At 38.6% G+C, this 72,089-nt stretch overlaps 2 protein-coding genes across 6 annotated transcripts; one reads left to right on the forward strand and one right to left on the reverse strand.

The window, feature by feature from the left end:
* The first annotated feature begins 16,483 nt into the window (after positions 1 to 16,483).
* Positions 16,484 to 35,379, forward strand: LOC107818596 (uncharacterized). 5 transcript variants are annotated; one of them, XM_016644634.2, is made up of 28 exons: positions 16,484 to 16,959; positions 18,010 to 18,169; positions 19,581 to 19,673; positions 19,752 to 19,866; positions 19,980 to 20,148; positions 20,277 to 20,451; positions 20,628 to 20,753; positions 20,903 to 21,436; positions 21,606 to 22,217; positions 22,306 to 22,374; positions 25,025 to 25,141; positions 25,218 to 25,463; positions 27,259 to 27,306; positions 27,399 to 27,536; positions 28,486 to 28,650; positions 28,766 to 28,828; positions 28,952 to 29,059; positions 29,147 to 29,230; positions 30,733 to 30,780; positions 31,216 to 31,290; positions 32,243 to 32,338; positions 32,423 to 32,503; positions 32,608 to 32,679; positions 33,137 to 33,181; positions 33,249 to 33,332; positions 34,257 to 34,360; positions 34,444 to 34,620; positions 34,703 to 35,379. In XM_016644634.2, exons 1-27 carry the CDS (start codon positions 16,745 to 16,747, stop codon positions 34,586 to 34,588), a joined length of 3,987 nt encoding a protein of 1,328 aa, XP_016500120.2. In that variant the 5' UTR covers positions 16,484 to 16,744; the 3' UTR covers positions 34,589 to 34,620; positions 34,703 to 35,379. The 5 variants fall into 5 exon arrangements, with proteins under 5 accessions (XP_016500120.2, XP_075078898.1, XP_075078900.1 ...); XM_075222797.1 differs by having other exon boundaries at positions 34,444 to 34,596; XM_075222799.1 differs by having other exon boundaries at positions 16,575 to 16,959; positions 17,897 to 18,169.
* Positions 35,380 to 38,424: 3,045 nt separating this feature from the next.
* LOC142165079 (uncharacterized) lies at positions 38,425 to 39,047 on the reverse strand. The gene is made up of 3 exons (XM_075223714.1): positions 38,895 to 39,047; positions 38,721 to 38,777; positions 38,425 to 38,679 (listed from the first exon to the last, which is right to left on the reverse strand). The coding sequence occupies exons 1-3, from the start codon at positions 39,045 to 39,047 to the stop codon at positions 38,425 to 38,427; spliced, it is 465 nt and encodes a 154-aa protein (XP_075079815.1).
* Positions 39,048 to 72,089: the final 33,042 nt, after the last annotated feature.

Raw genomic sequence — 72,089 nt, forward strand, 5'->3', positions numbered from 1 at the left:
TAAAATCCAAGCATCATGAAGACCACGTAGCAGACCTAAGAAAATTTTTCCAAAGACTTCGAAGGTACGATATTAAGCTCAACCCGACCAAATGTGCATTTGGTGTTCCATCTGGAAAGCTGTTGGGATTCATCGTCAGTCGGCGAGGCATTGAGTTGGATCCGTCAAAGATCAAATCCATCCAAGATTTGCCACCGCCGAAGAACAAGACAGAAATAATGAGTCTGTTGGGAATGTTGAATTATATCAGCAAGTTTATTTCTCAACTCACAGCAACTTGTGAACCCATTTTTCGGCTACTGAAGAAAGATGCTGAGGTAGAATGGACGGCAGAATGTCAGGAAGCATTTGACCAAATCAAAGGATATTTATCAAATCCACCTGTGTTGGTTCCACATGAGCCGAGAAGACTGTTAATTCTTTATCTAACGGTCCTAGAGAATTCGTTTGGCTGCATACTGGGGCAACACGACATTACAGGAAGGAAAGAGCAAGACGTCTATTATCTCAGCAAGAAGTTTACAGGCTATGAGGTTAAGTACACTCAACTCGAGAAGACATGTTGCACCCTAACTTGGGTGGCCTAGAAATTGAAGCATTATTTGTCATCATATACTACTTATCTCATTTCACGCTTGGATCCACTGAGGTATATTTTCTAGAAGCCTATGCCCACAGGGAGATTAGTGAAATGGCAGATATTACTCACAGAATTCGACATCATCTATGTGACGAGGACGGCCATGAAGGCCCAAGCATTGGCTGCTCACTTGGCAAAGAATCTTGTTGATGAAGAATACGAGCCCTTGAGGACGTATTTTCCTGATGAAGAAGTGATGCATATAGATGAGTTGGAAATGACCAAGGAACCAGGATGGAAGCTTTTTTTCAATGGAGCCGCAAATGCGAAGGGAGTTGGAATATGAGCGGTACTTATTTCTAAAACAGGACATCATTATCCTGTTACGGCTCAACTGCGTTTCTATTATACCAATAACATAGCTGAGTATGAGGCATGCATTTTGGGTCTACGGCTAGATGCAGACATAGATGTCCAGGATGTTTTGGTCTTGGGAGACTCAGACCTCTTGGTGCATCAGATTCAGGGTGAATGGGAAACAAGGGATTTGAAGCTCATACCATATCGACAATGTTTGCACGATCTGAGCAAACGATTTCGATCAGTGGAGTTCAGACGCATCCCAAGAGTTCATAATGATATTGCTGATGCTTTGGCCACCTTAGCATCAATATTGCACCACCCAGATAAAATTCATGTTGACCCATTGCATATCCAGGTTCGTGATCAGCATGCTTATTGCAACATAATAGAGGAAGAAATGGATGGCGAGCCATGGTTTTATGATGTCAAGGAATACCTCAGGATGGGGATATACCCGGAGTAGCCCACCGGATATCAAAAGAGAGCCATTCGGCGATTGGCAAATGGATTTTTCCTCAGTGGAGGAGTGTTGTACAAAAGAACACCAGATTTGGGATTGCTGAGATGTATAGATGCTAGTCAAGCCACGACAGTTATGACATAAGTACATGCTGGAGTTTATGGTCCACATATGAGCGGATATGTATTGGCGAAAAAGATTCTTTGAGCAGGGTACTATTGGCTCACTATGGAGCGTGATTGTATCAGTTTCGTGCGGAAATGACATCAGTGTCAGATACATGGAGATCTGATTCATTCTCCACCGACAGAATTGCATACAATGTCAGCACCATGGCCATTTGTTGCCTGGGGCATGGATATCATTGGACCTATTGAGCCGGCAACTACCAATGGTCATAGGTTCATTCTGGTGACCATCGATTATTTCACTAAGTGGGTTGAAGCTAAAACTTTCAAGTCGGTAACCAAGAAGGCAGTGGTAGATTTTGTTCATTCCCATATCATCTGTAGATTTGGGATCCCAAAAGTGATCATCACGGACAATGGTGATAATCTTAACAGCGGTTTAATGAAAGAAGTATGTCAGCAGTTCAAGATTACACACCGCAATTCCACCCCATATCGTCTCAAGGCGAATGGAGCAGTTGAGGCAGCCAACAAAAACATAAAGAAGATACTTCAGAAAATGGTAGAAGGTTCGAGGCAATGGCATGAAAAATTACCATTTGCATTGTTGGGTTATCGCACTATTGTCCGTACTTCGGTAGGGTCAACTCCTTATTTGTTGGTATACGGAACTGAAGCAGTAATACCGGCAGAAGTTGAAATTCCATCCCTTCGGATTATCACTGAGGCTGAGATTGATGATGACGAGTGGGTCGAAACCCGTTTGGAGCAGTTGAACTTGATTGATGAAAAGAGATTGGCAGCTGTGTATCATGGCCAGTTATATCAAAAGAGAATGGCAAGAGCATACAACAAAAAAGGCAAGTTCGCCCCGAATTGGCAAGGGTCATTCATTGTAACCAGAGTGTTGTCCAATGGCGCTTTATGTTTAACAGATATTGAAGGGAAATGTGTCGACATGGCTATCAATTCGGATGCAGTTAAGAGATATTATGTATGATTTCTTTTGATTATAATTGATGTTTGTTTGTACTTGGCATTTATCGGAGAATGAAATGACGGAGACAATTTTTTCTTCTATCCAAACACTTTAACCTTTGCTTCCCCCTTTGAGCCTTATTTATTCTTTCATACCCCTCTTTTGGAATCAGTAATGAAAATGAAAGGAAAAGAGAAGAGAAAAATAACGATAATAAAGACAAAAGAAAAGTCACATGAAAAACAAAGGAATTAGGAACTACGTTTGACCTGATTCCTCAAAAAGGATACGTAGGCGCCTCACGGCTCGGTCATAGTGTAACAAAAAAATAAAAAAATCCCCAAGCAAGAAAAATTGGGGCAGAATTTGTGTTTATAATTTTGGGGAATGAAAGTTGATTCCAAGAGTTGTAATGTTTTACCCATCAAAATTATTTTGAACTTTTTTGATACCCCTTTTCTTTAGCCATACACAAAAAACTCATATTGATGTCCAAAAAAGACCTCCCGATCAGTCTCCGAGAAGTGCCAAGTCATGCAAATGGAAGTCGGGAATAACACTCTGATCCCCAGCAGAGAAGAGGATCATAAGCTGGAAATGAATTGGTAGCCGAAAGAATCCCTAGCAGAGAGAGTCCTATCGGTAACACTCCAATCCCCAGCTGAAAAATAAAATAATAAAAAATGAGAGAGTCTTATCGGTGAAAACCTCCACAGGCACCATAAGGCGACGTAAGTTGAGAGAAATAAAACAAGAGAGTCTTATCGGTGAAAACCTTCACATGCACCATAAGGCGACGGGAGTTGAGAGAAATGAGAGAGTCTTATTAGTGAAAACCCCTCGAAGGGCACTATGAGGCGACAAGACAAGATTGGCGGAAAGGATCCGCATTTGGCAAAGAGTTGAGTGCCTATTTATCCCCAGCAAGATGAGGTCGTCCGAAAGATTGATTGATACAAGTAGACTGGGTTGATTAATCCGGAATGCACGACATGATCGTTTGGATCGGTTATATCATTCAGATAAGTTCTTTTCTTTTCCCCAGCATTTGTTTAGAAAGACTTCTTCTTTTTCTATCTTTTGAAATCATCACTTTTTCATTTCTTGGTTTAAAGACTTTATCCCCCTAGCAGTTTGTTTTAAAAAAAAGGATTTTCAGAGCTTATTACCAGTTTCTAAGACTGTGCAAAAAACACAATGTGGATAGGACGGGCCAAAGATAATGCAATGGAACGAGAAAGACGTTCGTTGCAAGACCAAACGATGGATTGGTCTAGGATTTCAGGGAGAATATGGAGAAAAGTGGGAAGCAACAATTGGTGGATAAAGAATCATCAAGAAACAAGAGCATCCCTGGCAGATTATAGACCAAGTTCCGAGAGAGTCGGATAACACGGAGCAGGGAAAGAAGAGGGGAAAAACCATCTCCAGCAGGAATATCATCCCCAACAAATAATCTCATCCCCAACAAGCTTTGGTAATGTAATGGAACACAAAGCTGGGAAAGGAGAGAGAGAAAACCATCCCCAATAGGAGTGTCACGACCATTTCACCACGTTTTAAACTAACCAAATTTTTGTCTTTGATTTGAAGTAGGGACATGAAATGTTATAGATGATGAAAAGACATCATGATACAAGAAAGATTGTCAAACTGGGGCAGAAAATTTTCTTTCATTTTGGAAAATTTTCTGGAAGTCCGGTACCCACTTGGGGAAGAAGCAAGATAACACAAGTTTGGGGAAAAATGGTATCCCCAGCAGTTTTCAAAAGAAGGCCAAACAAGTTTTAAAAGAAGATAACACAAGTCTTAAGGGAAGTAGTTCTAGTGGAAGGAAAGCACCAGCGTTAAGGAAAGTAGTCTTTGAAGGAGGAAAATAACATATTTTTGAATAAAACACCGGTGTTATCCCCAGCAGTTTTTAGAGGAATGAAACACCAGTTTAGAGGGAAGCAGTTCTAAAAAAGATAATTTCAAGTTATAAGAAAAATGGTTTAGAAGGCAGGAAGGAGCACAGCAATAAAACGCATTTTTAAGAAGTAGTAAAGTCAGGAGCCCGCCTGGAGAATGGAGGTGTTATGTTTTTAAGAAATTGTCGAAGTTAGGAGCCCGCCTGGAAAATGGAAGTATTATCTCTAAATTGTTTATTGAAGTCAGGAGCCCGCCTGGAGAATGGAGGTATAATATCTTTAAGAAGTTGTTGAAGTCAGGAGCCCGCTTAGAGAATGGAGGTGTTATATCTTTAAGAAGTTGTTGAAGTCAGGAGCCCGCCTGGAGAATGGAGGTGTTATATTTTTAAGTCATTGTTGAAGTCAGGAGCCCGCCTGGAGAATGGAGGTGTTATATTTTTTAAGTCATAATTGAAGTCAGGAACCCGCCTGGAGAATGGAGGTATTACATTCTAAGCTGTAGTTTAAGTCAGGAGCCCGCCTGTTAGAATGGAGGTTGTTATATTTGAAGTTGATGAAATCAAGAGCCCGCATGTAGAATGGAGGTTGTCATATTTTAAGTTGAAGGGGTCAGGAGCCCGCCTGTAGAATGGAGGTATTTACTTTAAAGTTGCGGTTGAAGTCAGGAGCCCGCTTGGAGAATAGAGGCTGATTTATTTGCAAAGTCGCTATTGGAGTCAGGAGCTCACCTGTAGAATGTAGGTTGTTAAATTTTAAGTTGATGAAGTCAGGAGCCCGCCTGTAGAACGGAGGTTGTTATAATTTTAAGTCGAAGCAGTCAGGAGCCCGCCTGTTAGAACAGAGGTTGTTATATTTGAAGTTGATGAAGTCAGGAACCCGCCTGGAGAATGGAGGCCGTATTATCTTTTTTAAAGTCAAGTTGGAGTCAGGAGCCCGCCTGTAGAACAGAGGAATAAATTTCAAGATTGAGGTCAGGAGCCCGCTTGTAGAACGGAGGTTGTTATAATTTTAAGTCGAAGAAGTCAGGAACCCGCCTGGAGAATGGAGGCCGTATTATCTTTTTTTAAAGTCAAGTTGGAGTCAGGAGCCCGCCTGTAGAACAGAGGAATAAATTTCAAGATTGAGGTCAGGAGCCCGCCTATAGAATGGAGGTTGTTATAATTTTAAGTCGAAGAAGTCAGGAGCCCGCCTGTAGAATGGAGGTTGTTAAAATTTAAAGTTGTTGCATTCGGGAGACCACCCGTAGAACGGAGGCGTTACTTTTTAAGTTGTTAAAGTCAAGAGCCCGCCTGCAGAATAGAGGAATACATTTCAAGATCAAATCAGAGGTCAGTAATGCGGAGAGTTACAACAAAATACCCCGAGCATGAATCCCATCGCAGAAGTCAGAAAGAAGACTACAAGAACAAGTCGGAGATAGATAAGATTTTGTAATTCCTAGTTTAAGTCTAGCTTCTTGTTTTCTTTTGGCACGGTGTAATAAGGAGATCGAAAAGCAGTAGCAACAACATGCAACAGCAGTAACAGCAAAAATGCAGTCCCATGGTAGTCCCAGCTACCAAAACTTCTCGAACTACATTAACCTGATTCCCTTTTAGCCAGGGATATGTAGGAAACCTTCGAAGCAAAGGTTCGGTTAAGTCTTTCAAAAAATGCTTCACACGGAGTAGTCTCACGGGCAAAAATCGCTCGTATCCGCTCACTTTATCTTTGCACGAAAACTCTTTGTGTTTTCGGACAAAGAGGGGCAGCTGTGAGCACGTGATTTTTGCTTCACGAAAACTGCTCCAAAAGAAATCGAAAAATAAAACAAATGTCATTTTGGGTACAAGTTTAAGAATTTCGCGTGACATTTTTCGTAATTATTTTGTCTGTGCATGTTTATTTTTTATTATTAATAAGAAAATACAAAAATATGTCGCATTTGCATTTAGGATTTAATTCTACAATTAGGAGTAATTAAGTTTGTTTTACAAAAATGAAAAAATCACAAAAAATAATATATTTTGCGTTTTTAGCATTTAATGTCCAAGTTGTGTGATTTTATTTAATTGTGTGTGTTGTTATTAAAAGTTAATTAGTACTTTTATAAATTAATCTAGTCCTATAAGTTAATTTAGGATTTTTGGAATTTTTAGTTTTATTAGTTTCAGAAAAGAAAAGCAAAATAAAAGAGTGTTAAGTCATATTTGGGCCAAATCAATTTAAAGTCCATCATCCCAAACAATCTTCTTCCCCTTGAAATTGAAACCCGTCCAAGACAGCCCAGATACCCAGCCCATATCCCATCCCCGACCCGGTCTGCCCCATAGCCCAAACGACCCCCCTTTTCTCCATTTTTCATTTCCTTAACAAAAAAAACTTAAACCACCCGCCCCCTCTTCTCTTCATCTTCTCCAAACGACCCCTCCAGCTCCAAACGACCTCCATGGCTGCCCTCCTTCTTCTTCTTCGAACCAACGACCCCTCCTTCTCCCTCGACCCCCATGGCTGCCCTATTCTCTTCATCAGCTCCAAACGACCCCTCCAGCTCCAAACGACCTCCATGGCTGCCCTCCTTCTTCTTCTTCGAACCAACGACCCCTCCTTCTCCCTCGACATCTATGGCTGCCCTTCTTCTTCTTCTTCGAACCAACGACCACCGGCGACTCCATCAACTCGTCGACAGCCCGCCTCACGTCCACCGCGACCCTCCAGTCGTGAGCTCCAGCCAATCCGCCAGTCGCGAGCTCCAGCCTTCTCCATCGACGTCCAATGCCATCAGACCCAACGTCATCACTCGTCGACCACCTGAAATAGCCCGCCTCACGTCCACCACAACCACGTCCAGCAGACGAACGACCAGCTTCGTCCAAACGACCCCCAACCCATCGACTCACCTTCTCCATAACCACCCTCCAGTCCAAAACGAGACCAGCTATCCGAGGTCGTGCTCAGTCGTACGTCGAGGCAGTGCGTCGAGGTTCCGTCCGAGTCCGTGTTTGTTAGTCAAGCGTCGAAACAGTGTTGTGAACGAAGTTGTGTTTCATCGGAAGTTCAGCATTGTTCGACGTCGGACCGTTAGCATAAAGGTCAGTTATAGCTCGTTCACGGATTTTTGCTTTTTCTTTGGAGTTTCGTTTTCACTGTGCGTAACGGAGCAAGAAAGTGCAGTAGTAAAGTTCATATCTCTTACCTCGAATCTATGCTATTCACGGATCTATTTGTGGTTTCGTTTTAATGTGGGTTCATTTGATAAAGTTTTCGCATGAAGTATCCTACTGCATATTCGTTGAAATTATATGTGTATGCGTTTTGACGACTTTCCTACTGTTTTGAGTTCAATTGATGATTGTGTTTAGTGATTTGGATATACTTGTTTGTTCTGTTAAGTTTGTTCTGATATGAATCTGGCCTTGTTGAATTGTCCTAATGTTGTTGATTGGGAGTTAGTTTTATGTGTTTAATTAGTCAATTGTTAGGATTTCTCAATTAAGATTGGTTATAGCTGCTATAGTTTGGTTAATTGATTAGGAGGATTGAATATAGCTAATGGGGTAGAATGGTAATTTCAATAGTTTCAGGGGTATTTTGGGATTTAAAGTTTTAAAAATGATTAATTTGAGTGCTCTGTCTACTAAGCACTAATAATATTAAAATAAGGCATTGTTTAATACATAGTGGGGAACAAGACATTTGCTAGTGGGGAACAAGGCATGCAAGTGTGGGGAACAAGGCATGCAAGTGTGGGGAACAAGACATGCAAGTGTGGGAAACAAAACATAATGGTATGAAAAGCTTAAAAGGGATTGATTAAAATATGTTGCCCATACCTGTTTGAACAATTAAATAGGGAACAAGGCATACAAGTGTGGGAAACAAAAATAACTTTAAACAAGAAGACATGAGGTGATGGGATTCAAAGGGGGATGGGGGGTTAGAATCTGATGGTTTTTCAAGGCAGAGATAAGAGACATGTTTTTGGGTTATAAATAGGGTCATTCAAAATAGAAAAGGGCCTGGGTTTTTTTTGGAAGGAAAAAAATGAGTTCTCTTTAAGTTTTTTTCCAGAGAGTTTAGGCCGTATTTTTAACATTTAAAAGTTCAGTAATTTGAGAGTAAAAAATAGGCTGGTTTTTAATCCTAAAAGGTTTAGTGTTTGGAGAGCTAAGAAACTGAAAAGTGAGTCTTTTCTTTTACTACTGAATATCAGAACTAGTACTGTTGTTGTTTCATTGGTGTTGTTGTTTGGTATTTCTGGGGTTTCAATTGGTTCTTCATGAGTTTGCTATTGGTTATTGGCTACTGTTTTCATTGGGTGTTGCTGGAACTCTGCGGGTTCCTTCCTTTTTAATTCGTCACTGGGTTGTTCTGTCACTGCGTTGCTGTGTTATTACTGTTGCTGACTGCTCCTTCATCTTCTTGTATTTCCATTATCCAGGTACACGTTCTAAATCTCTCAAATTTAATGGAAAGGAAGTAAAGAGTTGTTGGAATGGATTTCTGAATTTCCCTTGTTTCTTTGTGTTTAATTTGATGTATAAGCAGTAGTTCACTTGATCTTTCATAGTATGTATTGGAATGACTTTGGAATGCATAAGCTGGACTGATTGAATCTATTTTTACAAACATGGAATATCAATTGTACTTAATCTTAGTTGGTGATTACTAGTTATGAAATATACTGTATTTAATTCTTTTTTTCAGTGGTCGCAAAATAGTTTCAAATAGTTTATGTCACAAAACAGGTTCAAATAGTTTATGGAAATCAACATGTTGGTTTAATAGGTCTAATTCTGAAATTGCGAGTTCACTTGAGTAAATAACATCACTTTAAATAGCATTGTAAATAATGTTGGTAACTAATGTTAGTTCTCAAATGTTAGTGATTAATGTTAGCTTGATGTCAGTTTTTAAGCATTGATGCATTTTTCAACAAATCGGAAAAAGAGCTCAAAAATGGCTTTGTATTCCACATAGTTAATTCCAATAGTTCAATTCATATAATAAAACTAAAGTTGAACTGGATCGAAATGGTAGCTGGTTTGTTAATATTTACAACGGCATGAGACGGATCTTAAGTTAGGTAGCAGGTTCCAACTAGAAGGGGTTTCCTTTTGTTTGGACCTGGACTTGAATGCTAATTGATTAGGATTTTTCTTTATTCTTAGAGACAAATAAATAGAAAATTATAGTCGCTTTAGGATATCCTTGAATAAAAATGAGATGAGCTTCGCCAAATAAAAAATACAAAAATTGCGGGGCCCTCAATAAATATTTGTTTTAAAATACTTAGATTTAGGGACGGGCCGTTTAGCGAATTTCACGACCTTCCCCAAAAGATAATAACGCGCAAGTCACTTCCGACGCGCTTTAAATAATTTACTCTCTTAAACTCGGGTACGCATTTATGTGACCCAAATCCAAATCTCAACGAAGTCGAATTGTGTCGCTAATCACGGGTACATTGATTGTGATGTGGTTCGAGATGCATTTCCACGACGTTGCAAATTCCTTTTTTTTTTTAAAATATGAATGAGACGAGCCTCAACAAATAAAAAATACACAAGCTGTGGGACCCTCTATACGTGTTGGTAAAATTATTTAGACTTCGGGATGGGCCGTTTAGCAAAATTTCACGGCCCTACCCAAAATAATGATACGCTAGTCGCTTAGGCGCGCCTTTAATAAATAACTTTCTTAAACTCCGGTGCACATTTATGTGACCCAAATCTAAATCTCAACAGAGTTGAAATGTGTCAATAACCACGGGTGCATTGATGTGACGTGGTTCGAGGTGTATTTTCACGACGTTGCAATTCTCGTTAAAAAAAATAATAATAAAAGCGGTAAACAGTTAAAATTTGCACATAGGTTCAACATGTATTAAAACTAGATAAATAAGCCGAATATGACAATTGAGCGACTGTGCTAGAACCACGGAACTCAGAAATGTCTAACACCTTCTCCCGGGTTAACAGAATTTCTTACTCGGATTTCTGGTTCGCGGACTGTAATACAGAGTCAATCTTTTCCTCGATTCGGGATTCAACCGGTGACTTGGGACACCATAAATCTTCCAAGTGGCGACTCTGAATTAAATAATAAATCTTGTTTCGATTGTCCTTTGATTGGAAAAACTCCCTTTTACGCCCCTTTGCAGGGTGAAGGTAAAAATGAGGTGTGACACCTACTACCCAGTATGATTTTCCCCAAACACTTCACTAAACTCCGAGCTAAAACAAAGTTTACAATTTTTTGCAAACCTAAGGATTAAACTCTAACCCTTGTAGCAACACATCACATGCTGTTGCGACTACTTCAAATTAACTTTAACTTGAATAAGTGAACTCAAGTATCTAGTACAATAACTTCCGCAGAACGCTGAAAAGTACAACTCAAAAGCTCCTACTAAACTTGAACTGGGATTAAAGACAGACACATAAACTCTTTATGAAATGGTTCTTCAACCTGGTTCATGTAGCTTCAGGTTTGTATCCTTGAATCTCACAGAAATTGTTTACAAAATGCCTTGCTATTTTGCTCTCAACCCTTGCTTACCTTAGTATGTGTGTGTCACATGTAGGGCTGTATTTTGTCCCGGGCCCGGGCCTTAGTGGGCCTAACGGGCCGGGCCTCGCGGTCCCGGGCTTCGTGGTCCCGGGCTCTGGCGGTCCCGGGCCTGGCGGTCCCGGTCTTCGTGGGCCTAATGGGTGGAACCGGCCCGTGACGGGCCTAAGCCCACATGGTCCTGTGCTTAACGGGCCGGGCTCGTGGGCTTCGCGGGCCTAGCGGGTTTTTTTTTTTTTTTTTAAAGACAATTTCTTGTAGTATCATGGCTATATTAATATGTAGTATATATGTATATCTAATTATTAAAGTGCTTGACGAAAAAGAAAATAACAAAACAATAGTAAAACACTAAATTGTCATGCATAAATATCACTTCTTGATATTATATTGTATCTTATGTATATATATTCTCTTATATATTTTCTTTTAGTATATATATTGTATCTTATGTATATATTGTAGCTTATAAATATATTTTCTTGTAGTATATATATTGTATATTATGTATATATTGTAGCATAATATATTTTCTTGTAGTATATTATATTGTATCTTATGTATATATATTCTCTTATATATTTTCTTGTAGTATATATATTGTATATTATGTATATATTGTAGCATAATATATTTTCTTGTAGTATATATATTGTATCTTATGTATATATATTCTCTTATATATTTTCTTGTAGTATATATATTGTATATTATGTATATATTGTAGCTTATAAATATATTTTCTTGTAGTATATATATTGTATATTATGTATATATTGTAGCATAATATATTTGCTTGTAGTATATTATATTGTATCTTATGTATATATATTCTCTTATATATTTGCTTGTAGTATATTATATTGTATCTTATGTATATATATTCTCTTATATATTTTCTTGTAGTATATATATTGTATCTTATGTATATATTGTAGCTTATAAATATATTTTCTTGTAGTATATATATTGTATATTATGTATATATTGTAGCATAATATATTTTCTTGTAGTATATTATATTGTATCTTATGTATATATATTCTCTTATATATTTTCTTGTAGTATATATATTGTATATTATGTATATATTGTAGCATAATATATTTTCTTGTAGTATATTATATTGTATCTTATGTATATATATTCTCTTATATATTTTCTTGTAGTATATATATTGTATCTTATGTATATATTGTATCTTATAAATATATTTTCTTGTAGTATATATATTGTATATTATGTATATATTGTAGCATATAAATAATTCTAAGTATAGACAAAGAAATATTGCGAAAAGAAGCTCATGGGTAGAAGCAATAAATTTTATTACCAAAAATGACATATCTTTCTTAGTCATCCTTCCCCCAATGGAATGAGCACAACAAGGTACTAATACCACCATTAGAAGGAAAAAAACTAAGGAAGATGTGCCAAAATACAAGTTACATATTATTCTATGTATTATCTCTAACAAATCTCATAAATCCTTCAAGGTTCGGAGGAGGTTGCGTTGGTGGTGGTGGAAAAGAAGCTTGTTCATCACCACTTCCGGGCGAAGCCGAATCCTCCGTAAGTTCCGCTATCATTTCTTCATAAGCTTCATCTATCGCCGGTTGTGCTTCTGCAATTCCAAAGTTTCTTCTTTCCGAGCGGATCCAATCTCTAAACAATACTGATTTTTCCAAGCTATCCCTCATAGACGCTCTATGATCACCTATTTGCAGTCTTGCTTGACTGAAAGCGCTCTCTGATGCAACAGTTGAAGCTTGAATTGATAAAATATCCCGAGCCATCCTTGCAAGAACAGGAAAATGTTTTTCCCTTGCCTTCCACCATTCCAAAAGATCAAAAGAGCCGTCTGGATTCTCCTTTTCAAGTCCCTGAGACAAATAAACTTGAAGCTCATTTAGATGTGAAGTTTCATCATAATTTTCACCTTGAGACCCCTGAACTCCGTCCAAGATTTAAGAGCTTTTAAGCCCGCAACTCTTTTAGAGGATTGTGAGCTAGACGAAGTAGGGGTTGGAATAGTTGGCCTAGCATGCTCTAAGGCAAGTTGATAAGCATTATAAACTGTTTGAGCGTTAATCTTAATTGAAGCTTTTGCATCTGCAAGTGTCGCAATTTCCTCATTTGAAAGATCTAAAGCCTTATAAATATTTGAATACCAAAAATGAGGACCTCCCAATTTCATTGTAGGATTTAGCATTGCAGCAAGACCATAAATAGGAGGGATAGGAAAAAAATATTTTTTAAACTTTTGTTTCATTTCATTTATAGCAAGTTCATAAATATCCCCACCCTCACTAAATTCAACAAACAAATCAGATAGTGCTGCAATATAAACTAAACAGTTTGAAATAGTAGGATAATATTGCCCAGAAAATGCATTTGTTGCAATTTGAAAATGTTCTAAAAAATCTAAAAGAATTTTAACATTAGTCCAATCTTGAGTGGTAAGCATTTCATCATCATCTTCACCACCTACCCGAGAATTAAACGTTGCATTAATTGGGTTTCTATATTCATATGCTACTACTAAACTTTCGTACATACAATTCCATCTAGTCGGGCAAGGTTTAGGAACCTTTCTTTCTCTAAGGCCATATTCATCACATTTTTTAAAATACTCTCTAAGTCTACTTCTACGGTTTGAATAAAAAAGCCAATTAAGAGCCATTCTAACCTTTTCAATTTCTATGTTTAATATTCGCATACCATCACCGACAATTAAATGATAAATATGACAAATACATCTAACATGGAAAATATTAGTAAATGCAGGATTTAGTGTTGTTGTAAGCATGCCTATAGCACTGGTGTTACTAGAAGCATTATCCATTGAAATTGCCATTATTTTATCGCTAAAGCAAAAATATCTACAAATATCTGCAACAGTGTTAGCTATAAATTTACCTGTGTGACGCGAATTAATTATTCTATATGCAATTATGCGTTTTTGCATTATCCATTCTTCATCTATCCAATGACTTGTAACAGTTAGGTAATCACAATCATTACCACTTCTACCAATATCAGTAGTAATAGAAATCCGATTAGGTATATGAGTAAATAAATAACGCAAATATTGTTCATATTCATGTTTGAATTTATAAATATCACTCTTAACTGTTGCGCGAGGCCAACCTTTATAAGTAGGATTAAACACTCTTCTAATATAATGAACCCAATTAGGATTAGAAGCAAAAGTATAAGGTAAGCACATAACAGTAATCATCTTTGCTAATTCTTCACGATCTCTATTTGGATCGTAATATAAAATACCTCCAGTGACAGTGTTAATTCCTGGTTGAACTAGATTTGAACCTGTACTAGGGTTAATCGCAGAATCTACACTTGTCCCCTCTAGATGCGCTTTCATTTGAAAAAATCTAGCCTTATCTCTAGGGTGTGTTTTTATGTGCCTAGTCAAACTACCTGTGCCGCTACGGTCTCCTACATATTTATGCGACATTAATTTCCCACAAGTTTTACACTTAGCCTTATTTTTTTCTCTTACTTGAGTAAAAAAATTCCAAACTAATGATGTTTCTAAGCGTTTAGCAGGTTCTCTATTAAAAGTAGGAGTTTCTACAGGTGGGTCGACCGGTGCATCACTTGGGTTATTAAGAGGACTAGTAGGTGTATCATCTAAATCCGGTGCTTGAGTTTCATCATCATCCTCATTTTCCTCATTATTTTCTAAGATGGTTTCATTAGGATAAAGAGCATTCATAATTTCATCATCTAATCTATCACCTGGTGCAACATTATGATAAAATTCACTATCGGTAAATTGAAAACAAGGGTGATCACTATCAAGAATTACGGAAGGAGGAGGACGTCTAGGTTGGCGACTACTTTCAACTTGCTTATCTTTTCTAGGTCGGGGAGCCGGGGGAAGGGTAGTTGGTTGGCCACTACTTTCACCGGTTTTATCTTTTCCTTTACCAAACATTTTTTTCAAAGTAAATGCCATATTAATTATAATTATGCAAACTAAACCACACAAAAATATATTATAAAAACGTAAGAGTTGAAACGAGTTTACCGGATTGCCGAACAACTTCTTGAAAATTGAAAATCGTTGAACACTTGAAAACTTCAATTCAACAACTTCACAATTTTTCACGAAATTTCAACAATAAATTAAGTAATTGTAGTAGAGAGATTGAGAGAGATTGAGAGATATTGAGAGATATTGATGAATTGGTGAATAAAAATGAAAGAATGAGGGGGTATTTATAGTTGAGAAATGGGGAAAAGTGTAATTATATAAAGTTTGGGGTTAAAATAAAGTTTGGGGGCCAAATGGCCATTTTTTTAACTTAAAAAACGGTCATATTTTCAGCCCAAACGGCTAGATTTTAAATATGGCCGTTTGATTTTTTTTTTTTTTTTTTTTTTTTTAAAATAGCCGTTGGGCCCGCCAGGCCCGCCAGGACCGGCCCAGGCCCGCCTGCCGGTCCCGGGCCAAACGGTCCCGGGCTCGTGGGCTCAACCATGGAGACCAGCCCGTGACGGGCTCAGAGGCCCACCAAGACCGGCCCACCCAGGACCGGCCCACCAGGCCCACCAGGCCCGTTAGGACCGCGGGCCCGGTCCGGTCCGGTTCAGGCCCGGCCCACCGAGCAGCATTAGTCACATGTAAAAGAGATTAACACAGTTAGTAGAATAAAGAGTAACTGTAATTGTGATGCTTACTCTTTGTTGGCGGAAGAGTTATCATTAACTTTAACCTCTAACTCTTTCCTTATATTGGATAGAGTTCTATTCAAGTAAAGAGTCCCGCTCCTTATCAAATATACATTCTTTTGGTTCAGGGATTATCAGAAATAACCACTTATACTTATCCCTTACACGTGCATGACTTTTACTTGTTTCTGACCCTGACCTGTGTATAGTGTCTATGAACCTAGTTCATGCATGTGTTCCTTTGTCAATCATCAAAACCTATAATGCTCAAGTCAACAATTATCATCCGAGGAGTTAAGTCACACATATTGTTCTTTGTATGGAAAAGTAAAAAATTTTAAAAGATAAATTTTTATGTAACTAATACGAAATTACAAAGTGCAAAAAATTAAGTAACGACTCATATTATACGAATTCAAATCGGATTTGCTGAATGCCACTTATAAAACTTATAGGGTCATTTAGTTGGGGAACAAGTTATCCCGAGATTATAATGATAGGATTATAATACAGAATTAAGTAATAATCATGTAATGAATATTTTTACTGGATAATTTTTGATTTATTGGACTAAAAATAGGATATAATTTAAAATATGCATTTAGTGTAAATTACATAAATTGGGATAAACTTTTATTTTTATTTTTAGCCTTTTCTTAAAAGACTTTGGGGAAAGAGTCTTAATATGCATGTGAGATATAATAATACCATAATTACGATGCAAATGAATTTCAGAATTATTAATCACGGATTATTGTTAAATAACCCTGTATCTAATAAGGAGATTATTAACAGACCCCATACAATTTATAAATTGCATTACATTCCTTGTAAGTTGTATGGCTCCGTCTATTCTTTTCGATTTTATTTGATTTATTTATAATAAGAATCCTAATTCTTATGCTGCTTAGGACACACTCCGTCACACAGTAGCGGGGAGCAAACTTCCGGCGGAGGAAAAATTCCGGCAGTACAAAACCATCGAATCCTCTCCCTTCAAATTCATTGCTTCTCACAAGCAAATGTTTTCGCACAACAACTGAAGTTCATCGAAAACTAGGGTTCCGCTTTTTAACAATGGTGGGAATGATGTCTCCGATTTCACGAGAAAGGATAGCGAGTTTACTCAACGCTGCCAAGTTCGCTTCCGATGTTCCGTCGAAGCTTCACAGCTTGCGCCGGTTAAATAATGAACTCGCCGGCGCCGACTCTCAGTTGCTCTCTGAATTCCTCCCTTCTCTCCTTGACCTCGTATCTGATCGGTTTAGCCCTGTTCGTAAATTAACCGCTGAGTACGTTTCCTTCACGCGCCTCTCTCTTTGTTTGCAATATAAGGCGTACATGTAATTTTGGCATTTCGTCCATTACCTTGTAATTTGATGGCAGTACAGTTATATAGTACTCCTAATAAAGTTCGTGTCTTTTATATTTTTTATATGATTTTCTCTTCAGTTTTCTGCCAGTCTCTTGCTTTATGTTAATTCTTGCACGATTCTTATGTTAGTAGAAAATGTAAAGAACTTCTAATGTTAGAAACCCCAAATTATTGCACCCAAGGGTGTGGCCTAGTGGTCAATGAGGTGGAGGACTTACCCGGTACCCTATGCTGGTGGGAGGACACTAGCATCATCAAAAAGAAAAAGCAAACTGCAGACTGTTGAGTACTGGAGATAAATGAGTCCAAATATAAGGAGATGAACAGTCTAGATTTATATGCAAGTCTCAACTGGCTGAGTAGTCTGTTGATTGTTTTTCTGATAACAAGACCCTGTTGATTATAAAATGTGAAAACCGAGGAGCAAGAAAAATGGAAAATTTTAGTTTAGTTCTAGGGGATACAGATGAGGCTGCCATTCTATATACGTTAGCTATTGAGGCAAAGCAATGGCCAGTAGAATGCTTCAATGTCTTTTACTTGCTGCACTGGATTTTTTGATAATTTCTAGTTAGAGTAAGTGAGAGCATTAGTGCTTATCTACTATAAAATTCTTGAAATACTTAGTTGTTATTAGATTCTGGTTATTGCTCATGTATGTTATGCTTTTTAAGACCTCACGAGATGTCTTTTACACTGCCAGCTTAATTGTCTTATGAGTTTACTTTTATCTCATATTGACACTTGACCATAGCATGAAATTTTCCCTGCCAGTTTGGTCGTTATATTTCAACTGAGCTCCTTTTCATTTTACACTTGGCATGCTCTCTTCGGTGCTGTCTTACCCAGTACAGTTTTCAGAATCGAATAAGCAGGCTTCTGTCTGTAAAGCTTGTTTTGCAATCTACTGGATTTCACAACTCCATATCATGAGGAGGCAAATTGAAAAGATGCATTATTTGTTCAGGATGGTTGGTTATATTGGATTCAAACACGGAGAATTCATACCTGATATTGTACCCGTATTGATCTCTGCCTTGAAGGATGATACCCCAGCTGTTGCTCGACAAGCAATCACTTGTGGAATTGATATATTTCGGTGTACTCTAGTCAAAGTTGCAATCCAGGTAGTTGACTGTTTCGGATCTGAATTCTGAACTTCAAATATGCCTCATTTGCTTTTGACCAGATTTAAGATCTTCAGAGATCAACTGTCTGCAAGTTTTTAGCTTATTGGATTGGCAGTTATCATGCTTACATAAGCAATTTTTTGCCTATTTTCACAGTCATCTCTCTAACCAATGAACTTTATTATTAACTATCTGCCTTTCTTATGAATAACAACGGGATCATGTATGATATCTGTTGACATTAACAGCAACAGCTTGAAGCACCTTAAATCTTTTTTTGGATCAAGTAATTTGGGTAGTTGAATAATTGATCAGACATCTTACATTCTCCAACAGAAGCTGGAGGAAAGAAATTATGCTTCGCTTAGTACTTACGTGCAACTTAATAGCCTATAAGTCCATCTTGCATGACAGTTCTAGGCTAAGATCTGGTACCAATATTGGACCTAACCTTCATTCCTGGAATTCAAATATGCCATGATTGCTATTACTCACTCTGTTCCAAAATGAATAACATGGTTTGATGTACAAAGGGGCCAAGTTGTTGAATTTGCACATTGATAAATCCATTTATTTTCCAGTAATAAAATTTGTATAATCAGAGAAAATTTACTTGATGTAATACTATAAACTTCTCTTTTATGCAAAAAAGAAATTTTAGTCTACAAAAAATTGTTGATTTATGAATAGTAATGATGTCATATAAAACGAAACAGGGAGAGTACATCAACAACAAAAAACCGATATAATCCCATGAGTGGGGTCTGGGGAGGGTAGAGTGTTCGCAGACCTTACCCCTACCTTGAGGGAGAGTACATCATGTGTATAAATTTGTAAACAAAGCAGTTGGACACTTTATGTCTTCACCGTTACTTTGACTGACTATGCTCTTTTGAGACATTATGATCAAATATGTTTTTTTCCTAGAAACCCAACTTAGCTCCCTCCACGGTGTTTTCTCCTTTTTAATCTATAAAATATCCTATCCATATAAAACTGATAACAACAATAACATACCCAGTATTATCCCACACCGTGGGGTCTGGGGAGGGTAGTGTGTACGCAGACCTTACCCCTACCTTGTGAGGATAGAGAGGTTGTTTCCAATATATCCTCGGCTCAGGAAAGCATAAGCACCACATTAATGAATATAAAACTGACAGATAAACATTTATCCGTGTAGTAAAACCATCTTTGAGTAGTTCCTTCAATTGTAAACCAGCATCATGAGAATGAAAACCATTTCCCCAATGATTCCTCCAATGAGTATTGGTATTATTACTGATCACTTTGATAATTATACCTATTTTTTGTTAACTAGTAAAAGTGCATCTTTTCTCTAGTTTCGTAGCTGGAACTTTGCACACTGACATTTTCTTGAACATCAAAATCGCTATCTCATTATTAGGGCTTGTTTTCAAGTGAATTGGATGATTCTCTTGAATCAGCATGGGCCTGGGTGCTGAAGTTTAGGGAGGAGATATACACAATGGCATTTCAGGTATATAGTTTTGTCAGAACCATATGATACATTAGTCTAGCTTGCTGTGGGACTAACTCTTTGAAACATGACCATAAGCCTGCAAGTGATGGAAGAAGATTGCTTGCGCTAAAGTTCGTGGAATCTGTTGTGTTACTTTACACTCCGAATCCTAGTGTCAGTTCGGAGCCACCGCCTGCTTTGGACATTGAAGGTATTAAATGTTTTGAAAGTGTGAAGTGAGTAAATAACTTGTGATATCTTCTAAAGTAAGTTGTTTATGCATTACAAATGTTGTGTCTCCAAATTGATCTCTTATTTTTTCAGGGAAGTTTGAACAATTCAATGTTTCGTGGCTTCGTGGAGGTCATCCAATGCTAAATGTTGGGGATTTGTCTGTTGAAGCAAGTCAAAGTTTGGGTCTATTGCTTGATCAGCTTAGATTTCCTGCGGTGAAGTCAATTACTTGCTTGATGATCATTGTGCTCATTAACTGGTGATGATCTTTCTTCTTAGTTAATGGACCTGCATTTTGGAGATCCATATTTCTTACACTACAACCTCTATATGATTTGTTCCTTTTACCTTTTTCTGATAAAGTATAATTTGTTCCTTTATCCCCAGTCTTTCAGCAATTGCGACTAAAAGGCCGGCTTTTTATGGTCGTATTCTGCCAGTTCTGCTTAGCCTGAATCCTTCAAGCTCCGACGGTAATGAGAAGCATGTTTCTGGGGTATACCATGCTTTGAAGAATGCCTTTGTTTCTTGCTTGAATTGTACACACCCAGGAGCTGCACCGGTAATCTGTTTCATCTTTCGAAGTAGAATTCGTTAGGCTTTCTATACTTTCCTTGATTGGCCAAATAGTTTGGCCCATGCTGGGTCTGAGCACAATGACTCTGTATCACAAAAATGTTCAGTTGGCTAAAAAGTTGATCATGAATTCGTTTGTCTTTTCTTTTTCGGGTTCTGAAGTGGCGGGACAGACTAGAAGGTGCACTCAGAGAAAAGAGAGCAGGAGTTCAAGCAGAACCAGTTGTAAGCCACGATTCCCAGAATAATGGACATGTAGAGTTGAAGGATGTTTCATCAATCCCAGAGGTTCCTGTTTTCAGTTTCCCTCTTGGTTTATTATCAATGGCAAACAATGCATCACACTAGCAGATGCTTTAGAGTTCATAGTCCTCAAAGATTAGTTTGTTTTCTAGCTTTGAAGTTCATTGTCCTCAAAACTGCTTAACCTCTTTTAGGAGTCAAAGCCTTCAGTTAAAGCATCGGATAGTGGACAAAGCATTGCTGGAACGAAAAGATCAGGGGTGGAGGACAATGCTGAACTGGTAGATGATAATCTCTCTAAGAAGCGCATGCGGGCGGCACCTATTGTCTTAAAGGAACCAAAACAAGAGCTAAGTGCGAACCAGGAGAGAGTTTCAACTGGAGGTTCTACAACAACCAGATCAGATGGAGATAATGTTCATTTGCAACCACTTGTTGCAATGTTTGGTACATTAGTTGCCCAGGGTGAAAAGGCTGCAGCATCATTGGATATTTTAATCTCTAGCATATCAGCTGACTTACTAGCTGATGTTGTGATGGCTAATATGAGAAATCTACCTTCGAATCAGCCAAAAGTTGATGATGATGAAGAGCCACCTCTGAAGCCAGAAATTGAATCTGATTTTAAACAATTGTCATCACTGTTGTCAGACGTCGTTTCTCAGTCCAGTATGTTAGCAGAAAAAGGCGAGAAATATGCTCAAAATTTGGTCTCCATCGAGCTGGAGGTCTAAAATGCTTTTCCTAATTCCTCAATATATGTTATTTTATCTTTTCCACCTTTTACGGGGTGCATATGTAAAGGTCCTCGCGTGGCAGTTTCTGATTGACTTTTTATCTCTCTGTTTAAGCTCTTAATTTATTACTCACGGGCTTCTTTGTTGGACATGTTTTCAGTTGCAGCAAATTAAAGAAGGAGACGAGCACCTTGATTCTGTCACTACTAATGTTTCATCTGATGCCCTAAATTATGCAAGCGAACAAGCACCGGAATATGTAACTGAACCTCTTTCTTCAAAAAGTACCCCTCTACTCATGGAGAATGATGTCTCAGCAATGCAATCTGATGTTGCTGACATTGAAAACACTGAGGATTTCATACCTGGTCTAGATTCTGTAGTTCGCAAAGATGAATCATCAGAGCTCATAGTTGTTTCATCAGTTGATCCCGCTGAACTTGAGGATGGGAGCCAAGAGCAAGGGTCTAGTTTAGTGAGGTCATCTTTGGAGGTAGTTCCATCGATTTCAACTGATAGGTCTGAGGAGCTTAGTCCAAAAGCAGCAGTAACAGATGTAACCAGCGTAAACTCATCAATGGCAGCTTCTGTTGGGCTTTCTCCGCAGTTGCTTCTACCCAAAATATCTGCTCCAGTCATCCACCTACCTGACGAACAGAAGGATAATATACAAAAGTCAGCTTTCACTCGTGTCATTGATGCTTATAAGCAAGTTACAGTTGCTGGAGGTTCTCAAACCCGCTTTTCTCTTCTTGCCTATTTAGGTGTTGAGGTATTTGCCCAAGGATTATTACCAATGCATATATTTATTGAGTGCGAACGGAGTATTTTAACTATTTTTTTTCTTTTCGAAACTGTAGTTTTCTTCGGAGCTAAACCCTTGGAAATTTCTACAAACACATATATTGTCAGATTATGTGAATCATGAGGTAATTGATTATCCTGTTATTTACTTTGCATGATATTGTGTTCATTAATAAATTTAGCAAGGTAGTTGATAGAATGGCAAAAAAATATGGAGAAACACTCCAGTTAAGGGCTTAAGTATAAGTAGGAGTAAGAATATACGCAATGCAAATGTAGCCCCAATGTGAAGTGAGATTGGACTCGATTATGGTGACTAAGTGCAGACAATTCAAAATATCTTGGTGCAATCATGCAGGAGAATGAGATAATTATATGCAGATGTGACTTAGAATTAAAATGCGATGATTGAGATGAAGGAATGTTGGTGTTATACGTAGAAACACCTAACAAGGTGGAAGGCAAATTCTATAGAATGGTTGTGAGACCAACAATGTTATGCACAATATGGATAATAGAAATTTGGATTTTAAGGTGGATTTGCGGTTATACAAGATTGGGCAAGATAGAACTGATCACATCACACCCACAGAGGGTGCAAATAGCATACTTAGACAATGAAATAAGGAAAGTTCGCGTGAGATGGTATGGCTATGTACTACATAGATCTTTAGATTCATCGATCTATAAGGGTGAGTCGGTGACAATGAGAAGATTGAAGGTGATAGAAGCAGACGGAGTTAGCTCAGTATCACATGTGCATAGTTGCTTGAGATGATTTAAGGCCCATTTAGATAACTTCGAAAAAGATCTTTTTTCTTTTGGAGAAGTTTGCAAAAGAAAACGTACTTTAGTAATTGTGTTTTATCTTCTAGAAATAAAGATTTCTGGGCATTCATCATGTGGAGGAAGAACTGTAAAAGAAGTGCCTCACTGCTATTCTTACAACAACAAGCATATGACTCTTCACTGTTTATTTAAGTTTGGACCCATTTCATTCCAATAGTCAATAATTTGTGCTTTGTTGCTCTACACTGAATCTTTTAAGAACTTTTTAAAAAGGTTTTTTAAGGGAAAAACTTAAAAAAATATCTTTGAATTTCTTTTCAGATCTTCACAAACTTCTTGCTTATAAAAACCTCCTTAAATTGTAGAATCGATGTATGTTTAGTTAAGATTAGGATATTATATAGCAGCTTCCATAAAAGCGAACCAAGCAGTTGAGATTAACCTAGCAGCCCGTGGAGGAGTGAGACTTGGAAAGCACTTAATTTGCCTTAAAAAGACATCATTTGGTATCTAGATGAAAGGAACCTGAATAGAGCCCAGTGGACACAAAGGACTAGAAAACCCGAACCTAGCTAGATTGAGGTATAGTTGATGGATTGGTTAGCTGTAGTTTTTGCCTATTTATAACAAGGCGCTGTTCCTGCCAATTATATTCACTTTTCTTTTCCTTCTCTCAGTAATGTGGCTGTACGTGGAGCGTGTTTAATTTTTTTTGAGTAAGGTAACATCATGGAGCATGTTTAATTTGCGAATGGTACTCACTGTTGGTATCATGGTCTGTCTATAATGCATGGGAGGGAGGAAGGGACACTTGTAATTAGGAGTCCAGAACCTGGTGCAGACATGTAAGCTGCTCAATACTAACAGAAGTATTCACACCCAAGGGTGTGGCCTAGTGGTCGATGAAGTGGGTTGAGAACCATGAGGTCTTAGGTTCAAATCCCAGTGGAAGCAAAAACTACTAGGTGATTTTTTCCTACCTGTTTAAGCCTTGGTGGACAAATACCCCGTGTAATTAGTCGAGGCGCGCGCAAGCTGTCCCAGACACCACGGTTATAAAAGAAGATACTAACAGAAGTAATTCAGGCATATTAAAACAAGGTAAATTAGGTTTGGGTGGGCTAGCTATCACTATTGAGCAAAGTGGGAGACTACTGAGTGAAGTGTGAGAATATTTGGTTAGAGTTACCCGGTATGTATGTTGGTTGGAGGTAGCGGGTACTTGGTGGAATATTCGAGGTGCGCACAAGCTGGTTCCGTCACCACCGTTATAAAAGTGAGAATATTTGGAATCTTGCTGACTTCTGAATTAAGCCAGATATGCACTGAGTTTAGGTTGCTAGCTACAACAAGAGGGTCGAGTTTGAACATATACTTCATTTGCTGCCTCTTTTAGCTGTCTGCTTGTGCTACTGTCGGTTGCCTGCAGTGGCTATGATGAATGTATCAGCTCTGCTTTTCCTTCTCAATTATTATTAATTAATCTCTCAAATACATCTCTCCGTGTCGCGAAGCACAGTATGTTGATTATTATCTTCTGTCTTCAGCCATCACAAGAGTTCTGAATTTGAGTACTTTTTGAATCTTGCTGAATTGAGTGGGGACAGACTTAGTGCTGCTTGTTTGAGTTTGCTTACATCTGCTGCTATTGATTGCATGGACTGCCCTTAATGAGTCCTTCCAGGAGGTAGTTAGTGGCGGTGTTCTGTTTTTTGCTAGCGATTGTGACCCTAATGTGGCTATTATACCTGCTGAGTTTCTCTTCTAATTCGCTAGTCCTTTTTATCGGTACATATCTGTCTCTCTAGGGGTAGCATGTTGATTGTTGTCTTCTGCCTGACCTGCTAAGTTTCTCTCTTTTGTGCACCGCCTTCTGATATTTCATGGCAAACATATCTCGGTATCATACGAATTAGTAATATTTTTCTTATTTTATGTTTGTACCTTTTAATTGTGTTAGGATTACTAATCATTGGATGTTTTTAGGGGCACGAGTTGACATTGCGTGTCCTCTACAGGTTGTATGGGCGTGCAGAAGAAGACCAGGATTTCATTTCTTCAACAGCTGCTGCATCTGTATATGAAACATTTCTACTTACAGTGGTATGTATATGATCCTTTTCCCTGGTGGGTAAATGCTTTGCATTCTTCTGATTTCCTGCATATGTTAATCCTGCAGGCAGAAACACTTAGAGATTCTTTTCCAGCTTCTGACAAATCTCTAAGTAGATTGCTTGGTGAAGCTCCTCACTTACCAAATTCTGTTCTCAAGTTGTTAGAGAGCTTCTGTTGTCCTGGTAGTTCTGAAAAGGATGAGAAGGATTTACATAGTGGAGATCGAGTCACTCAAGGCCTCAGTACTGTGTGGAACCTGATTCTGATGAGACCTCCAATGAGAGAGGCCTGTCTCAGAATTGCTTTACAGGTTTGCTTCAGTGTACTATGTTTGATCTGTATCTTTTATTTGGAGCAATTTTACCTTTTCTGTTCTGAGTGCCACATATCTGCATCTTCTCTTATATTGCTTGGCCAACCATCAGAACAGAGAACTACTATTACATGATTAGTTGTTGATAGGCGAAAGAATTTATTCTTGAGATATACAGAGCTGAATCAATACAACATTGCAGTTTTGGCAATTTGTATGGTCTGCTCATTGTCAAAGAAGGGACTTACCCTGTGATTAGCAGATCTTTCATATAGGCATACTGGCATAAACAAACATGAACTGTGTATTTTATATTGACTTTCTATCTCATGCATGTTACAGTTCCATGCTTCAATGTGGTGAGGGATGTGATTGTTCTTATACAAGATGTGTTAAGGAGGTTTTAGCTTTCCTGATACCAGAATGCATTCATGGTCAGCAGTCAGCACTTTGGCAGTTGTTGAAGAAGTGCTAGTTTAAACTAGAATCTTCCGTCACTGGGCATAATTTGATTTTAGTTCTTTCTACATTGTTGCCGATGGTTTTATATATATATATATATATCCGTCAAGTTTTGACAAGAGATAGTGAGATTAAAGAGAAATAGAGAAACTATTTTGATTAATTAATCAACACAAATCACGGGGATAGATACCTTAGCTACACTAGAATATGGTCTACTGGTTCACCCAAGGTATGGTCTAGTGGTCAATTAAGTGGGTGAAAACCATGAGAGATCAGATTTTAAATTGCAGCAAAGACAAAAAACACTAGGTGATTTCTATTTATCTGCCTAAAGCCTCGGAGGAGCAGAGTTACCCGACAAGTGTGCTGACAGGAGTTACCAGGTGAAATAGTTGAGGTGAACGCAAGTGGGTCCGGGTACCACCGTTATGTATAAAAGAAGAACAAGGTCTGCTGAAGTAAAAGATGCTCCGAAAATTATGATGGTTAAAAAGCTTCTTGTCCAGATGATACTTTATAAGGTTTGTAAGTGCTGTGAAGAGGTCGGAATAGTATGACTAACCAGGTTATTCAATGTTTAAGGACGAAAATGCCAAACAAGTGGAGAGCTGTATCTTGGTTCTGATATATAAGAACAAACAGGGTGTTCAAAGTTTCCCGAACTACCCTGGTTTTAAACTTATGGTCATAGGATGAAATGAATAGTTAAGTCAATATCTATATATGAGCTGTCCCACCTTTAGAATATTGCTACTTGCATGAGGAGGGGGAAGATTGTTTTAAGTTGGTGCAACTTAGCATGGAGCATGAGAGGAGACAATGATCTTTAGCTGTTGCATGGTAGATTGGCTGCAAAGATGTAGAACCTTGTTTATTTGTCATTGAAATCTTATTGATGATAGAAATAGATCTTTTTTTTAAAAAAATTCCTTTTTTGCATGGGTAATTGGACAAATTTGATAGATGATTGTGGCGACATTCATTCACTACCTGCTTTTGACTTGGTGTACTACTAGTAAAACACTTACATATAAAAGAAAAGATAGCGAGTTCTTAGCAATGAGTAGTTGTAAGTGCAATAGCTCTTTGCAGCATTATAGTTACTGCCTTTGTGGCCCCTTCATATGAATTGCCCTTCTTATAAATTGCAATGAAGGATTCCATGTATCATCTCATCATTTTCTCGGTTGAGAGATCCGTTTCTTTCAAGATGATGGGCTCAGATGAAATCCATTCTCTGTTCTGTTGGTAAAAGTTAAATCTTCCATAGATGGAATTCTAGCTCACATCACCATGCTCTGACTTATATCTTGTTTTGATTGCAAAGAGTGCTGTTCATCACTTGGAGGAGGTGCGCATGAAGGCAATACGGCTGGTATCTCATATGTAACTTGGCTGTCTAGTGTATCAGACTAGTTTTATGATTATTGCAGTTGTTTCAACTGCTATTTGATGTTACTTTTGCAGGTCGCCAACAAGCTTTATCCTCTGACATTCATCTCTCAACAAATAGAGCACTTTGCCAATGAAATGTTGATGTCAGTTTCAACCGTTGATCATAAAGCAGACTCAAATGGTGATGGATCTAATCCTGCATTGCAGAAGGTGCTAATTCTCATTATGAAAGCTGAATTTCTTGTTAACATCTTTTGGTTGGCTGTTGCTTTTATGCGCCTTGGGGGCGGAGTGGGGTGAGGGTGCAGCAGTTGCTTCTAAATTTCAGAATATTCTCAGAGAATAGGTTAACATAGTATGGCCTGAAAGCAATCCTCTCGTTATACTTTTATTGCTGCACATGCTTTCGAGCCTCTGCTTTAAAAATGCTGATAGTGGCAGATGTGCACATATCAGCAGATGTGCAAAGTGCAAACAAGTAAGGACGCATAAGCAGAATTGTTTAGATTTTTGGATAATTATTATACTCTTACGATTGCTGGATGTGTTTTGGTGCAGTAAATTTTAGTTTCATGTCAAAAGTTTAATATAGGAAGCCATAACAAGTGAGTATGACAAATGCACATTAGACATTCCCTGTCTCTCTGTGTGTTACCTTTCTTTGGGGTGGGGTGGGGTTTTTTTTTTTTGGGGGGGGGGGGAGTCTGGATAATGAGAGGGAATTCTGTTGGTTGCTTGTCTTTCATACTCAGTGTTAATTGATTGCTGCTATATCTTTGTGTACTGTAAGAAAACAATGAACAAGGAAACTTGTCTGAATATGTGAACCCCCAACCTCCCCTCTCCCTTTATGGGAAGTTGAAGGAAGTAACCAGGAAGAAAGCGAGGCAGTGATGAAAATAGAAGTGAAGTGAGAGAAAAGTACTCATGATGCTTGTTGAGTATGTGTTCTCTAGTTCATAACCTGCATACTGGGATTGAAATACTTGCTTTTTGCTAGCTCTCTTTCGGAAACAGCCTCTCTACCAGGCACCAGCACAAGGTAGGGGTAAGGTCTGCGTAGACACTACCCTTCCCAGACCCCACTTATGGGGATATACTGGGCATGTTGTTGTTGCTATCTCTCTTTCGTGCAGCTACTTGATGCTATCTTTTTCAGGATTCTGCTTCAGAGAAACCCACGGAAGAAGGACCATCATTTTCTATCACCACCAAAGATGTGTCCTCTGACACTCTTCAGTCATCCACTGCTGGAAGCATATCACCGTTTTTGATAGCTGAAGGCCAGCGGTGCATGTCGCTCTATTTTGCACTCTGTACTAAGGTTCTTCTCCTTAGTTTGGCTATTGTTGCTTGTCATTGAACATTTAGTCCTTGTTCGATGAGACATTGTTACTACTTCCATAACCTAACAAATGCTTGTATATGTTGCTGAGCAGAAGCACTCACTTTTTGGCCAAATATTTGTTGTATATAGTCGTGCATCCGAGGCTGTACAGCAGGTTTGCTTTAAAACCTTGATGACTTTCTGTTAGAATTGTGTTCACAGCTTCATTGGTCGTTCCTATCCCTGCTTCGCCTTAATTTTATGTTGAACATACTGAGAGCTGCTAAATGTTATGCAGGCAATACATCAACAAATCCATATGCTAGTTCGGACAATTGGTTCTTCATCTGAGCTACTTGAGATCATATCAGATCCACCAAGTGGAAGTGAAAAGCTATTGATGCAGGTCTTGATGCACTTCAATGTCCAGTTAATGAAAGCTTGGAAGAAGAAATATACTCTTTAACATACTTATTTTTGTTCATAATTCAAGGTTTTGCAAACGTTGACCGAGGGGACAGTTCCTTCCTTACAACTGATAACTACAATCAGGAAGCTATATGAGACTAAAGTAAAGGTATCAAGTATGATTATAGTTATTGAAAATGACTTCTATTGTTGGACTGCTATATGAAGTATCTACAACAAACTAACATGCTATTTTAATATATTAAAGTAATAGGATGGTTAGTTGAGTAGTGGCAATGCTGTTCGTTGATGAATCCGTAGTAATAAAAAATTCCAATGGTTTAATGTTAGAAGTTTACTCTATATCTTAGTGTCTTAGTTTTCCATTCACCTATTAACCTTATACTTCATTGAATTGTTACAAACTTATGGAGGGCGATTTTGTCTAATTAATATCCTTTTTAGATGGATAAAAAATTTGATATACTAATTATATTTCTCAGAAGTTTAATATGGTAGTATTTGGTATTTCCTAATGAGGACATACCATTTAATTTTGTTTGTGGATGATTTTTGAATTATTGCAAAAGCTTTTCCAAAAAGTTGCTGGTTTATAGTTCTTCCAATAAATTTTTGCAAAACTCTTTCACGAATCCCTTCCATTTTGGTCCATAAAGCCAATTTTAAGTCGAGTAACAGTAGGAAATTTCATTTGAAATATTTCTCCTAGGAGTAATGTCATTGAAAATGTTTTAGTGAAGTAAAATAGACGATCTTCTGTGGCATTTATCTACTTCTTTCCCCTTTTAGCATTACTTTCCTTTTCTAGCTTTAACTTATTGGATCATATTTTGCCAAGCACAAAAATATTGAATGAAAACGGGAACGAAATAACAAAAAGAAAAGCCAAAACCTAGACCTTCCATTTACATTTGGTATCAAAAATTTGTTACTATCATGTAATAAGTACATGTTTAACCTACCTATATTGGGAAAAGAAAAAATAATGTAAATCAGAAGTTACTAAACAAAGTGCTTTGTTAGTGTGACATTAGAATTACAAGGTAAAAATCAAACCAAGGTTGTACAATAGTCAAATGAAGTGGTATTTTCTAAATTGGTTGTTCTGCTAGTTATTAAATGAAGTCTTAAAGGATAGATAATCCTTGTAAGGAGTACAAGGATCGGTTTTTGCTTTCTTTTGGAGTCTTTAAATGGTTACCAGCACAACCTTTGTGCTGGGCTTTCTAATTTTAACTGTTACCTTTCTCGAAACAAACAAAAAAATGAAGTCTTAAAGTTATGTAACTAAAATAGGAAACTTGAGTTTCGTCTTTCACATTTTTGAAATGTAAAGTTTAGCATGTTGCAATGGGATTTTACATTTATTTTGAATTTTGTCACAACTGTTGGAGACTAGGTGGTATATGGGTTTCAAGTCGAAATGTTCAACGGAAAAATATGAAATGACTTGTAGACGCATACAATTTAGTAACTTCATCTATGTCTGGTGCATGGTATCCTTGGCTAATCAGTAGAACTGATGGTAACTCAGTGGAGATAACAGCAGCATTTCTCATGTAGCTTAGTAGATTCTTGTTCTCTGTCCAAAAGCTAAGATTATGATGTGATCAGTATTTGATCCTCTAAGTTTGCTTTCGTGCTTCACAGGATGTTGAACTTCTTATTATGATACTTCCTTTCCTGTCAAAAGACGAGGTACTTATCTTTTTTTTCTTCTCTATGGCCTATTTTTTACAATTTTCTTCCCCCTGTTTCTTGCATTCTCTGTGCATCCACTGCTGCGAAGTTGCTACATCACTCTTCTCCCTTTGGCTTAATTTATGCTCAAGGAGGTGATTATACGTGCACACGACAGTGAAGTAATGGCTGTAATAAATAAGAAAGTTTAAATGGTCTATGCACGAGGTGGTTATTCCAAAATTAGATGTTCATTGTTTGTTGAACTGCAAAAGAAACTCCTTGAAAAAATTGTGGCAGTGTTAGACTGTTCTTCTTTGCTTCAGTCTTTGTGGTTTCCCTTTTGTTTTGGCTTTTTTTTTCCTTGGCTTTATGTCATTCACATGTTTCTGTTATTTTCTCGTTCTACTTCCCACTTTCTTTGAGTTAGTTCTTGCATCGCTTTTTTGTCAGGTTTTGCTGCTTTTCCCACATGTTGTGAATGTTCCATTGGATAAATTCCAAGGTGCTCTCTCTCGTATTCTACAGGTACTCAGTTTGCATTTCTATCAACAATGTTTCTTTCAAGGGCTGTTATTTGTGGTCCTTTTACTTCCTATCTTTTAGTCTGTCAGTTTCTTTCTTTGAGGGAGAGGAGGCGACTCTTTCATTATATGCAGTACTCTTCTCTGTTTTTTAACACCCACAGTTGATTTGATATTCCTTCTTACTTATTTTTAATAGTATGGTTGGTATTTATATTAATGACTGTTTGCTGTTACCTAGGCTGTAGCCCCAAGCTTCATCTCTCCTAAAGTTTTAACTAAGATTGGTTCTCAAGGTGAAAATGGTAGAAGATATTCGGTCTTTTGGTGCATACTCACTATTGACCTGCTTTAGTTTAGAGGCCATATTATGTGTTATCTCCTGATGCCCTGTTATGTCTAGACAACTTATTCTATTTTCTGGAGTTTGTGTATGATATATGTATAAGTGCTGTTTGCCTTCGTTGATTAAAGTTCTGGATCTGCAAGTTTGAGAAGAAAAATTGTAAATGATGTGAAAAGGCCTACGAAGTCTGAACTTGACTGGGAAACTGCTGAAGTCATAGGTTTTGGTGGCCAATGTGAGTATTGAATGAAAATTGAACCGCATATTCTACCTTGTTGAACTTCCAGAGTTGTTTTAACTAAGAAAGTTTCTGTTGAAAATATGAGTCTTTATTCTTTATTATAAAAAGAAATGGGAAGAGAATCATGAGGCCTTAGGTTCAAATCCCAGTGGAGGCAAAAGACACTAGTGATTTCTTTCCATTTGCCTGTGTGTTTGTGGGCAGAGTTACTTAGAACCTTGTGCTGGTGGGAGGTAGCAGGTATCCCGTGGAATTAGTCAAGGCGCGTGCAAGCTGGCTCAGACACCACAGTTATAAAAAATAAGAAATCATTTCAGTAGTATTTTTCTCACAATTGATCCTTACATGGGTTCAAAAATATTTGTACAGGGATCAGCTCACTCAGGTCCAGTGCTAACTCCTGCTGAAGCATTAATTGCTATCCATAGGATTGATCCTGAAAGAGAAGGCATTCCATTGAAGAAGGCATATTTCTTTACCCCTTTGACTTCCGTACTCTTCTGCATTTTCTTGGAATTTTGCCACTTAGAGGTAATATTGACTTTGCAGGTCACAGATGCATGCAATGCTTGTTTTGAGCAGAGACAGACGTTCACGCATCAGGTTCTTGCAAAGGTCTTGAACCAATTGGTATAGCTCCTTTTTTACTCGTCCATTTCTAGCTTCAACTCTTCTTTGAATCTGAAATCTGGATTAATCTGAAAGAATAAATATATTATTCTTTCTGGGGGCAGGTTGAACAAATTCCTCTTCCGTTGCTGTTCATGCGGACTGTAATACAAGCTATTGGTGCTTTTCCATCTCTGGTAAGATACATGTGTCGGTCATGGTATCTTTCTCCCGGTTATAAATGCATACATAATGTGATGAGCAGCTGTGTGAAATGATTAAACCAGCTTTTGCATCTTGTAGCCCTTAGATAAGAACAATGCTTGTATCTGTGCTTATGCTACATTGCTAGGAGATGATTCTACAGTTATCCTCCGCTCTGTGGAAGAGTCAATCTTTATTCTTTAGAATCTTCTTCTTCTTCTTCTTCTTCGTGACAAGGCACAAATAAACTATCTTGCTTTTACATCTTTCAGGCTTGTAATATTTCTTCCTGATAATACTATAGCATCATAAAGTCTATTGTGTATAAGTTGAACATGGAGAATGAACGAATGCCAGCTTCCTTCCTCATAATACTAGAACCTTTTGTTTTCTCTTTTTCATGTCTCATTACTTTTGTGTGCCTGAGTTCCCTTAATAATGTTGTCGCAGGTGGATTTCATAATGGAGATCCTCTCTCGTCTTGTTAGTAAGCAGGTATGTACTGCCTGTACTTTGCGAGTTATATCAATGCATAGTGAAGTCTGACATATTTGTTGTCCAGATATGGAAATACCCGAAGCTGTGGGTAGGATTTGTGAAATGTGCCCTTTTGACCAAGCCACAATCTTTTGGAGTGCTGCTTCAGGTATGCCTTAGCTGTAGAAGCTAACTATGTTTCTCCTTCAACTATCTTACCATTGCGATTTACGTTACAAGTCTTGGCTTGATTAGAATTTATGTTCTGTTTGATCTAATGACATTAACAAGGTTTAATTAATCAAATGCTTGTAAACTATCTGATATAAACAAAAATGTGACGTTGCCCAATAAATCGACTTTAAGATCTCCACTAGTTTATTTATTTTTATCATTGCACAACGAATGCTATCTGCACTTTAAACTTACTCTTGTATCATCATGCTTAATGAGATAATTTAAGCGAAATTGGGTTAGCAAAAGCAGAGCCTTCAAATGTTAAGGTAAAAGTTGATGCTGTATGTTGTTGCAACTGACGCTATTTTAGACATTTGTATGCACTTTAGCCGCCATTTGATCAGGTAGTTTTATGATAGTTTTAATTTTTGACAATAAATATATGGAGGTTGCATTACCGAGTTTCTGTTCTGACGCAAACTTTTAACAATCTCCTCTTAACATACATTTTATTATGTTCTAAAATGGAACCTGGGCTTCTTTCAGTTGTTTACACTTTGAACCTTTCAAATCTCACTACTCTTCAAAAGTTTTGTTATCTTAAATGCTCCAGCGCGAACATTATTTTAAATTTGTAATATGAAATTTGAGGCAAGCCAGAAGTCACCTTGCTGAATTTGGCTTAATTCCATATGAAATTGTTTGTTCCTCATCATTTCTGTTCAATGAAAGAAGTGAGCAAACATTGCTCTGGGTTGTCTGGAGTTTGGAAAGTGGGTGGTAGGTGGGCTGTACGTGGTAGATTTGGTTTTCAGCACGAACTTGTTGAAAGTTGTTTCTTTTGCTTACGTTGCTGGTAAGACCATAAAGAAGTCTAAACTTAACTTTTTCCTTCATGACCTTGATATGCTCTCAGCTTCCTCCAGCTCAGCTTGAAAATGCATTGAGTAGAACACCTGGTCTCAGAGCTCCTTTAGTTGCACATGCAAACCAACCACACATAAAATCTTCACTTCCAAGGTTCACTTCAACAGTCTTTACATGTATATGACGAGGATTATTACTCATCTCTATTGAGGATATATACTTCTGTATCATTTTAGGTCTGTCTTAACGGTTCTTGGAATTGAATCGGATGCTCAAGGTTCAAGTCAGGCACCTCCCAACCAGTCTCAGACAGGTGATATGGGCAATTCTGATAAGGAGGCACTCGCTGAGAAACCCAGGGAATCGTCAATTGCCAGTTAATTTGCCCTGTGAGTTATGGGCTTCTCCTGGGGGTGGGTACTTCCCATTGTTTCCCTCCCTTTGCTCTTGGTCCTATTTGCTTCAATATGCTCACTGAAGCTCATCTCTTATCAGATCCGACGCTGAGATTTGTGCTTCACATGTAGATTGTGGGCATGCTATATATCTTAAACTCCAGGAGTTTTGTTGGTTTTCCCTCTAGAAATTGCTACTTGACAAAGCTCTTGGTTCCATTCTTTCAAGTATCTGGCAGGCTGATGCGAACAGGGTCCTTACATTTCCTAATGGGAATCAGTTTCATGGATCTTCTGGTTCTGAAATGAGGTTATAAAAATACCCTCAGCCTTATAGTGTTGCAAGTGCTTTTTTCTGTAAAGGGCAGTCTTGGGACTCCCAACCACGGGTGTTGCTGCTGGTACGGAGTAACAGTTGTATTTGAGGATTATGCGTATCGCTTCCAGAGGTTGCTCAGCTCGACCTTCTGTATTTGGTAATTAGGAACTAGGAAGTTAGGGATTCCTGATAACTGATAAACTGGTGTTCGTGTTTGTATATTAACTTTATCCTTCAATTTTCAGGCATTTTAGCAAATTTTAGGAGAGATGGTAACCTAAATGTGATCGCCTGAAGAACTTCCTTGTTTGTGTGAGAGATATTTTGACGAAACGCTTAGAATGGGATAGATTGTAACTATTAAATAGCTGAGAAGGATAGATTGTAACCTTAAGGGTCATTTGGTTCTAAGACTAGTTATACATGGATCAGTAATGCATGAATTAATAGTTTATGAATTATTTGTTGTTTGGTGTTTGGTTCATTGCATTAAAATTGGCACACAAAGTATCGTTTTAATTATTTATTCACTTTTTAAACTAAAAAAATAATGAATTAAGATTATATCCTAGGATATTTGGTCTTCAAGGCTTCTTGAGAAAGGCAAAAGATAAGTTTTGTCCTTTGGTGCTTTATTCGTGTATTCATACACGAATTAGTTATTTCATGTTGGTGGTGTGATAAGATACTGTATCAATTGGTGTCTAAAATAATACATTGATTAGTTATCCTACATTTGAAATCACAACCAAACAATATATTAACTCAATATAAATTCTTATGCCGTGATTAATTATCTTATACACCATACCAATATTATAACTTATGTTATGTTGCAACTTTCTGTAAGGTGTTGGAGCAAAAAGTAATGAACAACATGGAAGTCTTTACATAACGAGTTGAAGTGTCGCATAACTTGTTGCAGTTCAATTTACCCTCTTTGTTCGAAGATATGGCTTCTCTTTACGTATCACTGACAACCTGAAATTGCACGAGCAAAAAACTTGGACATCTTCTCTTTCTTTGCTAAATTGCGCGCCATGTTCTTTTAATTTGATTTCAAGGTCATTTTGCCGGTGAAAATCGTTCAAATTACATATGATACTCAATCGTTCATTTCATGTTGCGCCCAGTTCGCCACCCATTAAATTTATACTCACTTAAAAATTAATTTAACTGATACTCAATTTTTGGGCAACTTCAAATACATACACTTTTCTTTTCTTTTTCGTTGCTACTTTCTTCTTCTTTGTGCTTAAGGTTTCTACTTCTTCTTCTTCTTAGTTGCAAAATGCGTGTTGTTAAATTTATTGTTGTTTTAAACATTTGATGATTGAGGTTTGTTGTTTATAATATTCGAAAGTTGTGTTTCAAATTTGAGCTCATTTGGAGTAGATTTGGGCGTTGAATCATGTGTTGGATTGTTGAAATTCGAAGGACATGTTTATGTTTTAGAACTTAAGGTTTAAAATCTGAAGTTCCATTGAAGAGATTGAACTAACTAAGATTCGAATTTATGAATTTGCATTTGAAAGATAGAAGAACTTCAGATTTGGTTTCTAAAGTTGCATTGAAGAGTAGGGACGTTCATGGTTCGATTTGGATCGGTTTTTTCCTCAAAAGAAATCAAACCAAGGAAGTCGATTTTTCAAATATTAGAACCAAATCAAACCAATTAAGCTAGTTTTTTATTGATTTGGTTTATGTCGGTTTTATCGGTTTTTGATTTTTGATTTTTATTTATCATTTTTTTCTTAAATATGAGACATACACTATCAAACATATATTCTGATAACTACATTATCAACGTAACACTATCAAATCAATTGCACTTTGAGAAATCTATCATTTACCAGAATATATTGATGATAATTAAATCAAATAGTGATGATTAATTTTAAAAATCAATTAAAAGTAGATTATTTTTAACATGAAATAGACTCTTGTATTTAGCTAAAAAAAACTACTAATCATACTAGAACGTAAAGGCAAAGAACTAGACTATTATAATAGCAAAGAGCTAGACTAAAAGTGCAAATAATTAACATGTACCATAACATTTTAGAAACTTTGCATAAGAATATACTATATAGGTGTAATAAAAAAAATTATAATAGCTACTTTTATAGTCGGTTTGGTTCGATTTTTTTCGGTTATTTTTTGTTAAAACCAAAATCAAATCAAATTTGATTGTTTTTTAAAATTCAAAATCAAAACCAAATTAAACCAAACTAAAAAAGGATTGGTTATTTTAGTCGGTTTGGTTCGGTTTTTGAATTTTTGTGAACACCCCTGTTGAAGAGATCCGAGTGTATATACTTTGTAAAAAATTTATGCAATGCACGTATAACTTCAATGATACCCAAAAGTGGGTATTGTTCCTTTTAAATGGAGCCTGAGTAGTCCCATAAAGGAATTTTTACATTCCTATGCCATATAGGAAACTATATTACCCTCAATGTTTAAGGTTTGATATAATTACATTTAGTATACCTAATTACCAATTCTATACCATAAGGTGTTTTAACGGTACATTAATTGTACCGTATATCTCTCATAAATTAAGGTACCGTATATTCCTCCAAATTCCCCCTCCCCCATGTTTCTCTCTCCCAAACCCACACCCTCACCCACGTATCACCCACACCCACGTTTTAAACCATTATTCCCTCTGCTAAAACCAGAGAAACATATGTAACTCCTTACCATTAATGTCCAAAATCAAGTTTTTTCTTGTTCAACTAGTCAAAATTGAAGTCAAATCTTCAAAGTTCATACACACATTTACCTTCAACTTCAAAATTTCTCAATGAAGAAGAACAAACCATCAAAGCACAACCCTAAAAAAGCTCTAGAAGCTGATATACCTTCTTTCGATTTGAGTGTATTATCACCACATTCACCCAAAAAGCAAGAAAAATCTGCACATGCAATTATAGATATGAAGCATAGTCTTTCTCCGCGTCAAATCAGGGCTGAAGCTAGAACTAAACAAAAACATGATTTCGATGCTAGAGAATCTTCGAGGCCAATCAAACAAGCGGATAGGAAACGAAAAGAGATAATGTTCGATGATGATTTTGTAGAAGATGTGCCTATCAGTAAACCTGGAAAGAAAGCAAAGGTGGCTCCCAGTTCAAAAACTCCCAAAAAGAAGAAAATTCAAAAAAATCCCCCAGTGTTAAATCTCCTAAAAATGTTCGAAAATAGTCATTTATGAAGGTAAGAATTTAGTAATTTCTTCACTAGTTATTTCACTTGTTTTATTTGTTAAAAATCCACATAATCTGTGTTGTTTTTGCTTTGTAGATTTTCTATAGAAATGTTGTATATAAATTGCAAATATATCTATGTTTTTTAAGCACTGAATTAATGTGAGATTATTTATCTTAATTTTGAAGATTAATTGTAGATTTTATTTCTTTTTGGGTGCATTCTTGCAAGATTTTTTGTTATGCCCTTCTCATCCGCAGTTGCCGCATGAAACCTTGTACTTCTTTGAATTATTTCATCATATGTTTTGTATCTTTTTTTTGAGGTCTTCCTGGCTGCCTTTTCCCTCCTTTAAGTGGTTTTACTACTTCTTCAGTTATATGTTGTGGCACATTCCATTTGCTTTCATCAGGCAGGGGATTTACTGGTATTTCATAAGTACGCAAGAGGTTCGCCCTTGTGTAATAAGGAGAACAATATTGTTCAAAAGACTCATCACTGTGTCTTAAAGTAGCCAAAGCATGTGGACAAGGAAGTTCGTCAAGCTGGAATTGCCACAACTACATTTCTTATTTTCAAGACAAACAATATAGTGCCTCACACCATCTAGTACTGTATGGATGTAGTATGTTGAAGCCCTTACCTACGATTACATTACAAACAAAAAAACAATTCATATACGGTTAAACTCAAACTATATACAAAATATCTGCATTGTCCTGTATAAATTAATTTGATTCAATAAATGATCAGATCTTACTCTAAGCTTGTGCGACAATGTTCTGTTGTCATCCAACTCTTTGTTGAATTTGAACCCAAGGTATGTGAATGTACCCTTTGCTTTCAATAACTTTTCCTTTGTCCAACGTTCAAGAAGGGTCCTCATGTACTCTAATAGTTCTACTATCGGCATCTCTCTTGCATATTATGTTACAGCATTCAACGACTCTGCAATGTTTGATGTCATAGTCTAAGTTCTGTTCACCGTAGCATGTACTCGAGACCATCTATGATAGCCAATATCGTATAAGTATGCTTTAACACGGGGGTCAATCTCTCTTTGACATCCTTTCATTAAATTCATCAAGGGTGTATGACCGTGCCGTGGCAAAGTATAATTCACTTAACTTAAGATGTCCCTTCTTGAACTTTGCCCGTATATTTGTCCAAATATGCCACATACAAGAATAATGTGGCATGCTGGGATAAACAATAGATGTTGCCTTTAAGATACTCTCATTCCGATCCGAAACAACACACATATTTGGTCTTTCACCATATGCGAGTTTGAATTGCTCAAAAAACCACTTCCATGATGCGTCATTCTCTGAATCAACAACATCATATGCCAATGGTAATATGGTACCTATATTATGTGGCAAAAATCAATTAATTGGCTGCAGGAAAAATGCAGAAGAAGGCATATATATATATATATATACAAACTACAACTTTTCTACAATATATCTACAATAAATCTGCAAGTACTACAAAAAACATACAAGCTACAATATTTCTACAATAAAACTTCAATATCTACTACATCCATTGTACTAGCTGTTAGCATTATTCCCCTATATGCTGACTTTAAGAAGGTCCCATCAACTACTACAACTGGCCTACAATATTCCCAACCACTGATTGACTTACAAATCGCAACAAATACATACAAGAAGCAGTCATCGTCTGTCTTCTTCAATTTAACTACAAACCTCGGATAAGTCTTCTCTAGAATATACAAATAACTAGGCAATTTGCTGTAGGAGTTGTCACACCTCCTTTTTCCGTACCCGAGAGGGTACAAGAGAGTTTTTCCAATTAAAGGACAATCGAAACGGGATGTGTTTATTTATTTCAGAGTCGCTACTTGGGAGATTTAGGGTGTCCCAAGTCACCAATTTTAATCCCGAATCGAGGAAAAGAATGACTCCGTATTACAGTCTGCGCACCAGAAATCCGGATAAGAAATTCTGTTAACCCGGGAGAAGGTGTTAGGCATTCCCGAGTTCCGGGGTTCTAGCACGGTCGCTCAACTGTTATATTCGACTTGATTATCTGATTTTATACAAATATGAACTTATGTGCAAATTTTAACTCTTGACCGCTTTTATTATTATTTTTTACGAGAATTGCAACGTCGTGAAAATATATCTCGAACCACGTTACATCAATGCACCCGTAGTTGTTTGACATATCTCGACTCGGTTGAGATTTGGATTTGGGTTACATAAATGTGCACCCGAGTTAAGGAAAATAAATTATTAAAGGCGCGCCTAAAGCGACTAGTGTCTTGTTATTTTGGGGAAGGCCGTAAAATTCGCTAAATGGCCTGTCCTCGAATTCTAAGTATTTTAATATATATATTTAGCAGCTTGTGCATTTTTTGTTTGTCGAGGCTCGTCTCATTCATTATTAAAAGGAAAGAATTTGCAACGTCATGGAAATGCATCTCAGACCACGTCACAATCAATGTACCCGTGATTAGAGACACATTTCGATTTCGTTGAGATTTGGATTTGGGTCACATAAATGTGCACCCGAGTTTAAGAAAGTAATTTAGTTAAAGGCGCGCCTAACGCGACTAACGTATCATTTATTTTGGGAAGGCCGTGAAACTCGCTAAACGACACATTCCGAAGTCTACGTATTTTTTAATATATATATCTATGAGGGCCCCGCAAATTGTATTTTTATTCGGCGAGGCTAGTCTCAATTCCATTTTTAAAGGATGCCATTTTTTAATACCTTTAACAATACCAAACCCTACAGCCACTTTACAACTAAAATCTCATAACTTGTCAAAAGTTTAATAAAAGAAGTTAAGCGAATGAGTGTTTCGGGCGTAGTAACAACAGGTACTAATTGTAAGCACGTGATTTTTGACCCTCCCCGGGAATTTTTACGTTCTTAGCTTAAATATTTAATTTAGGACTAATATAGCTATTTTGACTATTTTTACTTTATTTTTCTCGCAAAAGAAAAATTTCAAAATATATATATATAAATTTTAGTTTATGTATCTCTCATAAACTTGAAAAATACGAAAATTGCACTTTATTTTTGTACTTTATATAATTTCGAAAATTACAAAAAAAATATATAGTTCTATTAAGGTTTTATAGTCATTTTAACTTTGAAAAATACAAAAAAATATTACCTCACATTTTATCTTAATATTTAAAAACGAAAGTTACAAAAAATAGTTTTATTAATATTTTGTAGCTATTTTAAATCTTGAAAAATATTTAAAAAGATATAGTTTTGTTTAAATACTAGTCTTATTTTTGGTAGTTATTTTGCTTACATAGGACTAGTTAAGCAACGTGTTCCTATTTCTCGGGTCCGGGCAAAAGAATAATATTCGGGTTCAAACTACCCGGTTTTAGGCCTAATTTTCGGACCTAGCCCATAATAAACCGAGTCCAGAACACATGGGGAACCCCACCACGCGTGGGGGACATAAGTCTCGAACCCCACCACGCGTGGGGCTCATTTTTCTAGCAAAGGGATACTAAATACACGGACAAAAACATTTTTGAGAGGGGGGATTTTGAAAAAATTGAAAACGGACTTGGAAAATATTTTTGCTGGAACTGTTCATCTTCCTTCTTGAAAAGAAGGAAGAGAAAACCCTAGTTTTGGAGCAAGCTTCCCCATCCTCACTTCCGGCAGCCCCAAAACCAGTCGCAACCCCTACTCCCCCAAACGACGCCCAGCTCCCTCTCCACCACAAACCAGACCACCTAACAGGCCCGTCGACCACCTACCCCGACGCCATAACCACCAACCTTCGACAAAAAACCAACGTCGCAACCAACTCCTCCTCCCACCTTCACCACCGAGCAACCAGCCCCCCTCGTCGTCATTTCCAGACGACAACCAAACAACCCATCACCTTCCCCTCGTCGACCACCGGCGTACACCACCCTACTCCAAAACCCTCACGTAAAACCACCCACAAAACCTAGAAAACCAACGTCGCAACCAACTCCTCCTCCCACCTTCACCACCGAGCAACCAGCCCCCTCGTCGTCATTTCCAGACGACAACCAAACAACCCGTCACCTCCACGTCCAAACACCATCGCCCAAACACCACATCCATCAACACCCTGAAACCACCACCGGACAGTCCCGACCGTAGCGGCTTCACCATTTTTAGTCCGACGAGCAGCTGTTGCTGCGTGCCAAGCAGCTGTGGCTGCGTTTTTGAGCAGCTGTCGTTGCGCGTCTTAACCTTCCCATCGTGACCCATCTCCGACCTGCTGCATCGTCCAACCAGCTTCCCCCCATTGTCGTTGTCCTCCACCAAACAGACCATCGACCATCTTAGCCCAGTTCCCTCCATAACTGCCCCTTCCGCACATCCAAATGACCCTTCTGCTGCAGCTTCATGTACCAGTTGCTGCGTCGGAGATACAGCAGCAACCAACAATCTTGGGCGTTGACAGTTTTGGGGTCTAAGCTTTCCATCGAGGTCGTCTTTGGTTCGTCGAGGTGTTTGTCCGAGGTTTCGTCGTTGTTCCGCGTCCAATGAGGTCTGGCTTGAATTCCGTCGGGGTCGTGTTTGTCGTCCTGAGTTTGCCGAGGTTCAAAGGTTAGTAAACCTCAAGCATTAAATAAGGAGATGTTATGTCAAAAGTTCAAAAAATGCAATATAGAAATTGGTATGATAATTTTCTGCTTATGTTTTCACCATATGCGTTTTGTTCATTTGTGGTGTTATGTATTTTTGTTTATTTGATATCATTTAATTAAGTAGGGTTAGTTGTTCTATGACACAGTTTAACGTCAATTTGTTCGTCTTTTCCCTTGCTTAGTTCATTCGGACAAAACTAGCATTACTTGTTGTTATTACTTCCAAAACACTCATTTTGCTAGATTCCTTTTATTAAATTTGTAACGAGTTATGAGATTTCAGTTGTAAATAGGCTATAAGGTTTAGTATTGTTAAAGGCATAAAATGGCATCCTTTTAAAAATATAAAAAAAATAATAAAAAAATAATAATAAAAAAAATATAAGTAAAATGAGACGAGCCTCGCCAAATAAAAGGGACAAATTGTGGGGACCTCTAAATGTATATACTAAGTACTTAGATTTCGGGACGGGTCGTTTAGCAAATTTCACGGCCCTACCCAAAAATAATAATGCGCTAGTTGCTTTAGGCGCGCCTTTAATAATGTTATCTCCCTAAACTCGGGTGCACATTTATGTGACCCAAATCCAAATCTCAACGAAATCGAAATGTGTCTCTAATCACGGGTACATTGACTGTGACGTGGTCTGAGATGCATTTCCATGACGTTGCAAATTCTTTTTTAAAAAAATAATAAATGAGACGAGCCTCGACAAACAAAAAATGCAAATTGCGGGGCACTCAGTAAATACTTGTTTTAAACTTACTTAGAATTCAGGAGGGCCGCTTAGCGAATTTCGTGGCCTTCCCAAAATAATAACACGATAGTCTCTTTAGGCGCGTGTTTAATAATCTACCTTCTTAAACTTGGGTGTGCATTTCATGCGACCCAGATCCAAATCCCAAAACATCAAATAAAATATGTTTCGGATTGTGGGTGCATTTCATGTGACGCAGTCCAAAGACATGTCTTAAGCGATGTTCACATTCTTTTAAAAATAATAACAATAAAGTGGTAAAAAGTTAAAATTGGCACATTGGTTCATAATTGTATTAAAAATCAGATAAATAATCCGAATATGACAGTTGAGCGACCGTGCTAGAACCACGGAACTCGGGAATGCCTAACACCTTCTCCCGGGTTAACAGAATTCCTTATCCGGATTTCTGGTACGCAGACTGTAATATGGAGTCATTATTTTCCTCGATTCGGGATTAAAATTGGTGACTTGGGACACCCTAAAACCTCCCAAGTGGCGACTCTGAAATAAATAAACCAATCCCGTTTCGATTGTTCTTTAATTGGAAAAAACTCCCCTGTACCCTCTCGAGTGCGGAAAAAGGAGGTGTGACAGCTCTGACGACTCTGCTGGGGAAGATAACCAGAACCACTGGTTCAGGGTTAAGAATTCGAGCTTAAAATAATTGTTATTATTTGGCTTTATTTATTATCTGATTTTTACATGTTTGAGCCTAATGTGCTAAATGCTGCTTTTACTGCTTTGATATTACGTGAACTGTATATAAACTGTGCCGAAACCCCTATACTTTCTGAGTCTTCTAAATCATGAAGAAGGGCGTACTTCGTATGACTTCTTTTCTGTATAGTGTCAAATCCCAATTTAGAACGAGGTTCGGATAAGTTGCTAAGCCGGTGAAGCTTCTGTATTCCCGGTACGCTGCCCCCCCTCGGCTCGAGCTGTCCGCTCGGGTAAGCCAGGTCTAGAACAAACACCCAGGTCTGAACCTAGTATAACAAAGCCACATGCCGGATCCCTAGTAGGAACGTTTATTTGCATCATGTGCATTTGACTTAGGGGACTCAACACAGGGGTTGGGTCCGTCTAGGACAAGCAACCTGAAAATAATAGACCAGCTTTTGGCATCCTATGTGCTACATGTTGTATTTAGTCAAGGGCGAATGGGTCATTTGGTCATTTCCAGCATGGTGTTATTTTAATCAAAGCATGGGGAACATTTGTGGAATCCAAGAAGCCTTGGAATTCCCTATGTCCTCCACACTTCATTTTTGGGAAAAGCACCTAGGGAACATTTGTGGAATCCAAGAATTCTTGGAACTCCCTATGTCCCCCACGCTGCATTTTTGGGAAAAGCACATGGGGAACATTTGTGGAATCCAATAAGTCTTGGAATTCCCTATGTCCCCCACGCTTCATTTTTGGGAAAAGCACATGGGGAACATTCGCGGAATCCAAGAAGTCTTGAAATTCCCTATGTCCCCCATGCCACATTTTTGAAAATATAATAAATATAAAAAATAAAATATATATGTATATATATATATATATATATATATATAAAAATAAAATATATATATATATATATAAAACATTGAAAATTCGAAAAAAAGATTGTGTATGTTTTCATCATCATCCACAAATTAGAAAATAGTGGAAAAGAGGAGAAAATAACAGTGTAGAGATATAACTACTTATTGTTAGAAAAAAAAAACAAATGTCCAAGTAGTGTCGAAACTCTGCCGAAATTTTGAGAAAATAAAAAAAATGTGTTAGTTTGCTTTATTAAAAGCAAAAGGGAAAAAAAGTCGTCGCTCTGTTTTGTTTTTCAAAAAAGGGAGAAAAGATATATAGTTTGTCTTGCCATGAAAATGAAAATGAAAAAAGAGTCTAATTTTAAAAAAAATAAAAAATGGTTTTTTTATTATTTATTTGCTTATGAAAATGCAAAAAAAAAAAGAGTCTTTCATTATTTGTCGCAAGTATATATATATATATATATATAAAAAATCCAAAAAGTTTTTCTTTATTTCCAAAAAATTATATATATCTTTATCTGTTGCAAGAACATTTGTCTTGCCAAAAGTTTTTAGAATCCCAATTCTCAAAACAAATAATCCAAAAATATTTTCCATTATTGACTTCTTTAGAAAGTCTTTCCAATTGTTTTTTTTAAAAAAAAATAAAATAAACAAAATAAAAAAAATATATAAAATAAAAAAAAATCCGAGAATATTTTGATTCTTCTTTCAAAATTGAAAAGAAAATTCAAAATTCAAAAAAAAAAACATTTTTAAAAGTATTTCTTTTATTAAAGGTAAAATTTCAAAAAAATATTTTCTTCTTCTTCTTTAGAATAAAAAAAAAAGCAAATGAAATTCAAAAAATATATCTTAGAAGTATTTCTTTCAAAAAGATCAATCAAAAATCCAAAAAAAATATACTTCATTTCTTCTTTTAAAGTAGTTCTTTCACAAATTCACAAAAAAAAAAAGAGGAGTTAGTTCATCTACTTATTCCTGATTGCCCGAACTACGTGGGTTTGATTCTCACCGGATGTGAGATACGTAGGCAACCCTCATCGGGTCCAACCCCACCGTTTTGCTAAAAAGCCAAAAACAAACAAATAATAATCATAAAAAAAAATATATATATGTCAAATTTTAATTTTTGTCATAAAGAAGTCGGGTGACGTTGTTTTATCAAGACATAGCCGAATGTTCCCGAAAGGGACGCCGGAAGGCTGACTTTGCATAAACAGCCACCTTTGGGTCATTTTTTAAGATTTGGTCCGATTGACCCACACAGCCTTAAAAATCTTCGTCCCCGAGACGTTGACAGGCCGTGTTTGCAGTATTGGGTTTCCTATTTTCGAAAAACAATAAAAGAGTCATAACTAAGTCAGGAGATGCTGTTTGTCATAAATAGCCGAATGTTCCCGAAAGGGACGCCGGAAGGCTGACTTTGCATAAACAGCCACCTTTTGGGTCATGTCTAGGAGTTTGGTCCAGTTGACCCACACAGCCTTAAAAAGCTTCGTCCCCGAGACGCTGAAGGGCCATGTTTTGCAACACCAAGTTTTTATTATAATTTGAAAAAAAGAGTCGACGGTCAGGTGAATACCGTTCAAATTTTGTCATAATAAGCCGAGCCAGCTTCGGCCGCGTCTTAAACCGTTCTTTCCGAAATAGCCTTAGAGTATCTTTCAGTTGTCGAAAGGTTATTTTCGTAAAAGAATGGACAAGTTTGTAAAGTGTCAAAATAATCCTCCCCGGCCTCAAAATTCATGTGAAAATTGGAAGGGGCCACATTTGCAAAAATAACTGTTTGGTTGCATTTGTCGAACAGAGAAAGGGAGCTAGCCTTTTGTTTTTGAGTTTATAAATCTCTTGATTAGAATAATGTGGGTTGCTTGAGTTTCAAGTTTGTAGGTCATCTTCAAACCTTTGAAACTCAGTCTGTTCTAATATGAAAATTGAAAAATATTTACTGTTGTTTATCTTTTATTGGTCCGAACTACGCAAGGTCTGATTCATGCGGGATCATGATACGTAGGCAATCTCCCTAAGATTCGACCAAACAAAAATAAGGAAAAAAAAGAGAATGAAAAAAAAGAATGACTACACACAAAAAATGATGAAAAAGAGAAAAAAAAAAAAAGAAAAAAGGAAAAACAAAGGTAATAAATAAATATATATATATATATATATTGATAATAATAAGGACCGACTGAGTCCATTCTAACATATTTGGTTTTGAATTGTGAAGAAAGTTGAGGTGGTTGGTTTGTGCCTCAAAGAAAAATGACAACTAACGTCGAAGCTGTTACAAGTGTTCCAGAGACTCAGAGTGGGAAGGTTCCTCGTCGTGAGTCACAATTTGCGACACAACAAGAGCAGTACCACTCTCCTGAGTATCACTCGTACTCGTTTGATCTTGCTGCAAAAACTGAGAAGCCTGCCCGAAAGATGGTACAGGAAGAGATGACCCAAAGATTGAAAAGCTTAGAACAATGGTTGGAAAACATACAAGGGTTAGCAGGCCAAAAGAGTGTTGCCTTCAAAGATCTATGTATGTTCCCCGATGTCCACTTGCCGCCTGGTTTCAAGACCCCCAAATTTGAAAAGTACGATGGACATGGAGATCCCATAGCCCACCTGAAAAGGTATTGCAATCAACTGAGAGGGGCAGGAAGAAATGAAAAATTGTTGATGGCTTATTTTGTGGAAAGCCTTACGGGAGTAGCCTCCGAATGGTTTATGGATCAAGACACGTCTCGCTGGTATGTCTGGGATGACATGGCACAGGCCTTTATCAGACAGTTCCAATACAACATCGACATTCCCCCAGACCGCATGTCCCTTTCAAACCTGAAGAAGAAACCAAGTGAAAGTTTCAGGGAATATGCCATAAAATGGAGAGAGCAAGCAGCTCGAGTTAAGCCACCCATGGATGACCACGAGCTAATTACTGTCTTCCTTCAAGCGCAAGAGCCAAATTACTTTCAAAACATGGTGTCCGCAGTTGGCAAAACCTTCTCGGAAGCAATCAAAATTGGAGAAATGGTAGAGAATGGTCTTAAGACAGGCAAAATTATAAGTCAAGCTGTTCTTAAAGCCGCAACTCAGGCTATCCGGGTTGAGTCAGATAATCTTAGCGACACAAATGAGGAGATTGAAGAAATCATGATGACATCAGGGTCTAGAAGAGGTCCCAGGAGAACATCTCGAAGGTATGAGCAGCCTCCTCAGGTTTTCTATGGCTCCCTTGAGCAGTATTATCCACCTCAGGACGCTCAATACTCTGTCGCTCCACCTCAGTATGTTGTCCAGCCACCAAAACACCCCAGGAGCGAGCACGAGCATCACAAAATCTCCAGAAGTCTCCACAAATTTTCAGATGCCCTATAACCCACATCCAAGCCAGTGGTATAAAGGGGAGCAAAGGTTGAAAGATAATTTTACACCAATAGGAGAGTCCTATGAAAGCTTATTTGAGAAGTTAAAGAATCATGACATGATTGCACCTATTCCTCCAAATCGTGTGGACCCACGTGCAAGAAGCTTTGACCCTTCTAAAAGGTGTGAATACCATTCCAATGCCCAGGGGCACAATGTTGAAAGCTGTCGGGATTTGAAAAGAGAAATAGAAAGAATGATCCAAGAAGGGCGGATTGTGATCAATAACAGCGACATGGAGCACTCGAACCCTATCGAGAACTTGTTGACGGAGGGTGATGATGTTGAAGCGGGTAATGGTCTTGGCAGTATTGATGCAAAGCTTAGTGGCTAAGATGCCAGGTTTTGATAAAGTGGGAGGACGCTTCGTTCCTTGGTCAGCAAGAGAGAAGCTTGTGGTGGCTTATTTTGTGGTCATTTCTGTTGTTCGGATTGTTAGGGTTATAATTCGGATTTTGTCCTGTGTCAAACTTTCTTATCTTTCCATTTTTTATAGTGGTTGTTTAAATTTTGTCCAGTTTGTTTCAGGATTTTGTTCTGGTTTATTTTGTTTGTTTTGTTATTCAAACCATTTCACCGGTCTAATGCAAAATCCGGTCTTATATTATATCCAGTCATCTTTTGTTTAGTCCTTTTGTCATTTTGTTCAGTGCCGATTCTAGTGACATGACATGCGCACACACTTTGGGCCTAGTCTTTAAAGTTAATCATAAAACCCTGGAAAGGCGATCAGACCATTTAAAGAAAATAAGGACGGTTTGAGATTATTCAGAGCTCGAGTCATGTGGAACTGGGGCAGATTAAGCACAAAGAAAACCGTTAAAAGCAAGATTCGCCAAATTGGCATGAGGGTCGGTCATGATAATGAGAGTGTCGCCCAACGGTGTTTAGAAATGACAAAGGAAAAATAAAATGTTTAACATAATTGTCAAGTCCAGCACCATCAGAAGAGACTACAAATTTAAAGTGTGTTGTTTGCACTTGGCATGTTTTGAAGACTGAAATGACGAAGGCATTTTGTTCTGCTACCTAAACACTTTATCCTTCGTTACCCCTTTTGAGCCTTATTTATTTTTCTTTCATACCCCTCGTTCGGAATCAGTAACAACGGAAAAAAAAAGAGAGAAAAAAAAAGAAAAATCAAGAAAACGACAAAAGAAAATGAGAAAAGAAAAAGAGAAAAGAAAAATGATAACGAAAAAAAAAAGAAAATCAAATGAAAAAGAGGAATTGGGAACTACGTTTGACCTGATTCCTCAAAGAGGATACGTAGGCGTTTCACGGCTCGGTCATAGTTTTAAAAAAAAAAAAATTAAGTAAAATATCCCCAAGCAAGAAACTGGGGCAAAGGTTGCGTTTATTGTGAATAAATCTAATTCCGAAGGTTGTAACTAATAACCCAAAATTAATGCATTTTTTGAGCCTTTAATACCCTTTCTTTCTAGCCCTATCCAAAACCCACATTCCGGTCCAAAGAAAGACCTTCCGATCAGTCTTCAAAAGATGCCAAGTCAGACAAATGAAGAGTCTTACCGGCGAATATAACATTCTGTTCCACAGCAGAAAAGGCTCTAATCTCCAGCAGAAAGAGTCATACCGGCGACACTCCAAATCCCCAGCTGGAAAGTGATACAAATGAGAGAGTCTTATCGGTGAAAACCTTCACAGGCACCATAAGGCGATGAAAGCTGAGAGAAAACCCAAAAATGAGAGAGGCTTGATAGTGAAAACCCTGCGGGCACTACAAGTTGAATAAGATTGAGAATCAGATGGGGAATTGCCAATTGAAGATCTGGAAAGACGATTAACGGCGGAGGGTAGGCCACATATGCATGTCATGACCATTAGAGTCGGTATCTGCATTTGATAGGTTTTTATTTATAGTTTCTTTTGTTAAAGAGTCATTTTTTTTCCTGTCTTTTTTATTTTGTTCCCTTTTATCTTTTTCCTTTCATAGAAAAATCCCCAATAGAGTCTGTCTGGTCAGAACAAGTATGAAATGACTTCAAATATGCCATCAGCTTTTCAAGATGAGATCTGACTAGTACATCCAAATGGTATAGTCAGCAAGGAACAAGCGCGAGGCCAGTGTCAATAAAGATATCCCCAGCAAAAGGGAATTGACAAAAGGATTGACGAGTGTCAAGAGGGATACCCTTGCCAAAACCAAGGTTATAAACCTCAAAGACAAGGCCCGTGAACAAAGCAAGGAGAGCAGTGAGCGTGATTCGGCAAAATCCATACTAGACTAAAAGGTCGGGGAAATGCCAGTTTCCAAGATATGCCACAAAAGAAGAGGGATATCCCCAGCAGAAAGGGATTATCCCCAGCACATAATATCATCCCCAACAAGTTGATTGAACGCAGAGCGAGGAAGGAGAAAGGGAAAGCTATCCCAGTAGGAGTATCACAACCAACCACCATGTTTTAAACTAACAAAATTTTGTTTGATTTGAAGCAGGTAAAGGAAATGGCATTGATGCCAGAACTGCATGCCACAAGGGATATTATCAAACTGGGGCAGAAAATTTTCCTTCCATTTAGAAATTTTCTGGAAGTCAGGTACCCTCAGCTGATAACATTTTACCCCCAACAGGTAAGTAAATAATTCCTCAACAGTGTTATCCCTAGCAGTTGCGAGGGGTCCAACACGACTCTCAAGGGAGGTAGTATTTGAAGGAAGAAGCTATGCAAAAAAAAAAAGAATAAAAAAAAAAGAATAAAAAGATAATAATGAAAAAAGGGTAAAAAGTCATCCCCATCTAAATAATCCCCAACAGTTTCGAGGGAGGACAACACAGGTAAGTAAATAATTCAAAAAAAAAAAAGAAAGCGAAGGTTTCATTAATAGGAGACGCACTTCCTAGTTTGAAATCATTAGAGTTCTACCCATAGGAGATGCATTTCCTCCTAAATTCGTTTTAGTTTCACCCATAGGAGATGCATTTCCTCCTAAGTTTGAGTTTTACCCATAGGAGATGCATTTCCTCCTAAGTTCGTTTTAGTTTCACCCATAGGAGATGCATTTCCTCCTAAGTTTGAGTTTTACCCATAGGAGATGCATTTCCTCCTAAGTTCGTTTTAGTTTCACCCATAGGAGATGCATTTCCTCCTAAGTTTGAGTTTTACCCATAGGAGATGCATTTCCTCCTAAGATTGTTTTAGTTTCACCCCATAGGAGATGCATTTCCTCCTAAGGTTGTTTTAGTTTTACCCATAGGAGACGCATTTCCTCCTCGGTTTGTTTTAGTTTCACCCATAGGAGATGCATTTCCTCCTAAGTTTAAGTTTTACCCATAGGAGATGCATTTCCTCCTAAGTTTGTTTTTACCCATAAAAAAAAAACAAAAAATGACCTAGTCTGATGAACCTTCTCCTAGGATCAAAATCTTAGTCTGACGAATTTTTCTCCTAAGATAGAGACCTAGTCTGACGAACCTTCTCCTAGGATCAAAATCTTAGTCTGATGAATCTTTCTCCTAAGATAACCAAGATAACAAAAAGAAAAGACCTAGTCTGATGGACCTTCTCCTAGGATCAAAATCTTAGTCTGACGAATTTTTCTCCTAAGATAGAGACCTAGTCTGACGAACCTTCTCCTAGGATCAAAATCTTAGTCTGATGAATCTTTCTCCTAAGATAACCAAAAAACAAAAAAAAAATGACCTAGTCTGATGAACCTTCTCCTAGGATCAAAATCTTAGTCTGACGAATTTTTCTCCTAAGATAGAGACCTAGTCTGATGAACCTTCTCCTAGGATCAAAATCTTAGTCTGATGAATCTTTCTCCTAAGATAACCAAAAAAACAAAAAAAAATGACCTAGTCTGATGAACCTTCTCCTAGGATCAAAATCTTAGTCTGACGAATTTTTCTCCTAAGATAGAGACCTAGTCTGACGAACCTTCTCCTAGGATCAAAATCTTAGTCTGATGAATCTTTCTCCTAAGATAACCAAAAAACAAAAATGACCTAGTCTGATGAACCTTCTCCTAGGATCAAAATCTTAGTCCGATGAATTTTTCTCCTAAGATAGAGACCTAGTCTGACGAACCTTCTCCTAGGATCAAAATCTTAGTCTGATGAATCTTTCTCCTAAGATACCAAAAAAAAAAGGAAAAGAAGAAAAGAAAAAAAAAGAAAAGAAAAACGTTTGAAAAAAAAGGGAGTCATTTTCCTAAACCCAAGCGCCCACCTGTATAACGAGTGGAATACTTTTTAGTCTTTAAATTTCTCCCCAGGCGCCCACCTGAATAACGAGAGGAATACATTTCAGTATTTGCATTTCATGTTCCAGGCGCCCACCTGTATAACGAGAGGAATACATTTCAGTCGTTACTTTCAAGTGTTGAAATTGGGAGCCCGCCCATAGAACAGAGGCATACATTCCAGTCTTTAAATTTCTTGTCAGGCGCCCACCTACATAACGAGTGGAATACTTTTCAGTCTTTAAATTTCTTTTCAGGCGTCCACCTGTATAACAAGAGGAATACCCTTTAGCCTTATACTGCAGATTTTGGAAATCAGTAACCCCACCAGAAGGTAGAAGGTTACAACAGGAATCCCCAGCTCCGGGAAGTAGAAGGCTACAACAAAAATCCCCAACATTCAATCCCAGTTAGAAATAGTAAAAGCTCGCCTCAAGAACGCGAATCAATAGTCTGGGATGATCAACAAAAGCTGGTCACAAAAACAAAAAAAAACAAGAAGAAAAAAAAAGAGAAAAAAGAAAGAAAAGAACCCAAAATACGGAAGTGGAGAACAAATGTGGTCTTCTCAAGAACTAGCACCTACAACTAGCAAGTGTCAAGGTTCAAATCCAAAGTCTGTATGAAGCACCATTCAAGACTCAAGATCAAGTTTCAGAAGACTTAGAGATAGAAATCCTTGTAACTAGTAGCTGATAGGCTTAGTTAGTCTTTTTCAGTTTTCATTTTTGTTGTAATGACAGGACCGCGGACCGGAACCTCAACGGAACGGCACCTCGATCGGCTCTCCACCTCGGTACCCTCTACTATCTCTCCCATATCCGAACTACACGTGGCCTGATTCCTGTAAAACCATGGATATGTAGGCAGCTCAGATACCAGGGCTCAGTCATATTCCCTTCCTTTCCTTAGTTTAGTCCGTCCAAGTAATGGTCGGGTCAAAAACACGTCTAGTCGTTCTTTGTCGGAAAACTCTTCGTGTTTCCAGTCAAAGAGGGGCAGCTGTAAGCACGTGATTTTTGACCCTCCCCGGGAATTTTTACGTTCTTAGCTTAAATATTTAATTTAGGACTAATATAGCTATTTTGACTATTTTTACTTTATTTTTCTCGCAAAAGAAAAATTTCAAAATATATATATATATAAATTTTAGTTTATGTATCTCTCATAAACTTGAAAAATACAAAAAATGCACTTTATTTTTGTACTTTATATAATTTCGAAAATTACAAAAAAAATATATAGTTCTATTAAGGTTTTATAGTCATTTTAACTTTGAAAAATACAAAAAAATATTACCTCACATTTTATCTTAATATTTAAAAACGAAAGTTACAAAAAATAGTTTTATTAATATTTTGTAGCTATTTTAAATCTTGAAAAATATTTAAAAAGATATAGTTTTGTTTAAATACTAGTCTTATTTTTGGTAGTTATTTTGCTTACATAGGACTAGTTAAGCAACGTGTTCCTATTTCTCGGGTCCGGGCAAAAGAATAATATTCGGGTTCAAACTACCCGGTTTTAGGCCTAATTTTCGGACCTAGCCCATAATAAACCGAGTCCAGGACACATGGGGAACCCCACCACGCGTGGGGGACATAAGTCTCGAACCCCACCACGCGTGGGGCTCATTTTTCTAGCAAAGGGATACTAAATACACGGACAAAAACATTTTTGAGAGGGGGGATTTTGAAAAAATTGAAAACGGACTTGGAAAATATTTTTGCTGGAACTGTTCATCTTCCTTCTTGAAAAGAAGGAAGAGAAAACCCTAGTTTTGGAGCAAGCTTCCCCATCCTCACTTCCGGCAGCCCCAAAACCAGTCGCAACCCCTACTCCCCCAAACGACGCCCAGCTCCCTCTCCACCACAAACCAGACCACCAAACAGGCCCGTCGACCACCTACCCCGACGCCATAACCACCAACCTTCGACAAAAAACCAACGTCGCAACCAACTCCTCCTCCCACCTTCACCACCGAGCAACCAGCCCCCCTCGTCGTCATTTCCAGACGACAACCAAACAACCCATCACCTTCCCCTCGTCGACCACCGGCGTACACCACCCTACTCCAAAACCCTCACGTAAAACCACCCACAAAACCTAGAAAACCAACGTCGCAACCAACTCCTCCTCCCACCTTCACCACCGAGCAACCAGCCCCCCTCGTCGTCATTTCCAGACGACAACCAAACAACCCGTCACCTCCACGTCCAAACACAATCGCCCAAACACCACATCTATCAACACCCTGAAACCACCACCGGACAGTCCCGACCGTAGCGGCTTCACCATTTTTAGTCCGACGAGCAGCTGTTGCTGCGTGCCAAGCAGCTGTGGCTGCGTTTCTGAGCAGCTGTCGTTGCGCGTCTTAACCTTCCCATCGTGACCCATCTCCGACCTGCTGCATCGTCCAACCAGCTTCCCCCCGTTGTCGCTGTCCTCCACCAAACAGACCATCGACCATCTTAGCCCAGTTCCCTCCATCTCGTCACCTTGGTTGTTCCCCGTCGATAGCCCAGTTCCATGTACCAGTTGCTGCATCGGAGATACAGCAGCAACCAACAATCTTGGGCGTTGACAGTTTTGGGGTCCAAGCTTTCCATCGAGGTCGTCTTTGGTTCGTCGAGGTGTTTGTCCGAGGTTTCGTCGTTGTTCCGCGTCCAGTGAGGTCTGGCTTGAATTCCGTCGGGGTCGTGTTTGTCGTCCTGAGTTTGCCGAGGTTCAAAGGTTAGTAAACCTCAAGCATTAAATAAGGAGATGTTATGTCAAAAGTTCAAAAAATGCAATATAGAAATTGGTATGATAATTTTCTGCTTATGTTTTCACCATATGCGTTTTGTTCATTTGTGGTGTTATGTATTTTTGTTTATTTGATATCATTTAATTAAGTAGGGTTAGTTGTTCTATGACACAGTTTAACGTCAATTTGTTCGTCTTTTCCCTTGCTTAGTTCATTCGGACAAAACTAGCATTACTTGTTGTTATTACTTCCAAAACACTCATTTTGCTAGATTCCTTTTATTAAATTTGTAACGAGTTATGAGATTTCAGTTGTAAATAGGCTATAAGGTTTAGTATTGTTAAAGGCATAAAAATGGCATCCCTTTAAAAATATAAAAATAAAAATAAAAATAATAATAATAAAAAAAATATAAGTAAAATGAGACGAGCCTCGCCAAATAAAAGGGACAAATTGCGGGGACCTCTAAATGTATATACTAAGTACTTAGATTCCGGGATGGGCCGTTTAGCAAATTTCACGGCCCTACCCAAAAATAATAATGCGCTAGTTACTTTAGGCGCGCCTTTAATAATGTTATCTCCCTAAACTCGGGTGCACATTTATGTGACCCAAATCCAAATCTCAACGAAATCGAAATGTGTCTCTAATCACGGGTACATTGACTGTGACGTGGTCTGAGATGCATTTCCATGACGTTGCAAATTCTTTTTTAAAAAAAATAATAAATGAGACGAGCCTCGACAAACAAAAAATGCAAATTGCGGGGCCCTCAGTAAATACTTGTTTTAAACTTACTTAGAATTCAGGAGGGCCGCTTAGCGAATTTCGTGGCCTTCCCAAAATAATAACACGATAGTCTCTTTAGGCGCGTGTTTAATAATCTACCTTCTTAAACTTGGGTGTGCATTTCATGCGACCCAGATCCAAATCCCAAAACATCAAATAAAATATGTTTCGGATTGTGGGTGCATTTCATGTGACGCAGTCCAAAGACATGTCTTAAGCGATGTTCACATTCTTTTAAAAATAATAATAATAAAGTGGTAAAAAGTTAAAATTGGCACATTGGTTCATAATTGTATTAAAAATCAGATAAATAAGCTGAATATGACAGTTGAGCGACCGTGCTAGAACCACGGAACTCGGGAATGCCTAACACCTTCTCCCGGGTTAACAGAATTCCTTATCCGGATTTCTGGTACGCAGACTGTAATATGGAGTCATTATTTTCCTCGATTCGGGATTAAAATTGGTGACTTGGGACACCCTAAAACCTCCCAAGTGGCGACTCTGAAATAAATAAACCAATCCCGTTTCGATTGTCCTTTAATTGGAAAAATCTCCCTTGTACCCTCTCGGATGCGGAAAAAGGAGGTGTGACACTAATACTAATTTTGTCCAAATAAACTAAGAAAATGAAGGGACGAACGAATCAGCGTCAAACTGTGTCCTAGAACTCCTAATACAACTAAATCAAATGACATCAAGTAAACAAGAATAACATAACACAAAGATGAACCAAAATGCATACGGTGAAACATAAGCAGAAAATTATCATACCAATTTCTATATTGCATCTTCGAACATTTAACGTAACGTTTCCTTATCTAATACTTGAGGTTTACTAACCTGAACAAAACAGAAACGGATGGAGCCATGGACCAGCCCTCAACATCGACCTCAACGAACAACCTCGACGCACTGGACCTCGACGAACAAAAACGACCTCAAAGGAAACTGAAAGCTCGGCCCAAAAGTGCTAACGACCCGAGATGTTGGCTGTTGCTGGTTATCTTTCGACGCGTCCGACTGATACGAGGAGATGGAGCAGAAAGGATCGTTTGGACCTAAAAAGAGACTGCTGGTTGGTGGTAGTGGGTCGACGGGGCAGCGGGACGCCCGGAAAAGCAGCAACAGTCGCTGCTTGACGGAGGCTGGATACGGTGGAGGAAGCTGACGGACTGGCATCGCTGGATGGGTCGTTTGGGCAGTGACGACGCAGTAGGAGCTGGGCGTCGTTTGTGGTGGTGTTCGGACGCTTGGTGGTGGCGTTTTGGACGTGAGGGAGTAGGGGGCAGTGACGATGATGGAGGGAGTCCGGGCTGGTAGTTTTTGGTGAGTTGCTGGGGGGTGCGAGGGTGGTTTTTGGACAGTAGGGTTTTCGTTGGTTTCTTCTTTTGAAGAAGATGGTGAACAGTGCACCAAATTTTTCAGGTCTGTCCGTTCCAACCCCCTTTTCCCTTGCCTTGTCCGTGCATTTGTAGCCAATACCAAGAAAATGGACCCCACGTGTGTAGGGGTCCAAGATTTGTGTCCCCCATGCGCGGTGGGGTTCCCCATGTACGGTGTTCCGTCCGTGTTCCCCACGCGTGTCCTCCTTGTGTGGTGGACTCGGATTATTATGGGCTAGGTCCGAAAATTAGGCCTAAAAACGGGTAGTTTGAACCCGAATATTATTCTTTTGCCCGGACCCGAGAAATAGGAACACGACGTTGCTCAACTGATTATGTAAGCAAAATAGCTACTAAAATAAGACTAATTATTTAAAACAAAATTATATTATTATTTTTTAATATTTTTCCGAGATTAAAATAGCTACAAAACATTAATAAAACTATTTTTGTAATTTTCATTTTTTTAATATAAAGATAAAATATAAAGTAATATTTTTTGTATTTTTCAAAAATTAAAATGACTATAAAACATTAATAGAACTATATTTTTTGGTAATTTTCGAAATTATATAAAGTACAAAAATAAAGTACAATTTTTGTATTTTTTCAAGTTTATGAGAAATACATAAACTAAAAATTTATATATATATTTTTGTAATTTTTTTCTTTTGCGACGAAATAAAGTAAAAATAGTTAAAATGGCTATATTAGACCCAATTTCACATATTCACGCTAAAAATGTGAAAATTCTCGGGGAGGGTCAAAAATCACGTGTCTACAGCTGCCCCTATTTGACTGGAAACACGAAGAGTTTTCCGACAGAGAACGACTAGACATGTTTTTGACCCGACCATTATTTGGAGGGACTACACTTAAGGAAAGGAAGGGGATGTGACCGAGCCCTGGTATCTGAGCTGCCTACATATCCTTGGTTATACAGGAATCAGGCCACGTGTAGTTCGGAAATGAGAGATGGTAGATTGTACCGAGGTGAAGAGCCGATCGAGGTGTCGTTCCGTTGAGGTTCCGGTCCGCGGTCCTGTCATTACATCAAAAATGAAAACTGAAAAAGACTAACTAATCCTATCAGCTATTAGTTACGGGGATTCCTATCTGTAAGTCTTCTGAAACTTGATCTTGAGTCTTGAATGGTGCTTCATACAGACTTTGGATTTGAACCTTGACTTGCTAGTTGTAGGTGCTAGTCCTTGAACAGACCACATATGTTCTCCACTTCCGTGCTTTGGATTATTTTTTTTCTTTTTTTTTCTTCTTCTTTCTTTTTTTTTTGTTTTTTTTTTGTTTTTGTGACTAGCTTTTGTTGACTATCTCAGACCGTTGACTCGCATTCTTGAGGCGAGCTTCTTGTTGTTTCAAACTTGGATTGAATGCTGGGGATTTTTGTTGTAGCCTTATGCCTTCCAATGGGTTACGGCTTGACCTTGAACGATGTTCCTCTGTTCTACAGGCGGACCCCTAACTTCTTCAATCTTCGACGTATAACAACCTCCGCTCTACATGCAGGCTCCTGACAACCAAAACAAACAATACAACTGAAATTTCCTAACCCAGTTTGCACTGGGAAGGTTTGTGAGTCGTTAGCAAAATCGTAACCCACCGATACTACTGATGCAGTGCTGAGAGTGAACTAAAGACTAGACTAGGATGTGCATCTCCTACGAGTAAAATCTCAATTCCGGAAGTGCGTCTCCTGAAATAAAATATAATCTGAAAAAGCCAAACTAGGAAGTGCGTCTCCTATAAATGGACTATCAATATTAGGAAGTGTGCCTCTTATGGGTAAAATCTCAATGACTCAAACTAGGAAATGCGTCTCCTACGAATGAAATCTTAAATGAACCAGACTAGGAAGTGCGTCTCCTAAAGCAAAAGTATAACCTGAGCGAACCAGACTAGGAAGTGCGTCTCCTAATAATGAAAACTTAATTCAGGAAGTGCGTTTCCTATGCATGAAATTAAACTTAGGAAGTGCATCTCCTAGGGGTAAAATAGTCTTAGAAAGTGCGTCTCCTATGGGTGAAACCTTAATGATTTTGAACTAGGAAGTGCGTCTCCTATGAATGAAAATAATTTAGGAAGTGCGTCTCTTATGCGTGAAATCTTAATTTAGGAAGTGCATCTCCTATGGGGGTAAAATTAAACTTAGGAAGTGCGTCTCCTATGGGGTAAAAGTAAACTTAGGAAGTGCGTCTCCTATGGGCAAAACTAAACTTAGGAAGTGCATCTCCTATGGGCAAAACTTTAATGATTTTGAACTAGGAAGTGCGTCTCCTATGAGTAAAAATAATTTAGGAAGTGCGTCTCCTATGCGTGAAATCTTAATTTAGGAAGTGCGTCTCCTATGGGGTAAAAGTACACTTAGGAAGTGCGTCTCCTATGGGCAACACTAAACTTAAGGAAGTGCGTCTCCTGTGGGTACAATAAACTTAGGAAGTGCGTCTCCTATTGGGAAAAACTAAACTTAGGAAGTGCGTCTCCTATTGGTAAAACTATTCTTAGGAAGTGCATCTCCTATTGGTAAAACTTACTTAGGACGTGCGTCTCCTCTTGGTGAAACTTAACTTAGGAAGTGTGTCTCCTCTTGGTGAAACTTACTTAGGATGTGCGTCTCCTGTTGGTGAAACTAACTTAGGAAGTGCGTCTCCTCTTGGTGAAACTTACTTAGGATGGGCGTCTCCTCTTGGTGAAACTAACTTAGGAAGTTCGTCTCCTCTTGGTGAAACTAACTTAGGAAGTGCATCTCCTACTGGTAAAACTTATCTTAGGAAGTGCGTCTCCTGTTGGTGAATCTTAACTTAGGAAGTGCGTCTCCTATTGGTGAAACTATTCTTAGGAAGTGCGCCTCCTCTTGGTGAAACTTAATTTAGGATGTGCGTCTCCTGTTGGTGAAACTAACTTAGGATGTGCGTCTCCTGTTGGTGAAACTAACTTAGGAAGTGCGTCTCCTCTTGGTGAAACTAACTTAGGAAGTGCGTCTCCTCTTGGTGAAACTATTCTTAGGAAGTGCGTCTCCTCTTGGTGAAACTTAACTTAGGATGTGCGTCTCCTCTTGGTGAAACTTAACTTAGGATGTGCGTCTCCTGTTGGTGAAACTTACTTAGGATGTGCGTCTCCTGTTGGTGAAACTTACTTAGGAAGTGCGTCTCCTGTTGGTGAAACTATTCTTAGGAAGTGCGTCTCCTATTGGTGAAACTTAACTTAGGAAGTGCGTCTCCTATTGGTGAAACTATTCTTAGGAAGTGCGTCTCCTATTGGTGAAACTTAACTTAGGAAGTGCGTCTCCTATTGGTGAAACTATTCTTAGGAAGTGTGTCTCCTATTGGTGAAACTTATCTTAGGAAGTGCGTCTCCTCTTGGTGAAACTAACTTAGGAAGTGCGTCTCCTCTTGGTGAAACTTAACTTAGGATGTGCGTCTCCTCTTGGTGAAACTTAACTTAGGATGTGCGTCTCCTGTTGGTGAAACTTACTTAGGATGTGCGTCTCCTGTTGGTGAAACTATTCTTAGGAAGTGCGTCTCCTATTGGTGAAACTTATCTTAGGAAGTGCGTCTCCTACTGGTGAAACTTATCTTAGGAAGTGCGTCTCCTGTTGGTGAAACTATTCTTAGGAAATGCGTCTCCTATTGGTGAAACTTACTTAGGATGTGCGTCTCCTCTTGGTGAAACTTAACTTAGGATGTGCGTCTCCTGTTGGTGAAATAAACTTAGGAGGAAATTCATCTCCTATGGGTGAAACTAAAACAAACTTAGGAGGAAATGCATCTCCTATGGTTGAAACTAAACTTAGGAAGTGCGTCTCCTGTTATAACCTTCTGCCTTCCGATGGGGTTACTGATTTCAAAATCTGAAGTATTAGACTCAAAAGTATTCCTCTCGTTATACAGGTGGGCGCTTGACATGAAATATAAAGACTGAAAAGTATTCCTCTAGTTATACAGGTGGGCGCCTAATATGAAATGAACAGACAAAAAAGTATTCCTCTCGTTATTCAGGTGGGCGCCTGTCTTCAACAACAACTTTGAAAATAAAATCCTATTCGAGGGCGGATGAACCCAACATATCCTATTCGAGGGCGGATGAACCCGACATATCCTGTTTGAGGGCGGATGAACCCAACATATCCTATTTGAGGGCGGATGAACCCAACATATCCTATTTGAGGGCGGATGAACCCGACATATCCTATTTGAGGGCGGATGAACCCGACATATCCTATTCGAGGGCGGATGAACCCGACATATCCTATTCGAGGGCGGATGAACCCGACATATCCTATTCGAGGGCGGATGAACCCGACATATCCTATTCGAGGGCGGATGAACCCGACATATCCTATTCGAGGGCGGATGAACCCGGCATATCCTATTCGAGGGCGGATGAACCCGGCATATCCTATTCGAGGGCGGATGAACCCGGCATATCCTATTCGAGGGCGGATGAACCCGACATATCCTATTTGAGGGCGGATGAACCCGACATATCCTATTCGAGGGCGGATGAACCCGACATATCCTATTCGAGGGCGGATGAACCCGACATATCCTTAAACTTGAAAATGTCCTACCTCAAAACTTGTTGGGGATAACACTGCTGAGGAATTATTTACTTACCTGTCGGGGGATAAAATGTTCTGAGCTGGGGATAACGCCGTTGAGGATAACACTGTTGGAGGATTTTCACTCCTTCAAAATTGGTGCTCCACTCTTCTGAAGCCTGCTGGGAGCGACACTGGCCCTTTGCCTTTTCAAACTTTTTGTTTGGTCCGTTGGGGATTCAGCTTCCTTTATTAAAACTTGGGGATGACACTAGTTCAAAGATCAGCTCCCTTGAGACTGGTGTTATCTTTCTTCTTCCCCAAATGGGTACCTGCCTTCAAGAAAATTTTCACAATGAGAAAATTTTCTGCCCCGGTTTGATGATTTTCTTTATGGCCTGTCTTTCCGCCATCAATAACGTTCATTTTCCCTGTCTCTAAATCAAAGAAAATTTTGTTAGTTTAAAACATGGTAAGCGGTCATGCCACTCTTATTGGGGATGGTTTCCTCTTTCTCCTTTCCCAGCTTTGTGTTCCATTATGCTATCAAAACTTGATGGGGATGATATTAATTGCTGACACTGGCCCATCCCTTTTATCAATCTCATCTTGATGGGGATACCCTTCTTGACACGGGTTTTGCGCCTGTTCCTTCCTGACCTATACCACTTGGTTGTACTAGTCAGATCCCGTCTTGCATAATTGGAAAGCTGATGGCCTATTTTGAAGTCATTTCCCACTGGTTCTGACCAAACAGACTCTACTGGGGAATGTTTCTATGAAAGGAGAAAGATAAACAAAAGGGGAACCGAATAAAAGATAAAGAAAAAAATGACTCTTTAACAAAAGAAACTATAAATAAAAGCCTATCAAATGCCGATACCGACTCTAATAATCATGACATGCGCATGTGGCCTATCCTCTGCCGTCAATCGTCTCTCAATACCCTCCCTTGACGATTCCCCCTCTGATTCCCAATCTTATTCGACTTGTAGTGCCCGAAGGGTTTTCACTATCAAGTCTCTCTCATTTTGGTTTTTCTCTCAGCTTCCATCGCCTTATGGTGCCTGTGAAGGTTTTCACCGATAAGACTCTCTCATTTGTATCACTTTCCAGCTGGGGATTTGGAGTGTTGCCGGTATGACTCTTCCTGCTGGGGATTATAGTCCTTTCTGCTGTGGAATAGAATGTTATGTTCACCGGTAAGACTCTCACTTGTCTGACTTGACATCTTTTGAAGACTGATCAGAAGGTCTTTCTTTGGACTGTAATGTGGGTTTTGGATAGGCTAGAAAGAAAGGGTATTTAAGGCTCAAAAACAAAATAAATTTGGGGTTTTAAAATTACAACCTTCGGAATCATATTTGTTTACAACAAACGCAACCCTTGCCCCAGTTTCTTGCTTGGGGATTATTTATTTTTATTTTCATTATTATTTTTTCTCTTTTTTTTAACACCATGACCGAGCCGTGAGGCGCCTACGTGTCCTCTTTGAGGAATCAGGTCAAACGTAGTTCCCAATTTCTCTGTTTTCATTTGACTTTCCTTTGTTTTTTTTTTGTTATCATTTTTCTTTTCTTTTCTTTTTTTTTTCTTTTTCTTGTTTTGTTGTTTTCTTTCTTTCCTTTTTTTTATTCGTCGCTACTGATTCCGAACGAGGGGTATGAAAGAAAATAAATAAGGCTCAAAAGAGGTAACGAAGGATAAAGTGTTTAGGTAGCAGAACAAAATGCCTTCGTCATTCCAGTCTTCAAAACATGCCAAGTGCAAACAACACAATTGAACATAGATTTATAGCCTCTTCCGATGGTGCTGTACTTGACAATTATGTTAAACATTTGCTTTTTCCTTTGTCATTTCTAAAGCGCCGTCGGGCGACACTCTCATTATCATGAACGACCCTCATGCCAATTTGACAAACCTTGCATTTAATGGTTTTCTCTATGCTTTACTTGCTCCAGTTCCACATGACTCGGGTCCAAATAATCTCAAACCATTTTTATTTCCTTTAAATGCTTTGATCCCCTTCCCAGGGTTTAATGATTAACTTTTAAGATTAGGCCCAAACTGTGTGCGCATGTCATGTCACTAGAATCGGCATTGAATAGCAATGATAAAAGGACTAAACAAGAGAAAATTGGAAATAAAAAAGAGACCGGATTTTGCATTAGGTTACCGGTGAAATGGTTTGAATGACAAGACAAACAAAACAAACCAGAATAAAATCTTAAACAAACTGGACAAAACTTAAACAGACCGCTATGACGAAATGGAAAGATAAGAAGGTTTGACACAAGACAATATCCGGATTACAACCCTAAGAATAATCTAAACAACATAAATGACAATCAAATAAACCATCAAAGATCCTCTCGGGCTGACCCAATAATGGAGTGTCTTTCCAACTATCCAAGCACGACATCTCCGGCTGACCCAAAATGGAGTGTCTTTCCAACTGCCAAGCATGGCATTTTAGCCATTGAGCTCTATATCAACATTACGAAGACCATCACCAACTTCAGTATCATCAACATCAGTCAACAAGTTCTCAAGAGGATTGACGTGCTCCCTGTCACTGTCATCGATCACAATTGCCCCTTCCTGAATCATTCTTTCTATTTCCTTTTTCAAAGAACGACAATCTTCAATGCTATGTCCTTGGACATTAGAGTGGTACATGCATCGTACAACAGGATCGAATCCTTTTGCATATGGGTCTGAAGTATAGCCAAGGAGCGGCTCAATCAGGCCTGAAAGCTTTAGCTTTTCAAACAAACTTGTGTAGAACTCCCCAATTGGCGTGAAATTGTTTCCTTTCCTTTGTTTCCCCCCATGACCCTGTTTTCTAGGGTCGTTGGGTGCTTGAAAATGTTGTGAAGGCAAGAATGCATTATGAGGTGTTGGCTCTCGCCATCGGGGGTGACCTGATGGTTGACCCTGCGACCGGACCTTGTTCGGAGGATAATACTGAGGTGGATTATATGGAGCTCGGGGGCAGGCTTAGGCATGATGGGCTGAAAAGAGTGGCTTTGATGGTGGGTAGTAGGGTTGTGGAAGGTTGTATGAAGTGTGTGGATAATTTGGATGACTGGGTCTGGGCTGGTAGTGAGGGGAAGGACCTCTGAATTTGGACCCAGTACCCGCTTCGACTGATGCGACCTCGAGCGCACCTCCCGCGCCGCTCTGAATAGCCTGGGTCGTTGCCTTGAGCGCTGAGTAACTTAGGATTTTGTCAGACCTTAGACCCTCCTCTATCATGACCCTATCTTTACCACTTCATTGAAGGATTTCCCAACCGTTGTCACCAAGTGACCAAAGTAGGTTGGATCCAATGTTTGCAAGAAGTAGTCCACCATTTCTCCCTCTCTCATGGGAGGATCAACTCTGGCTGCTTGTTCTCTCCAGCAGAAACCAAACTCACGAAAACTTTCCCCAGGCTTCTTTCCGGTCCTCAACAATGTGAGACGGTCAGGGACTATCTCGAGATTGTATTGAAAATGACCTGCGAAAGCCTGCGCCAGATCATCCCAAGTGTACCATCTGCTGGAATCCTGCCTGGTATACCATTCTAGTGCCGATCCGCTCAGACTTTGGCCGAAATAAGCTATCAGCAGCTCATCTTTGCCGCCTGCCCCTCTCATTTTGCTACAGAAACCCCGCAAATGTGCCATGGGGTCACCGTGCCCTTCATATAAATCAAACTTAGGCATCTTGAACCCAGCCGAGAGTTGGACGTCCGGGAAAGGGCATAGATCCTTGTAGGCCACGCTGACCTGGTTGCCCAATCCGTGCAGGTTCCTGACGGACTGCTCCAGTCTTTTGAACTTCCTTAATACCTCATCTTGTTCTGGAACTTTAACCGGCTTTTCAATCTCTGCCGGTACCTCCAAGTGCGGATTGTAGGTATGTGGTTCGGGTGCATGGAATGTGGGCTCAGGGGGATAGTATTGCGTATCGTGAGCCTGAAACAATGGCTCGCTAGTCGTTCTTTGCAGGGTGGCTGATGTGGGTCCCACAAAAGTGGGAACATTTGGTGTTGGGAGAGGTTGATGGGGTGGTGGAGCTTGGGAATCATGGGGGCTTCTCTCCTGATGATAACGGTGATTCGGGAGTCTTGTTGAAAGGCCGGAGTGAGGGTATTCCGGCATGTGACCTAGTGGCTCAGGGCTCTTTTGTGCTTTGGCTAGAGCTAGCTGCATTGCATTCATCTCTAGTCCCATCCTTTCTATCTTTTCCATCGCTTCTTTTAACAACTGGCTCATCGGCCTTTCTTCCTCGGTACTATTCTCTGAAGTAGTCATGCTCGTTGCTACCGGTCCTTTGGATCTGGTTTGGTAAGGGTGTGTTGCCAGAATTCTTTAATAACTAACTGTCTGGATTCAGACAACAACAAACTTTGTTAGCGTTAGAGTTTAACAGATTTGATAACAACACATTGAGGATGCAATGCTCGTAGGCAGTTAACCGTTTCTAACATGCTTTACTTCAAACAACATGCGTCATTCCGGCTTGCTCATTTGTCCTTTTAAAGTACTTTGGGAAACCCTGTATTTTATTTTATTTTTGTATTTTCTTCTCTCTTTTTTTTCTTTATTAATGGCGGTCGAATCTTATGGAGATTGCCTACGTATCATGACCCCGCATGAATCAGACCTTGCGTAGTTCGGACCAAATGAAAGGTAAAAGCAATGAAACATTTTCTTTATCAGTTTTCATAATAAAACAAATTGGGTTTTACGGGTTTGAAAGATCCAACAAACTCAAAAATCAATCAACCCACATAGTCCAGTCAAAATATTTACAAACTCAAAAACAAACGGTCAGTTCCTTCTCCCGTTTGACAAAGTCAACCAAATGGTTATTTTTTCCAATGTGGCCCCTTCCAAATTCCACACGAGTTTGAGGCCGGGAGGATTATTTTATGACACTTTACAAACTCGTCCATTCTTTTACGAAAATATCCTTTCGACAATTGAAAGATACTCTAAGGCTATTTCGGCTTTTTTTTTTTAAGACACTGCCGAAGCTGGTTCGGCTTATTTTGATTAAAACCCAAACGGTATTCACCTGACCGTTGACTCTTTTTTTTCAAATTACAATAAAAAATCCTAAACATGACCCAAAAGGTGGCTGTTTATGCAAAGTCAGCCTTCCGGCGTCCCTTTCGGGAACATTCGGCTATGTCTTGATAAAACAGCGTCACCCGACTTCTTTATGACTCTTTTTATCATTTCTCAAATTAGAAAACTCAATATTGCAAGCCCGGCCTTTCAATGTCTCGGGGACGAAGATTTTTAAGGCTGTGTGGGTCAACTGGACCAAATCTTAAAAAATGACCCCAAAAGTGGCTGTTTATGCAAAGTCAGCCTTCCGGCGTCCCTTTCGGGAACATTCGACTATTTATGACAAAACAACATCACCCGACCTCTTTATGACAAAATTGAAATTTGACATATATTTTTTTTGTTATTTATTTGTTTTTGGCTTTTTTAGCAAAAGGTGGGGTTGGACCGATGAGGGTTGCCTACGTATCTCACATCCGGTGAGAATCAAACCCGCATAGTTCGGGTAAATAAACTATTTTTGAGAGGACCATTTTCCATTTTCTATTTTTTTTTTATAAAAATCAAATAGACTATTATTTTTCATTCATAACAAACGAACAAATTAACGCAAAACATAAAACATTCCTTCTTTTCTTCTCTTTTTTTTTTCAAAATTTTGGCAGAGTTTCGACACTACTTGGACATTGGTTTTTTTTTCTAAAAATAAGTAGTTGTATCTCTACACTGTTATTTCCTCCTCTTTTTCACGATTTTCTAATTTGTGGAAAATGATTACAATATATAAAATCTTTTTGAATTTTTCAATGCTCTTTTTTATTTATTATTATTTTCACAAATGTGGCATGAGGGACATAGGGAATTCCAAGACTTCTTGGATTCCACAAATGTTCCCCATGTGCTTTTTCCCAAAAATGAAGCGTGGGGGACATGGGGAATTCCAAGACTTCTTGGATTCCACAAATGGTCCCCATGTGCTTTTCCCAAAAATGAAGCATGGGGGACATGTGGAATACCAAGGCTTCTTGAATTCCACAATGTTCCCCATGTGCTTAATTAACATAATAGCATGCTTGTCTAAAAAAATCGTGTAACTTTCTTATTTAACGTGATTAGCATGATAAGGAGTGCCCTTTGTCCCCAACTATCATTGGTCCGCCAAATGACCCATTCACCCTTGAATAAATACAACAGGTAGCACATAGGATGCCATAAGATGGTCTATTATTTTCAGGTTGCTTGTCCTAGACGGACCCAACCCCTGTGTTGAGTCCCCTAAGTCAAATGCACATGATGCAAATAAACGTTCCTACTAGGGATCCGGCATGAAGCTGAGTTATTCTAAGTTCATAACCTGGGTATTTGTTCTAGACCTGGCTTACCCGAGCGAAAGACTCGAGCCGAGGAGGGGGCAACTTACCGGGAACCAAAAGGCCATCCGGCTTCGTAACTTATCCGTCCTCTTTCTTATTTCAGGTATTGACACTAACAGAATAGGGAGCCTCGACCAGCGAGCTTCTCCCCGGAGGTAAGAAGAGAAAGGTTTCGGCACAGTTTATATACAGTTCAGATAATATCAAAGCGGTAAAAGCAGCATTTAGCACATTAGGCTCAAATATGTAAAAATCAGATAAAACCAAATATAACAATTTATCTAAGCTCGAATTCTAACCCTAAACCAGTGGTTCTGGGTTATATCCCCAGCAGAGTCGCCAGAGCTGTCACACCTCCTTTTTCCGTACCCGAGAGGGTACAAGGGAGTTTTTCCAATTAAAGGACAATTGAAACGGGATGTGTTTATTTATTTCAGAGTCGCCACTTGGGAGATTTAGGGTGTCCCAAATCACCAATTTTAATCCCGAATCGAGGAAAAGAATGACTCCGTATTACAGTCTGCACACCAGAAATCCGGATAAGGAATTCTGTTAACCCGGGAGAAGGTGTTAGGCATTCCCGAGTTCCAGGGTTCTAGCACGGTCGCTCAACTGTTATATTCGGCTTGATTATCTGATTTTATACAAATATGAACTTATGTGCAAATTTTAACTCTTGATCGCTTTTATTATTATTTTTTACGAGAATTGCAACATCGTGAAAATATATCTCGAACCACGTTACATCAATGCACCCGTAGTTGTTTGACATATCTCGACTCGGTTGAGATTTGGATTTGGGTCACATAAATGTGCACCCGAGTTAAGGAAAATAAATTATTAAAGGCGCGCCTAAAGCGACTAGCGTCTTGTTATTTTGGGGAAGGCCGTAAAATTCGCTAAACGGCCTGTCCTCGAATTCTAAGTATTTTAATATATACATTTAGAGGGCCCCACAGCTTGTGCATTTTTTGTTTGTCGAGGCTCGTCTCATTCATTATTAAAAGGAAAGAATTTGCAACGTCATGGAAATGCATCTCAGACCACGTCACAATCAATGTACCCGTGATTAGAGACACATTTCGATTTCGTTGAGATTTGGATTTGGGTCACATAAATGTGCACCCGAGTTTAAGAAAGTAATTTAGTTAAAGGCGCGCCTAACGCGACTAACGTATCATTTATTTTGGGAAGGCCGTGAAACTCGCTAAACGACACATTCCGAAGTCTACGTATTTTTTATTTTTTAATATATATATCTATGAGGGCCCCGCAAATTGTATTTTTATTCGGCGAGGCTAGTCTCAATTCCATTTTTAAAGGATGCCATTTTTTAATACCTTTAACAATACCAAACCCTACAGCCACTTTACAACTAAAATCTCATAACTTGTCAAAAGTTTAATAAAAGAAGTTAAGCGAATGAGTGTTTCGGGCGTAGTAACAACAGGTACTAATACTAATTTTGTCCAAATAAACTAAGAAAATGAAGGGACGAACGAATCAGCGTCAAACTGTGTCCTAGAACTCCTAATACAACTAAATCAAATGACATCAAGTAAACAAGAATAACATAACACAAAGATGAACCAAAATGCATACGGTGAAACATAAGCAGAAAATTATCATACCAATTTCTATATTGCATCTTCGAACATTTAACGTAACGTTTCCTTATCTAATACTTGAGGTTTACTAACCTGAACAAAATAGAAACGGATGGAGCCATGGACCAGCCCTCAACATCGACCTCAACGAACAACCTCGACGCACTGGACCTCGACGAACAAAAACGACCTCAAAGGAAACTGAAAGCTCGGCCCAAAAGTGCTAACGACCCGAGATGTTGGCTGTTGCTGGTTATCTTTCGACGCGTCCAACTGATACGAGGAGATGGAGCAGAAGGGATCGTTTGGACCTAAAAAGAGACTGCTGGTTGGTGGTAGTGGGTCGATGGGGCAGCGCGACGCCCGAAAAAGCAGCAGCAGTCGCTGCTTGACGGAGGCTGGACACGGTGGAGGAAGCTGACGGACTGGCGTCGCTGGATGGGTCGTTTGGGCAGTGACGATGCAGCAGGAGCTGGGCGTCGTTTGTGGTGGTGTTCGGACGCTTGGTGGTGGCGTTTTGGATGTGAGGGAGTAGGGGGCAGTGACGACGATGGAGGGAGTCCGGGCTGGTGGTTTTTGGTGAGTTGTTGGGGGGTGCGAGGGTGGTTTTTGGACAGTAGGGTTTTCGTTGGTTTCTTCTTTTGAAGAAGATGGTGAACGGTGCACCAAATTTTTCAGGTCTGTCCGTTCCAACCCCCTTTTCCCTTGCCTTGTCCGTGCATTTGTAGCCAATGCCAAGAAAATGGACACCACGTGTGTAGGGGTCCAAGATTTGTGTCCCCTATGCGCGGTGGGGTTCCCCATGTACGGTGTTCCGTCCGTGTTCCCCACGCATGCCCCCCATGTGTGGTGGACTCGGATTATTATGGGCTAGGTCCGAAACTTAGGCCTAAAAACGGGTAGTTTGAACCCGAATATTATTTTTTTGCCTGGACCCGAGAAATAGGAACACGACATTGCTCAACTGATTATGTAAGCAAAATAGCTACTAAAATAAGACTAATTATTTAAAACAAAACTATATTATTATTTTTTAATATTTTTCCGAGATTAAAATAGCTACAAAACATTAATAAAACTATTTTTGTAATTTTCATTTTTTTTAATATAAAGATAAAATATAAAGTAATATTTTTTGTATTTTTCAAAATTAAAATGACTATAAAACATTAATAGTTTCGAAATTATATAAAGTACAAAAATAAAGTACAATTTTTGTATTTTTTCAAGTTTATGAGAAATACATAAACTAAAAATTTATATATATATTTTTGTAATTTTTTTCTTTTGCGACGAAATAAAGTAAAAATAGTTAAAATGGCTATATTAGACCCAATTTCACATATTCACGCTAAAAATGTGAAAATTCTCGGGGAGGGTCAAAAATCACGTGTCTACAGGAGTCAGCAGGATGACCTCTCAAAAACTGTAAAGCCTTTTCCTTTGCTCTCCAAGATTGCATGTAGGTTAGATTCACGTCGTGTTCAGACAACATGCTGAATTGTATGTCTTTTGGTGTGTAAATTGTCTTAAGATTAGAATATTTTAGAATAACCATGCTACCAATTACCATGACAGTAGGTTTGAGTTTTATGAATGTATTGTCCATTAAAGAGCATATGTGTTGGCTGTTGAAATTTCTGACCATGAACATTGCAGAATCATTTATGCTATTGGCTTGAAGTACCATGTACAGTTTTCACCAATACATATCAGCCAGTAGCTACAAAATAAATACAATTTAAACACTGGTTTAAAATGTAGATTTAAAAAGAAAAAAAACTGTTTTAGCTTAAACGATCACATTATAAAATCTATATACAACATAACTACAATTCATCTACAATTCTCTCACAAGAAAAAACTAAAGAAGT

The sequence above is a fragment of the Nicotiana tabacum genome, chromosome 10, assembly GCF_000715075.1.
Source record: "Nicotiana tabacum cultivar K326 chromosome 10, ASM71507v2, whole genome shotgun sequence".
Taxonomy (NCBI): domain Eukaryota; kingdom Viridiplantae; phylum Streptophyta; class Magnoliopsida; order Solanales; family Solanaceae; genus Nicotiana; species Nicotiana tabacum.

Coding starts and splice junctions, on each gene's coding strand:
- LOC107818596 (XM_016644634.2), top strand. CDS start 16,745: ATGGTGGGAATGATGTCTCCGATTTCACGAGAAAGGATAGCGAGTTTA. Junction 22,218..22,305: donor TTGCCTATTTAGGTGTTGAG/GTATTTGCCCAA, acceptor TCGAAACTGTAG/TTTTCTTCGGAGCTAAACCC. Junction 27,307..27,398: donor GCATGAAGGCAATACGGCTG/GTATCTCATATG, acceptor TTACTTTTGCAG/GTCGCCAACAAGCTTTATCC.
- LOC142165079 (XM_075223714.1), bottom strand. CDS start 39,047: ATGCCGATAGTAGAACTATTAGAGTACATGAGGACCCTTCTTGAACGT. Junction 38,778..38,894: donor CATTGTCGCACAAGCTTAGA/GTAAGATCTGAT, acceptor ATGTAATCGTAG/GTAAGGGCTTCAACATACTA. Junction 38,680..38,720: donor ATGGTGTGAGGCACTATATT/GTTTGTCTTGAA, acceptor TGGCAATTCCAG/CTTGACGAACTTCCTTGTCC.